The sequence below is a fragment of the Haliotis cracherodii genome, unplaced genomic scaffold (genome assembly GCF_022045235.1).
Source record: "Haliotis cracherodii isolate W230 unplaced genomic scaffold, xgHalCrac1.p SCAF_8, whole genome shotgun sequence".
NCBI lineage: Eukaryota > Metazoa > Mollusca > Gastropoda > Lepetellida > Haliotidae > Haliotis > Haliotis cracherodii.
The window spans coordinates 50,304,899-50,376,987 of record NW_027266341.1 but is presented as its reverse complement, the minus strand read 5'-3'; the positions used below and the strand labels follow the sequence as shown (position 1 = coordinate 50,376,987).

Here is a 72,089-nt window from a genome sequence, read left to right as displayed (position 1 = left end):
TGTGTATTTCATTCTTTCGCACGGACTTCTCGCATCACATGGCCTCAGTTTTCGCGTATTGTGACTACGTGTAGATTTTATCTCAAGATGTTCATAGATATATTGGGGTATTGAAAGCAACGCTTGCTACGGGGATGGAGATATTCATTCTTCCTCGTTTGAGGAAACTTCGACAGATGCTGAATTTGCCGAGAGATACAGGTTTTAAGCGACAACATGAGGGTGACCGAGTTATGAATGACATGACATTTGCCTTCCAATCAAATTTGTTGTCATATTTACTTCTGTCGACACGAGATTACGTTTGGCAAACTTGAGCCCAATTGCTCTGGTTCGAGATATTAAAAAAACAACACTGACGATATGGATCATATAAAACTATTGAAAAAAGTCTTCGTGATACACTGCAGGATGGCGGACCGTCTTAACCTTACGCTTCATCCTTCTGTGACGCTTGTGTCAAGAGTTCGATCCCAAAGAGTCTGAGTGATTCTAAAGGAGATATTTACAAAGCTGACCCAGATTTGAATGTGGATGAGATAGCTTAGCAAAGGGTCGAAAGATAAAAAATGACGAACGAATTACTCTGAAAGGATTCTTTTAGGAGATCACCGCGTCAATCCTTACGTTTTCATCCCATCACTTGCATGCCCGTGTCAGGGTGTATTATCACACTGATTCCTTACGCTTGTATCTACATCCCACCAGTTATCAGATGTTACAACTGCCAGATGTTTGGCCATGTGGCATCTGGTGAGCACAAAATAAAAAAAATGTTCAGAAAAAATATCCAGATGTCGGGGAGGTAACCGCTGAGCTGCCTTCAAGGGATGCCAGAATTACAAGGGGGCAGGATCTGTGCTAAAGGTACGAGCAGAGAATAAAATCTCTGATGCGGAGGCAAATCGCATTGTTATCCACTCCATCCTATGCTGCTGCTGATCAGTATTCAAATCAAATACAAGCCACTAGAACAACAGCTGAATCCCGCACTGTTCGTACTACCTCTAGATCTGGGTCAAACTCTAAATGTTGTTGTAAATGTCAGTCACAAGTGTCAGATTCACACCAGCGTATATCAAACCCACCTGTTACAGCTCAAGTCTACACTCCGCAGGTAGCCAGTCCCATCTCTTAAACCTTTCTAGCGTTCTTGTTTGTGGTCATTGCCGGATGCTTTAATGCAACTACAAAAAGAGATCAGATGAATCGCCCTGTTTCAGCGGCAAAATACACATCTCCACATCGATGTTCCCAGGTATCTCTTAAGTGAGCTACATGATGCGGCAGACTGACGGGTAACCTTCTGACCATATTGCAATGGAATGCCCAAAGAGTTTAGCACATGAAGATAATTTAAAACATGTTCCATCATATAGGTCGCCGCTACCAGATGATATGTGTGAACAGGAAATATTTCTTTGGCCAGAGTCATTTTAGAATTCATGGTCATCTTGGTCTTCGAGAACCAAATATCTTCAGAGAAGTGGTAGTGCTGTATTTATTTAAATCTGATTTGTCCTATATACTAGTAGTTCCCAAATTACCCAAAACAGTTTTTGACGCTAATGCAGTAAATATTATGGGGAAGAGAAAACCTGTATTGTTGTTATTATTTATAATACAGTTAAACCAAACGTATATAAGCATCTGAAATTAGTAGATCCCAATGACGGTACTTATTGCATGACGCCAGGGGGCGGGCTTTATTTGATTTTGGTTTGAGAATGTTACATGGGCATGATTAATAGTTTGACAGAAACTTTTTCTTTGTGACACTTATGGATAATGATATGCGCACATACGAAATACTTAAATAATTTTGAAATTTTGTTTTCAAACATTCCTAACTGGAAATTATTACGCTAAACATGTTTGTGTTATTCGGCACAAGATTAAGCATTTCACTACGGTGAAACGTTGACCCGATTCCATGTATCGGGTCTGTTTGTCGAGAGGGACGGGGACAGGCCCATATGCCATTGTGTCGTTGCTTAAATATTTCTAGCTCAATTAATATGATGAGCGAGTGAGCATGGTTTTACGCCGCTTTTAGCAAGGTTCCAGCAATATCACGGCGGCGGACACCAGAAATGGGCTTCACACATTGTACCCATGTCGGGTCTACGGCGTGACAAGCGAACGCTTTAACCACTAGGCTACCCGACCGCCCCTTATATGATGAGTGTCAGAAATGCACAAGGCTAGACACTCCATACAACACCGCTCGCCTTGTGTCGCTGTTTCTACAGTAAAATCGCAAATCCTGCACAAAAACATCCTATGTACCCTGTCCACGGTGATTATTCTACCAATTCCAAAACATAACACCTCCCAATTCTGCTATGAAATAATATCGACCGAAATCAGTCGAGTCACATCAGATCAGTACAGAATGGGTGTGTGCCCAAAGGCAGCTTTCTGATTGGTCGATATTTTTAGTTGTTGGGGAAAACACTCCAACTGCGGGAACAGAAAACAAGAGAGAGCTGCTTTCCGACACCCATTCCGTGCGGGTCTGATGTCGGCCATTTGTGCCCAGTTGGTTTCAAAGTGGCCCTAGGTCGGTATTATTTCATAGCATTAAAGCGTTGGGAGGTGACATGTATTGGAATTGTTGGATCAGGATCAAAGATAATTTGTTTCATATGTGGGAACTTAAACAGCCACAATGTGTTTGGGTGAAGTAACACAACGTTTGTTTGTTTGTTTGTTGTTTAACGCCTCACGCACTCAGCAATATTCCAGCTATATGACGGCGGTCCATAAATAGTCGAGTCTGGGCCAGATAATCCAGTGATTGATATCATGAGCATCGATCCACGCAATCTAGATACGATGACATGCATCAACCAAATCAGCGAGCCTGACCACCCAATCCCGTTAGTCACCTCTCAAACACAGATGTAGCAAGATAAAAAAATATTAAAGGGTATCTTAAAACCTAAGTGCGGTGCTGATAAATCTTCTACGTTATTGCTTTACAAGGCCCTGATCTTATCTTGACTTGACAATAGCTGCCAGGTGTGCGTCTAAATGCCAGATTAATAAACATTACTGTATTCAGTCTAAAGCTTCGAGAATATGCACGGGCCAACGCAACAACCCCAATAACCGGTACACCAAATCCCTTGAGTCTGAAACACCCTCTTCAGGCGATAGGTGTAAACAGAGTTCTACACACATTCGCGGCGATCTGACTTACCCCCGACACTGGCCTGACTTACCCCCGACACTGGCCTGACTTACACCCGACACTGGCCTGACTTACACCCGACACTGGCCTGACTTACCCCCGACACTGGCCTGACTTACACCCGACACTGGCCTGACTTACCCCCGACACTGGCCTGACTTACCCCCGACACTGGCCTGACTTACCCCCGACACTGGCCTGACTTACACCCGACACTGGCCTGACTTACACCCGACACTGGCCTGGCTTACCCCCGACACTGGCCTGACTTACCCCCGACACTGGCATGACTTACCCCCGACACTGGCCTGACTTACCCCCGAACTTCGCTTTGCCCCATTCCCGTTTGCAACATACCGTAAGCTGCGTAATGCGTAAGCGTTATTTCCGGCTAAGCGAAGATGTGTTTTTATGAGCACCTGACGGCTAAACGATCATTGGGTGCTGTTCACATAAATAAACCACGTGTGTGTATCATGTTCCCAACAAACGCGCAAACATCCAAATTTGTTTGCCTCGCATGAACATGCATATACAAATTGTGGATCACGACCTTAACGCCGAGCACACTGACTTGGTTGATGCATGTCATCGTATTCCAATTGCGTGGATCGATGCTCATGATATTAATCACTAGATTGTCTGGTCCAGAGTGCGGCGTTAAACAACCACCCTTCACGCCGTGGAGATGTCTTCATGAGTATGTATTGAAACAAGCATTTTTTAATTTCTGAATAATTTCTATTTACTGCACTTTATATGAAGCCCAGTTACTTTTTTCCGTTAGTATATATCTGCTGATGACACGTGCTTGTACAACGCCGGCGATTTCAATTCCTCTGTAATACGCAGTGTAACTGACACCAGTTATCTCCAGGACACTCTGTCCTTTTGAAAAACCTCTCCTGTTCAAGGTGAAGTAAGTGAGTGAGTACAGTTTTACGCCGGCAATGTTCCAGCAATATCACGACAGGGACACCAGAAATGGGCTTCACATATTGTACACATGTGGGGAATCGAACTCGGGTCTTCGGCGTGACGAGCGAACGCTTTAACCACTAGGCTACCCGACCACCCCTTTGAGGTGAAGGTGACTTGAGATAACACTTCTACATATGTCGTGAACCTGAGTAGATTCAGTTGAAGGATACACGTCACAACGAATCATCACTACTTTCAAAAGAATCTATCGTGTTTTAATTCAAGTTAAACACTTTGTTCAATTACTTTCGTTATCGCCAGGTCTTTTTGTAAATAAGTATAAACTCGTAAAGTCCAAGAATTTAAAATGCCCTATGAAGGTTCCGGGTTAGAATTGGTCTTCAGCAACCCATGCTTGTCGTAAGAGGCGACTAACGGGGTCGGGTGGTCAGACTAGCTGACTTGGTTGATGCATGTCATCGTATCCCGGTTAAGTGGATCGATGCTCAATCATTGGATTGTCTGGTCCAGACTAGATTTTTTACAGACCGCCGTCATTTAGCTGGAGTACTGCAGAGTGTGGCGTTAAACAACAAACAAACAAATGAATCTGAAACGGTAGGTGAGCTTCTGTCCCTTCTCTTACTCGAGTCAGAAACATCCCGACAGATAACAGACTTGTTATTCTATTGTTGTGATTTATTGCCACATTGTCCCTCTGACTTTGACCTCCGGGTTATGAAACAGATATATATATAGTTGCATACGATATTAGAGGTCTCACAGAGAGCTGTAAACACGCCAGTACTTTGGAGAGGTCGTAATTTAAAATCTAAGATGACTTTTTTTCAAGATAATGTTTGCAATTTTTGGAACTAAAACGTACACCTTTAGAATCTACAATATTGTACCAATATGGTCTCTCTCGGTGTGTGTGTGTGTGTGTGTGTGTGTGTGTGTGTGTGTGTGTGTGTGTGTGTGTGTCTCTCTCTCTCTCTCTCTTGGTCTCGCTCTCGGTCTCTCTCTTTCTCTCTCTCTCTGACCAAAGTTCTCGAAAGGTGATAGAATGAATGAATGACAGAGTACGCCAAAGATTAACACCACAAGTGTGATACGACATAATATAGATCATGATAAAGATGCCAAACACGTGGGGGAACCAGCAACAGACAATAATGCTATAGAGATACTCATGAAAATAAGAAGGAAAAAGCCACGACTCCTGTGGTCTTTCCGTACACGATGCCCTCCAAGCTTAGGAGGGCGAACGCTACCTTAGCCCGGAATGCTGTGGATCTGGCTTGGTGCCTGCTAAAGCGACGTAAACACGGTTAACCTTGGACAATTCGGTCATCTCTTCTGGCAGCTGACGTCAGTGCATTCATACCTGGTGAGCTGAAAACCTGGAACAGAATTTGAACCCATGACATATCTCCTCTTACCTCATCGCTTCAACAGTGCCGTGTGTAGCGTTCTGGGACCTCTTTCACGAAGCGAACGTAGTGCAACTTCTGACGATGTGGAGTGCGGAAGTGGGCTCCTAACGCTATTTAGTAATTACTAATTCATGTGCTGCTTTAAGTCTTCCTGTCTCTTAGTGTCATTCGATGACTATCTTTAATCGATATTTAGTAGTAATTGTAGCAGTTCACAGTTTATAGTGTTACTAAGTCATTCAGCTATATTACCAATTCGTTTTACTCTTTAGTAATATTACAAGATGCATTAGGATTGTTACCGTTAGAAAATGAATTAGTTACATGTTTTATTAACAGCGAGTAAAGAATCAGTAGAATTAGCTGGTATATTACTAAATAGCAGCTAAAGATAGTCATCAAGTCATAATAAAAAGATGGAAGACCTACTGTAACACGTGGACGACATACGTCACAATTGAAATCCCTTTCTCCACACACCTGCAATACAGTATCTTGACATACCTTGCAAACAAACAATTAATGGAGCAAATTTGAAGGGCCCAGTCGTTTGACACACAACCATGCAACAACCCGTAAGGATACGGGGTAGAATAGACCCGTGAAGATCCGGGGTAGAATAGACCCGTGAAAATCCGGGGTAGATTCCCCGGGAAGATCCGGGGTAGAATAGACCCGTGAAGATCCGGGGTAGAAAAGGTTTTTAGCAACCCATGCTTTTCGTAAGAGGCGACTATGCTTGTCGTAAGGGGCGACTCCCGGGATCCGGTGGTCAGGCTTGCTGACTTGGTTGATGCATGTCATCGTATCCTAATTACGTAGATCGATGCTCATGATGTCAATCACTGGATTGTCTGGTCCAGACTCGATTATTTACAAATTGCCGTCACACAGCTGGAATATTGTTGAGTGCGGCGTTAACAACAAACAAACAAAGCCTATGTGTTTTACAAATACAGGCTTTTTGTCCTTTCTTCATATCCTGATCAACAAAATAGTCCAGCCATACAACCCGACAGCACCATGCGGCGTAAGATGATCCACGCTATGTTAATATCAGAGCGTCATTACATGGCATTGTCCAAGTAACTGAAGATATGTTTCATTATGAATCCACCGATCTCTGCTAGCGTCTAGCGGAACATATTCTACCTGTAGATTGTTGATTACAGGTAGACCGAGTTAGCGTTGTATTACAAGTTATCTGTCTTCTCAACAGACAATCAAGATAATCCACGTTGGACCTCTTTTGTTATAAGCACATGGGTGATCTACATTATAAACTGAACCACAGGGGTTACGGATCATGAATATGTTTGGGGATGTGATGTTTTAGTGAAAAATAAGCACTCAAATCACAATAAATATCCGAAAAAATATTCATGATCTCTTACTTTTTGGTCATTTTGTTTGTTTGTTTATAAGAGGCGACTGACTGTGTAAAACGTCATCGTCAGAAACAACTGACAGCACAGTGTGACAGTGGAGGTTGTGAAATGTGAGTGGATATAATGTGACCGAATTTTGTTGACGTGAAAGAAAAAATAAATGATTTTATTATAACGTTTATTATTTTTTCCGCGCAAAAATCTTAAGTTGCCAGAGAAGAGGGGAAGCCTTGATATTTTACTTGAATGTATCAAGTCCGTGAGCTCTTGCAGGACGACCATTGCTCGTCGTAAGAGGCGACAGAATTAGGCTGTCCGTGAAGATCGGGTTAGAACTGATCTTCAGAAACCCATGCTCGTCGTCAGAGGCAGCTAACGGGATCGGGTGGTCTGGCTTGCTGACTCGGTTGATGCATGTCATCGTATTCCAATAACGTTGATCGATGCTCATGATGTCAATCACTGGATTGTCTGGTCCAGACTCGACTATTTACAGACCGCTGTCATTTAGATGGCATAGTGCCGAGTGCAGCGTTAAACAACAAACAAAACTAGCAACTAAGAAAGACAAGCCTCAGAAGATGGAATTCCTACAAATAAAACAATATTAATAGATCAAAATTGGTTACCTAGTTTTTAAGTTAATTAAGTCATCCAAAGGAAAGATTTGTAGAAAATGCTAAATGTGATTAAAAGAAATATAACCATCCTCGGTCCACGTCAGTGATTCAGACAACAAATTAAGCTCAGCCAAATGTCCAAAAGGGCATAAGACCAAATAATTAACTGAACTATTTTGGGAAATCACAACTTGGTTAAACGTGTTTCTGTTAACCTAATAGCGTATCGGTCGAACGCAACCACATACACCTACAATTACCCTCAAGGCTCAGCACAACAGGTGACGACTAAGTATAGCCATAACAGCAATATATTCATACGGCATGTGTTACTAACCAATTGAATAGCACATGACGGGCTGAAACGAGTAAAGATTTTATAACATATTAATATGAAATCAACAACGAGCGGACATATGCCACTAGTAGATGATGAACACGTTTATGTGAGGGGGATGGTTATTAATATGGGGGTGGGGTGGGGGTTGATATTACAATGACACCGAAAGAGGTGAGATAGAGGTTTAACGTCGCGTCCTAGATTATTGCCAACTGAGAGACAATGGCGCAGTTTAACATGAATAACCCACTCAGACACAGTATACTAGGTAATGTTAAAGTTGAAATTATGTTAGCAGCAACAGTCACTGCAAGTATAATACACGTAAATATTCTCTGTTGCCTCAGTATGATTGTATATTTAAGACATAAACGAGGAGTCGGAGCTGTTTATTGTACTAAAACACTGCGGGGGGAATAAACCATGAGGGGCGCAGCCCACTTTTCGTTTATTTGTTGTATGATATATCAACATTTTGTACAGCCTCATTAAGGATGTCAATACATTGTACAAGCTTTAAAAACATTATTCAGGGACTTGTTATTCATTATAGAGAGGGAGCCATGAAAATATATTACATGTATTTTCTTTTTTTAAATTATTTATGTTAATTATTTTTATATTTTTTTAATTTTTTTTATTATTATTTATTTCGTCTTTTTTTTCTTTTTTTTTTTTGGGGGGGGGGGGGGGGCAAATTATGATAAAGTCCCAAGACCAATCCTACCAACCCTCACCCCAAAAATAAAAATAAAAAAAAGTATATAATGAAATAAAATAAATAAATTAATGTAAATAGATGACCTGAAAAAACACACTGAAATGGTCTTCTAAGGCTGACCTTGAGCATTACCTTGACAGGTAGAGGTTACATACGTCATAATAGTAGTTTCCGTCTCGCGTACACTTCCTCCTCAGCTGAATTAACATCCTCTTACCATCACATAATAGCATCATTTTTAAACCCAATTCCCCGAGGGCAGAATTTTGCCACGAACTACTGCCGTTACTTCTTGCTTCCCGCATACTTTTCTATTTGTTTAGGGGGGTCCGAACGAACCCCCCCACACACACACACACACACACTCCTTAATAAAAATATGTATAATATGCAGTGTCAGCAATAACAACTTAGCGTTTAAAATCTCGCCAACGAATGAGTACACTGCATTTATTTTTCGTTGTCTCTATTCAAACGTGTTATGAATTTAACAACCTGTTTAAATATTAATTATCAATTACTAGGCAAAGAAAGTATCCACGCAGAACGACCATGTATATCGACCTAACCACTTTCAAAGGTCGACATTGTGACCTGTTTCCAACCGGATGCACGGCATTGGCACACCGGCTAACTGTGTAGCGGAAAAAGGCAATTTGGGAATGTCAGGACTATCAAGATTTCACGTATTGAATATTGATATTGGGAACTTAAAAGTTGCAGTGTTGTAAAATAAACGCCGGTATATTTGGGCTGTTTGTTTGTTTGTTTGTTGTTTAACGCCGCACTCAGCAATATTCCACCTACATGACGGCAGTCTGGACCAGACAATCCAGTGATTGATGTCATGAGCATCATGTACAATGTTGGCTGCTTTGTATGTGAACAGAGTCTGAGTCGCTGTTATTGACTTCCAGGCTTTTGAAAGTGGAAACAGGTGCATATTGCGTCAGCATGCTGGGAGCAATCATTGTATGAGTTTGTCCAGCAGGTGTATTTCTGATTGCGTCAGCTTGGACGCGGCAGGACGGGAAAAGACAGCTACCTAATTTAATGTTAAATAATTAAAAGGGGTGTCAAGTTTCGGATGGATTGTCATTCAAAATATTGAACACATCGATTTTACACATATAGTTTAGCAAAATAATTAACAAGGGGTTCATCTGTATTTAAATGAGGATCATTCGTTCTCTATTTGTATTCTCCAGACTATTTTAGATAAGAACGAGAGTATGTCATACATTCAAAGATTCGAAGATTTCTTATAGATCTATTCCCCCTCACTTTCTTCCCACGTATATATAGGTGGTGAGGCGGGGTTCTTCTACATTGCTGCTTGTACTATTCCGGACGTATGCCCACTGCTAGCCCAATGAGGTACCAGGCTGCAGTTTAACATGAAAACCCTCTCAGACACAGTATACTGACTCCGTGCCGACCACTCCTTGTTTTACCATCTTAAAGCCGAGCGCCAGGCAGGGTAATAACAACTACCATCTTGTAATGTCTTTTGGTATGACGCAACCAAGGTTCAACCCACCGTCCGCTGTCGGGACAGACGCTCTATCCACTACACCACTATCTTACCTTAAGGTATGAACTGTGAACAAGATGTGTTACCAATAAATGCTTTTTCTCCCCCTATGCCCACTGATCAGGCCCCATTCGTACTGGGTAATGTTAAAGTTGCAAAGCTCTTAGCAGCAACAGTTACTAAAAGTATAATAGACTTAACTATTTTCTTTTGCCTCAGTATCATTGTATTTTGACCGATACACAATGCTATTCTCATCATTGTTTAAAAATGATATTAATCAATTCTATTCATAATTTTGTATGGTCTTACGTGACTCGTATAGGATGTTATTTTTTTAATCTTTTGTTTGTTTGCTGTTTAACGCCGCACCCAGCAATATTCCACCTATATGACGGCGGTCTGTAAATAATCGAGCCTGGGCCAGACAATCCAGTGATTGATGTCATGAGCATCGATTCACACAATTGGGATCGATGACATGCATCAACCAAGTCAGCAAGACTGACCACCCGATCCCGTTAGTCGCTTCCTACGACAAGCACAGTCGCCTTTATGGCAAGCATGGGTTGCTGAAGACCTATTCTATCCCGGATCTTCACGGGTTATTATTTTTTTTATCTTTTTTTTTATGGTGTTGGCATGCACAGCTCTTTATCACATGCGACACAAATAAAATATTTTCTTCTTTTTCTTCCTCTCCCCTTACCGAATCCCAAACACAGCCATACAAAGGGGACATTTGCAGGAAACTGTCATTATTGATCCGACGTCTATGTTTTAGACAGAGCGTACGAACCGGCGTCAATTAGATTGGGCGTATAATAGAGGAAATACGGTATAAGAAACTGTTCATATCTAACAAAACGGGCTAGGATTATATTGGTTACATTTCCACCAGTGCTCGCCAGTTAAACAATTGCCTACAATATTAGAATCCACAAACAAATCCCCTAGCAACCAAATCAAATGTGTATTTGATTTCATTATTGTAATGAAGGTAATGCAGTGTGGCGTCATGTAATTTTCGTTGTTAATTTCGATAAGTTAGATGATGATAAACACCTGAGCCAAATTCCACAAAGCGATCTTAGCGCTACGATTGTTGTCCATGTTAAAGTATGGGATTTGCGATCGTCTAAGCGCTAAGGTTGTTGTGTGGAACGGGGCCCTGGGACATACGATATGACTTTAGAAGTGGTCGTCAGTGATCCTTGCTTGTCGTAAGAGGCGACTAACAGGATCGGGTGGTCAGGCTCGCTGCCATCGTTTCCCAATTGTACGGATTGATGCTCACGGTGGATTAGTGGAATAATTTATTTTCCAAATCTTTTCATGATTTTAATCAAGGTGCTCAAATGATGCGATGCGCTTCTCGAGGTAAAACCCGTTTTTATTACAATATAGATCTTGATTGTCGATCAGATCGTCTTGATTGGGCGCCGCCATCTTATTTGAAGCAAATTCAAGTGATGTGAGGGGTGGAATCTGATTGGTCAATAGGAGGGAAATAGAAGGAAAATAACTCGTAATAGCCACTGGTTGCGCTATGATCGAGCCACGAAATTTCAGCTTTGTTCGGCATGGGTGGGGACTGGACTTATAATCAGTTAATGCCCTAGCCTCGGAAAGATGTACAGATACTAAGAGACAAACATTTCCCTACTGGAGTGAGTGAGTGAGTTGGGTTTAACGCCGCTTTTAACAGTATTCCAGTTATATAACGGCCTGTCAGCTTAATGTGGGAGGAAAGCCCGAAGTGATGTAGGTCTCAGGCGTTTACCACTTCGGTAAAACCCACGAGCACGGGTATGGTGCTGATAAACCTAGAAACATAATCGGGGCGAACCGGGATTCCCTATTGGAGCTCTCAGAGACATGCATAGCATTTCCAGGGACGGTTATCGCAAGAGCAACCTAATGAGGATCGGGAGGTCACAATGGGTGTGCGTCTTGGCTGAGTCTGTTTTATCAATGATCATGCTGTCAACCACCTGTTAACCTGGCCCTGGATTCAGATCACCACGTGAAGCTGGAATATTCAACCCTGGCATTATATAACATCATATGTCTGTAACATACCCTGTACGTGGTATATAGAGAATCTCACCCGAGTGTCGTTTGATATCAAATATATCAACACGAGTTGATAAAAGTGGGAAAACTCCGAGGCTCGCCGAGGATCTTTTCCACGTTTATCAACGAGTGTTGATATATTTGATATAAAAAAAATACGAGGGTGAGATTTTATTTATCATCCAACATTATTCTTCCAACTTTTTCAGTTTGTAGACAGTAATTAGCAGTGTCTTAAGTGTAAAAAGTACTACTTACAGCTTCAGTAGCAGAGCCATTAGTGATGTCAGTTGATTGTGACGTCATGGTATCCAATGACGTCACAATGGTCTGCAAAGCAGATGCAATTTCATTGCAGCGATATCTACAGTGTAGATATCGCTTGATCTCACCCAAGCGATATCTCCTGTGGGAGCCAGTTTTGGACCATAAAGCATGTTACGTAAAACATAAATAGAAATATAACCCAAGACATAGTATATAGTTTATGTAACCTATTATATACAACATAATTGGCTATGTGGTATAACATATTATGACGCAACAGAAAACGCGGTTTAACGTTTGATAATTTTTTAATTTGAAGTTTACACGATATAAGGCTTTTCATTTGGGCGAGAGGTCGGTCACATGACTGCGAAATTGACGTTCATAAGTGTATGAACGACACAATTTGACGTTCATACGTTTTTCACGAGACCGTGTTCTTGAATTGACGTAAACACTGACGGACTATTTCCACATTCCTGGGGAAACCCCTGGGAATTCCCTAGCACGAAAACATGCATAAGCGTTCTTTCTGATCATTTAGAACCTTTATTCTTGGTCTCAGCGTTTCAGTATACTTTGAGAAATGTCAGCGAGCGTGACTGCATGATTGTTCACGAATATCCTCGCTACGGCTCATCCTAATGAACAAACGAAGAAATGCACATCTAAACTAGGGCCTATCGTAGTATCGACTCGATCCGTGCCTAGGCTGACATTGACCGTCTCCATCAATCTATGAATTTACCTTTGTGTCTGTTTGACGCATCTTTATTCACCTTTCAATGATCGGCCAGTTGATCAATGATGACTAACACATGTAACCGCCAAAGGTTCATCAACAACTTCGGAAATCTCTCCAGTCACGTTTATCGTGTCGGCCATTTTGACGTCTTGTACTTGATGTAAATATATTATGACGCGCTGTCATTGTGACTGACTTACTGAGGTAGTTCTTTACAGACCTTTCTCATCTAATGAGGATATGATTTGAACACATGTGCTGCGTAAGATGTTTCTGAAAGAGAAAGTTGTGCATCCATACGCCCATGTCCTCTCTGAGGAACTATTTTACTCCGCGATATAGCTGGTTGTTGTATGGCTGTCAGTGTAAACATGAAGTCACACGTACTAAATAAAATTGTGTTTAGATCTAGGCCTACATCTTTTGAGGTAAGAAATTGTGATAAAAAAATCGCAAGCTCCGACGTTCATACAGTTTGGCCCTCACTCTATGAAGGTTCATACTCCAATGAACTCACACAAAGTGAAGGTCAGTTCTTAATTATGTGAAACATAATCCACGTGTGGTCTAAAATAGAGTTTATGTGAAAATGTGAAACCTACAACGTGGTTTAACATTTGTAAGGTGAAACACAGGCCGGTATACGTGTTACAACACATGTCATGAAACTCATAATCCACAACGGGATATGACTTTTATTTTGTGTGAGTTCATTTGAGCTTGAACCTTCATAGAGTGAGGGTCAAATTTTATCAAAGCAGCAACTAGTTGTACCGTGTGAATGCCACTTTAGACACATGACACACTTTGTGGTTTAACATATGTTATGTAATCACATACCACACTAATGTAATCTATGTAGTGACCATAATCACGAGTTTGCAATACGTGACCAGACGGCGGTTTCTGATACCTGACACCGTCTGTCGCTGATATCTGGTTGCCACATATACGGTTGATGTGTTCATTAATGATAACCAGTGATGAAATTAAAGATTGCAACGCGACGGGGCCAAAGTCGTGACACGCAAAGTTCGTGTCACGTGCTTCGACCATGGTTGTAATTGACTAAGAATTGCATCACTTTAGCCCACGTGGTCCCCTTAGCTCCGCCCACTCATTCATTTTAGTGATCGATGACATGTATCAACCAAGTCAGCGAGCCAGATCGGGTTGTGAGGCTCGCTGACTTGGTTGATACATGTCACCGATCCGCATGTTGTCAATCACTGGATTGTCTGGTCCAGACTCGATTATTTACAGACCGCCGTCCCAGCTAGCACACCTACATCGGGCCGACGTTGGCTTTACATCGGCAACCGCCGGCAATATCGGCATCGGCAAACTGCAGCGGTCCGCTGTCGGGCCAATGCTGTTGATTGGCACTGACATTGAACCTGATATATGATTTGATTTTGTTATGATAACATAAAAGAAATAACACATTTGTCGATTACAATGTGACAAACCTTAGATCAAATATAATTACGAACAATACAATAATTCTATTCGAACTCAAAATATTAACTTTATTTTTAATTTTTAAATGAAATAGATCAAGCACATTCACTGACCATTTTTGGCTGCACATATACAACAGAAGGAGAATATACAGACGGGATTCGTCACATCTTACAATTCATTCAGCAAAATACAAGATGTTGGCAAAAGTTTGTAATATCGCGATCGGTTATGTTACGTTGGTCCAACGTTTTCACAACATGCTTCAAGGGAAGCTACTCTTGTAATAGAGGGCGCTGTTACTCACGCGCGTCTTTTCAAGCAGACGACGAAAGGATGATGCGTGGAGGGCTGAGGGAAAACCTATTTTGCGGTAAGTGTTTACTTCATTTCTGTATTTACGAGGGGTTAATTTCATTTTTTGTTAAGTGTGGGGATGGATGAGGTTAGGAAATTGATTACAAACTCGAATTTACAAATCAATGTTGTGATTGCTGTCAGCGCAAAAAGCAGCGAACATGAAATTCATAACGAGGCTTTCGGAAACTTTCAGCATTGCGATCCAGCTAATGTTCCTACTGATCGATGAACGGAGCTACACTGCCGAGTTCGGTTTTCGATCACCCAAAAGTTGAAATAAAAAAAAAGTAAAATTGATCTTTTTTAATGTCATAATTACTTGCGAATTTTGAACATTTTCTGGATAATGGGCGAAATGAAAGGACGGCTCTTTTTGTAAACGATCAATGCGTATTACAGACGTGGGCAATTTTATCAAGATCTACTTTGATACCTCACATAGACCTAGACCTATATATCGATCAGAAATCTTATACCGATGTATGGTATCTGTATCGATCGATTAAGGTTTTGAGATATGGGGGGTGGTAGTCTTATCTACTTAAGTAATTTATGATGTACATTTGTGATGAAATACTGAATTATAAATTTAAATAATGTACTATTTCAAAGGTATGATGCTAAATATATATTACAAGACAATTTAGAATGTCATTTATTTAATCAAAATTCAAATTAATTGTAAAACTTTGATGAGGAAGAATAGATACTTCAATACAGATTTTTCAGGACATTATCCATTGTAGAAAAACACCCAGAGCCTTGTTTCAAATTTGATTTATTCTAACTAAAGATATATTATTTCAGTTTATCATTATCCCTTTTCCTATGTTTACAAGCAATGAAACTGTGCATAAAATTACTTGTCCCCAATACTTTCCTGCTATTTTTGGCATACAAGTGATTGTAATATGTACATACCTTTGTTTCTGATCGTTTAATAAATAAACGTTTATTTGCAGTTTTGGTTTAACATGATGTAATCTACATATTTTGGTATCATATAATAAATGAAACCTGTTTTGTGGTAACCAGACTTCACAGGATCGGTTCAATATTATGTCAATATGGGGATTTTCTCACTGCTTTTCAATGGATGCGGCTATAGCTATTAAAGTGAAACTACTTTCCCTTGGAAATTATTTCTGCTACATGGCTCCAGATAAGGACTGTATGTACAAGTGCAAATATACAAGATAAGATGTATGAATTAAGGAAAGGACCTGATATCTGTGTATGGCCAAAGCTTTATTTAAATGTTACTTTTATGTTTTGAGCAATATTCCCCTCAACCTCTTGACATCATCACCATAATAGCTAAGTGCTCACTGCTGCTACACAAACTTGATATATAATATTCTTATATTTCTATTTAAGAAAACCAGATGTTCAGCCATTGCCTATTGCCAAACATGGATGAGCTGAATGAACTCTTAGCAGCTTTTCCAAAATCAAGCAACTGAGAGAGCACTGGTGAGTGGATTAAATTTCTTTAGATGTATCAAGTATGGGAAATTTACTCCAATTTTGATTCATATAGAAGATCTGGGGTAGAAGATATCTTCAGCAACCCATGCTTGCAGAAAAGGCAACTATGCTTGTCGTATGGGATGAGGCGACTAATGGGATCGGGAGGTGAGGGTCTCTGACTTGGTTGATGCATGTCATCGATCCCAATTGCATGGATTAATGCTCATGATGATAATCACTGGATTGTCTGGTCCAGACTCAATTATTTACAGACTGCCGTCATATAGCTGGAATATTGCTGAGTGAGGCGTTAAACAACAAACCAAACCAACTGATACATGTTTCTGCTTGAAATATTTATAAGCATATATTTAATATCATGTTTGCCCTATTAAGGGCCCCTGACACTTACTATGGTAATCTTCCAATTGAAATTTCATGCTGACTTACTTTTGATGGACATACAAGAGAGATTGCACACCTAAAACTGTTCTCCAGCAAGATTGGAGGAGGGGGGTTATGTGGTTATTGGGGATGTTTATTAGGCTAAATAAATAGGGTGATATGTCAGTTATAAAATCTTTTTTAATTGACATAAAAAACAGATTAGGGATCTACCATGCAATATTGGGAGGGGTTATGTTATTTGCGTATATAATTACACATAATTCAATTTACTTATTTACACATATTATAAACTCATCAATTTACTTACTGGGATTCCGATAATTCTAGGGTGGGGCCTTCTGCTTTTAGCCCCTAAATTTGGAAAAAGGCTCACATTTTCAAATACCATGGGACATTTTAACACTGTGCTGTATGGGCAAGTGCAGGTGTACCTAGGGAATATATGAAATTGTCACATAAAGGGCCCATGGCAGAAAATTCCTTGAGTGAACCCTGTATTTATTAACAGGTGTCAATACTTAAAATAATATATACACACATATGTAAGGTGGTGCATGTGAACAGGGTCATTACTTATCCTATTATTCCATTATGTTATCAATAGCTTGTTTTGACACACTTGTGAAGTCCATTACTCGTAATTGTGAGAGTGCATGCAATGACTTATAATATGCATTTTTTGCTATCATTTGTAAACAGAAGCTGAGGAGGAAGCCTGCAGCTGGGCTCTTAAAAGCCACTAACAAGTACATGGTGACCTGTGTAAAAGAATGGCTTCGAGTTCCAGGAGCAAGGCTTAGAAATGGCATAAGGAAAACGCGTACTGAAAAACAGAGGTGTAGATAGAGAATCTGCAAACAAAAGTGCTGAATTGCAACGGAACAAAGAAATCCAAAAAGCTGGTGTTGACAACATATTTTTCACAGGGTTATGACCCTTGTTTTTGAACTTGGAACATATACTGCCAGCTTCTCTTGGACACTTCTGAAGTTAATAAATGAAACTTTCCGTGCTTATCTAAGGTACAAACTCCAGAAGATGGTTATAAGAACTTATTTTGTATGGAGTTATGGCCTTTGCTTCATGCTTTTTTAACTTGATGAAATAGGGGGGGAAAGTTTGTCTCGCAAACGAATTTGAAGCCACATAAATGAAATTTTGCAGGCCAATATGAGGGGTATATGTTTAGACTGTGTTTTAAAACTGGTTTTGAGAATATATGTTTCACATCTGCCTTGTTGCAGGTAGTAACACTGTTTTCTTGTAAATAATAATTAATTAATAATAAAGTTTATTATTCTATTTTGCTCTTTGTGTTTATTTATAAGTATTAACTACACATGTATTAGGGTACATAAAAAATAGTACTGTAACTAGTGTAATCATTTCGATTGTTTTGTATAGCTAGAAGTATTTATATTACTTACATTTGGTTTTCAAAGTATTAACTATGATAAAAAAATATTTTCTTTTTAAAAATTCAGTATTTTTAGTTTTACCTTTTATCTTTGTAACTTTAACATCACAGCTAGTTGCAGGTTTTAGAAATGTTTAGTTTTATGTACCCTAACACTACAATTGGAAAAGTTCTATTGTGGCATCATTTACATGAAATATTAAGATGAGATGTTGTCAGTTATGACTTCTGATGACATCGGCCTATTTAAGACAATGGCAGATGCTGCGCTGATAATTGTTGTTGACATTGTGCCGATTTCCATCCGATGCTGATTCCATAACAGTTGCCTATTTCTGGCCGAAGGCTGGCCAGATAACTATTTACGACGTTGTGCCGATGTCGATCCGATGAGCAAAACTTCATCGGCCCGACAATGTTTGCCGTCGCTGAGCCAATGCTGGGCCGGTGCATTGCTGATGCAGGGCCGATGATGTTTGCCGGCGTTGGCCCGACGTCGATCCGATGAGCAAAACTTCATCGGCCCGACGATGTTTGCCGACACTGGGCCGATGCTGGGCCGGTGCAGTGCCGATGCAGGGCCGATGACGTTTGCCGACGTTGGGCCGATGTCGATCCGATGAGCAAAACTTCATCGGCCCGATGCAGTTTGCCGACGTTGGGCCGATGGTGTAGCCGACGTTGGGCCGATGCAGGGCCGATGATGGCATGCTACCTGGGGTCATATAGCTGGAATATTGCTGAGTGCAGCGTTAAACAACAAACAAACAAACAAATCATTTATTTTAGTACACTTAATCAACTGCAGGTTTAAGGGTTCTATAGGCGTACACCATGAACACACCCACGCACGCACGCACGCACGCACGTGCGTGACTGTAATATTAATTAAAATGGCAAAATATTCACTAACTCCAGTGTGAACAAGCGACAATATGAATTCAAACGTGATTCTAAACAATTTTTTTCTATAACACAGCCTAGTGACGTTTTGTTTGCTTAACTTCTCATTCATCAATATTCCAACTATATAGGACGGTGGTATGTAAATACTTCACCCACACAGGACACTGTCACATGCAGTTACCGAGCCTTCTCCCACGGGGCATGGATTGATTTGCTGGATAATTAGTTGGACGTTTTTGTTCGTTGTTATATATTAGAGCTACACTCAACAATATTCCAGAAATATAACGACAAATAATCGGAAATAATCGAATCTGGATCAGATCAACTACGGATATTTATTACGGGCACATCCACCCCGTCGGGGTACGATGACACACGAGCCTGACCACACGACCCACTTACCAGCCTCTCACGACCAACATAGGTAGATGGGACGTATATTTTCACCCGAAATCCCCGCGGGGTTCACCCATTGTCCCATAATGCCCCACATAATAAGCCGTGTCAGGATCCGCTGCCCGATGGTTCTTATCCAGATTCATTCTGACCATGGCCCTTTGTGTCTCTGCGCCATACCCGTGCTTAAGGGTTTCACCCCAGTTATACACATACGTCGTGCCCTTAAATTTCCGTCAAAAACCAGTTTTCAAATATGTATTTCAACATATCATGCTAACCTGACATGCCATGATATGATGACGGAAACGCTATTCAATGTGGCGTCCAAGTAACTCACGAACTATCACGTCACTTCATTGTACTTGAGGCCCCTTCGACCCAAAACAAAATACACCACCTTACAAATCTAAGTTTTCAGATCAGAAAAGGCCCCACCCCCAATACACCCACACCCAACCCAACTCGCCCCCAAACAACCTAGTTGTGCTTGTCGTACGAGGTGATTAAATACATCGGTTACGTTTCATCGCATCCCAATGACGTCGATCTTTGCTTATATTATCAGTCACTTGTTTGTCTGGTCAAGACTGGATTGCACGCAAGCCACCGTCATATATATGAAATATTGATGTGTGTGGCGTTAAACAACAAATATAAACAAATCACATGTTGATGAAATTCATAAGCTAAAATTACATACCTATATACCACTGTTGCTATTTATTGTATGATACTGTTTAGTTAACCACTGGTCCATTCAACAATGAATATGCTTGGTATAGATGACTTCTATATAGTAGTAATTTACTTATCACGCCATTTGTCATATACCTTTGGCGAATTTCGAGCTGTAACAAATGCTTAGTACTGTACAGTTGGAATCCCTATGGTCGGGTCATGCCTTGACAATAAGGTCACGTTAAACTAGAAAACATTTGTGGGACTATTGCATCATGTGCCCGCACATTTATAATTTATTAAGTGGGCGTGTCCCTAACAACCATTACAATAACTGCTCCCTTGTTGTAACAAGGGAGACCACTCTGTGAGTTTGTTATGATTGGAGTTCAAGGCGGGAAGGCTAGTGAGGCGAAAAACAATAGCAGCTAATTGGTGGTAGCCCGACGTGACTTGACACACCGTAACAAATCAGTTGTCACACAAGCATCAAGCATACCAGTCAATCGCCCAGGGAAGCACAGGGCTAGGGTAGAAGAACAGTTACCGATCCTTTCTTGGTTACAACGGCAAACCACGTGGCGCACTGCATGAAACTCACTGGCTCATAACAGCGCAGTTGTAAGCCGAACATACGGACATCGACGTACAGTCTTCATCAAGCTGTGCCCCGGAAACTTGGACTTACTCACGCGTATTTTCACTCTTCATTCATTCAAAATAAATTCAAGATGAGTTCGGGAAGAGGCGATGCTCCGGCGGAGAAAGTGGAACTTAAAAAGACAATCACCCTCTTCCAAGGGGTAGCGATCATCGTCGGTATAATCATTGGCTCCGGTATTTTTGTTTCACCTGTTGGAATCCTCATGCACACTAAGTCGGTGGGATTTTCTTTGATAATGTGGGCTATATGCGGAGTTTACAACACCCTGTGCGCGGTCTGTTATGCAGAGTTGGGGGCAGCGATGCCTCAGTCTGGAGGGGAGTATGTTTACATCAAAAGGGCCTTTGGTGATTATCCAGCATTTGTGTGTCTGTGGATTAACTTCCTGTTGATTTGCCCAGTGGGTATTGCGGCACTGAGTTTGATATGCAGTTTGTATATTCTTCAACCAATATTCCCTGATTGCGATGTACCTGAGCTTCCGCAGCGACTGTTTGCAGTGTGCATAGTGTGTAAGTATTTTTAATGAGTTTCAGTTATGTTTACTCTTAACAATAAAATTATCATGTTTTCACTAATTTTGTACTCAAGTGAAACAAAGTGGCCCCCACTGTTTGTGCAACTTGAGGGCAGTCTGGTAGCCTACTGGTCAAAGCGTTCGCTCATCATGCTGAAGACCCGGGTTGATTCCCGCCATGGGTACAATGTGTGAAGCCCATTTCTGGTGTCCCTCGCAGTGATATTGCTTGAATATTGCAAAAAGCGACGTCAAACCTTACTCACTCAGTCACTCACTAGTGTTACTTGACCATGAAACTTATGGCATACAGTACTGTGTTTGCCATACTGCAAGTCTGCCCAAATTGATTGAGTTAAGGCCAAGACTTTCTCTCTCAGCATTAGATCTACCTACTTTACAAAGGTTTTAGTAGTATTATATGGACTGAGCCTACTGGACTGAACAGAATTTCCTAGACTTTGGCTTTGGATGACTGGCTATATAGTCACAGACTGATTACAGTCCAACATGTCCATGTACCAACTTTGGTATACACATCCCATACCAAGCACGAAAGAAATCATAACAGTCCAAATGTTCTTGTACATGCAGAGATTTATCTGGGATTCCAAACTAAGTGATCTTGGCAGGCAAATTAACTGGGAAAAAAGTGTGTGAGTTTAATCATAATTGGATAATATTACTTTTCATTTATTCGTAAATTCTGAAGAAATGGAAAAGTTTTATTTCAAGTACTTTTTACTGTCGTCTGCTTCAGAATTGGGGCTGAATATCGGCCTCTGAGCAGGTCTAGATAAATCTCTGTGGTGAAGAACTACTATCATACGAGGAGTCTGGGTGCATTATTTATACAGTCATTGTGTTCTGACATTTACAGTGTTTCCTGCTTGAAACGTTGGGACTGGCAAAAATTAGGGGGTTACTGGTAATTATTAGAGCTGCCAGTTCTAGCATATGTCTAGTGGACTGGCAGCTCTAATAATTACCAGTCCCCCCCGTCTAATTTTTGCCAGTCCCAACTTTCAACAAATAAAAAATGTATGAAAATTACCTGGTATTAATTCTTTCTACAAAATGTTAAGTGCAAAGACGTCATCTCAGCATGCTCAGAAGTAACCTAATTAGATCTATACATCATTCACACTAACTAACAATCACAATTTTCTCTTTTTTTTAATATTTCGAGATGAAATCACTTCAAATGTATATTTAACCTGAAGCACTGCAAAATGTTATTATGCAGTATAAATAGACAAGGGGAAACCCTGATTGCAGATGGTAACAGTCAAGCTGACTTGGTTCTAAAAATGTACTTATATGAATATCACCAATGTTTTGTTCAACAACGAAGATTTATAAGGTTCTTTATTTACCGGTCCACAGGGACTGGCAGTCACATGAATTACCAGTCCAAGCCTCCTTTTACTTGTAAAAAACTTTTAATTACCGGTAAGCAGGAAGACTAATTTAACCCATATCGATAACATTGCAGCCAGCATGTTCAAGCGGGAAATAGCTCATGATGCACAGTTTCTTTGATCTGTTGATATTTGAACTAAACATTGTCCCTCTCACTTGATCTCTGATGTCAAAATTAGCTTGTTATGAGTGGTGATTTTGTATGAATAAACATCCACTTTTGTTAATTTTCTAAGCTCTAAGATTGCTTTATACAGCAAATATGGTATCTACAGTGTCAGCAGCAAAACTTCAATCTAATAATAAATAGTAAGAAAAAAAGATCAGTGATGATCATGATAACAGATCAACATGTGTATTCAGCATGTTCAGAGCTTGATCATGTTGATTTAGCTATATTACACATGCACCAGTGCATCCTATAATTGAAAAGTGCAAGGTAATGTTTATAGGTAAAAAAATAAATCAATCTGTGTCAGCCTAACCCTTACTCCTGTTACTTGAGTTGTCCACACGACAACGATCCTTGAAAACACTCGCCACACTTCACTTTATTCAGTACTTGAAGGCCACGGGCCCTTTTGTACAGACGAAATACAATTAACATGATTAAGACACAATACCTGAAAGATTTAATTACCATACGACCACTAACCTCAAGTTCCTTATATCATGTATACTGAGCCATGGTATTTAATCATTTATATCATGTATCTAGTGATAGAAACTTACAGTTTTAGTCAAGTAGTCTTTATTATGATAACATGTAGAAAAACCCTTGAAATGGCAAATTTCTACCAGTCCTCATGACACCTTAAATATTGGACAGTTTGGCAAGGACTAAGGGAATTTTCTATCACTGGTATCTGCAGAAAAAAATGGTTTTCATTAACTCTGTTCTACCTGACAAATGCTGGTAGTCATTTTGAGGATAATGATTATCTCCTTAAAGGGGCATTGATCTAAAGCAATTCCCCGGGACTGGTTGTTGCCTTTGTTATTGTTTTTTCCCCGTGAGTACCCGGATGATATAGCAGAAGCCTAGACTAGTTCGCGACCTGTGCTGCGCAATTCGTAAGCGCATTTGTCACTTTTGTTGATAGTATAAGGGTGATGGTCAACAAAATGAAATACATTTTTGGAAATAATAAGGAAATGTAGGTATCTTTGTGGGTAGCATCGGTAATGGTGACGAAGTTTTGATAAGTCACTTGCTTGGTAATTGTGCAATTTTCATTTACACTATTTTGACTTGCAACACAAAGGAAATATTTCTCCTGAGCATTGCTTTTTTTACCGTGTTTATATTTTTTACCATGTTTACAGTAAAAATGTGCAAAATTTTCACTTGGGAAATTTATTAAAAGCCTGAATATTCAGTTATTATAGTCACTTGCTTGGTAATTGTGCGATTATCATTTAGAATATTTTGACTTGCAACACAAAGTAAATATTTCTCCTGAGCATTGCTTATTTTATCGTGTTTATATTTTTTTACCATGTTTACAGTAAAAATGTGCAAAATTTTCACTTGGGAAATTTATTAAAAGCCTGAATATTCAGTTATTTTACAAACTGACTTAAAAATATGTCCAACTGTATTATAATAATAACGAATTCCAAACATTTTTATGTTTAATATCATCACCAAGAGACTGAAAATGTTATGATGAAAAGTACATTTCTATATTGTTTGGCTTCTAATCCTACAATCCTACAAAGAAACTTATTCGATGTCACGTGTCTCTGTAACAATCAAATATTTTAAATAATATCGTTTCAGGGTATTATAACCCATGTTCGTTTCTCAACTGATCACTTAGATTGTTTCAGGTGTTTCACATAGGTGTCAAGTCTCAAAGGTCGGCTGAGAAAGCCCACGTGACAACTATTTTCATAACGTCCCTGGTTCCTAAAAAAATCCATTGAGTTAGATAACAATGAGCAATCAATCAACATATTATCGTTTAACCCTTTGAACAAAGTATGTTGTTTTTACATCAGCACTTCACGCCATGATATGAGTGTATTCCCTTTGTTTTAGTAAACCTAGACATGTAAACACTCACTTTTGACATATCCACTGTGCAAGATAACAATGATTAATCAATCAATGTATTTTCTGTTAATCCTTTGATGACTAGGAACGATCGGTTGATTTACAAAAAAAGTAAATCAACTGATCATTCATCTCTTGCTGGACTGCCACGTGCATATTACATAACACACATTTCACCTCACTTGAAACCTGGATTTAGATTGAATAATTACCCCAGACACAATAAATGCCAAATGGGAACCTTTGTCAGGTATTCTGAGCGGTGCTACCACTAATTATACCTGTAATAAATGCATTAACTGAGCATCAAGTGAATGAAGACAAATACACACGGGTGTAGGGTTATACCAGAAAACGTGGATGACAACAAGGGAGTAGTAATCATATTATCGACGCAATCCGAAATCCGAAAATGCTTTCACTGCATGGATACTCTTTTATTATTAAACTATAACAATCATATAACTATTTCCAAATGACGACATCCAATGAGCTTCTTTTTGTCTGTTTGTTTTAGGCTGAAGAAATTAATTAACATGCGCCCTTTGTCGAAATCTTTATAGATCACGGTTAACCAATCAGTTGTTCAAAAATGAGTAAAACAAATATTGCCTCCAAGTTTATTCAGCTGTCCTTGAAGACGGTAGCCCAGTCTCTTGTCACGTTCAGTTACATTGCGTATCATCCGGGTACTCACAGGGAAAAAACAATATTAAAGGGAACCACCAGTCCCGGGGAATTGCTTTAGGTCAGTGCCCCTTTAAGGCACCGTATTACTGGGTCAAACAATGCGATGACCCGTGAAGATCTGGGTTACAATTGGTCTTCAGCAACCCATTGCTTACCCTAAGAAGTGACCAACAATATCGGGAGTTCAGGCTTGCAGACTTGGTTGATGCATGCATCGTATCGAGTAGATCGATGCTCATGATGTCAATCACTGGATTGTCTTGTCCAGGCTCTATTACTTACTGACCGCCATCATGCAGCTGGAATATTGCTGAGTGTGGCTTTAAACAACAAACAAAAGAATCAGAAATGGAAAGGTGAACTTCTGTCCCTTCTCTTACTCGAGACAGAAACATTCCGACAGATAACAGACTTGTTTTTTACTTGTTGTGATTCATTGCCACATTGTCCCCCTGGCTTCATGACCTCCATGTTATGAAATATACATGTAGTTGCATATACCATTAAAGGTCTCAGAAAGAGCTGTAAACACGCCAGTACTTTGGAGAGGTCGTATGTAACCTTAGGAGTCGGGTACTATACCCTTCTACCTTTGTCACGTGTTCCCATCAACCACTCTGATTCTGGGGTTGGTGTAGAACAAAAGTACAAGTCAGCTTGGTTGCTCAAGTCGATTTATTTACGATGGAAGTTTTCATAAATATACACACAAGGTCTTCAGATAGTTTCTTGTAACCTGACTTATTTATATACAACACGTACCTAAGGTATGCATCAAAGAGCCTGATAGTGTTTCTGATCAATTCTTAACTATAATACTTTTTCTGATCCAGACTTCCAATATATAGAGGGAACCTCTCTGTTCAGCCCTGAGTTTCCAAATCCCTTCACCACTCCCGGACAACTAGCAAAATAATATTGATGATAATTTTAGCTCCTCCCACCGAAATAATGTTTGACGTCATGCAAAATGAGTCCTAACGCTTATCTCCATACTAACCACAATTGCCATTCCAATCAGTTGTAGCCTGCAACCTCGGGGTATCGCGGTATGTGTTCTGTACGCTAAACGGAACAAAATGCACTAACTAACCTTTATGATTATTCATAATCTGTGTGTCAGATGTCATTTATTTTATCTGTCAATGCATATTTTACTGATAAAAGTTCATTATTTACATTAGTAGCGCCAAGGAAAAGCCTGGCCTCGCGCTCAATTTGACAAGGGAGAGAACTCCCCATCGTATCGGGGTAAAGGGAAAAGTTTATGGAGGTCTAATTGGAGGACAAAAACGGGACATAATTCTATCAACCACTTAGTATGATGATGCCAGACTTTAAAAAAATCAACAACAAAATATCAGAAATGATATTTTAAGATGTTTTTAAAAAATTGGATGACAATACTTTGTCCAAAAAATGTAAAAATGTTAAAAGTGAACAATAAACATGATAAATATATAAAAAACACTCCTAGTATGCCCAAAATATGTATTTATCTTTTGGCTACATGTGAAGAACTTAATAAAGTTCTCCTTACTTACAGCAGAGGGAACATTTAAGGGAAATTGAAATTGTTTACGAAGCGAGGGTTACTGATTTGCATTAATAGGCAGCCGCTAAGAGGCATGTCCTGCGTGGCCTACCGAGAATTACACATGCCGCGATACGTTGAAGGCCTTGTTATGTTTTAACCACATAATTCAGTAATTTTGGCCACAGAATATTGATAATCTTACAACAGAATTTCGATAATTTTACCACAGAATTTCGATAATTTTACCACAGAATTTCGATTATTATACCACAGAATTTTCCTGGGGCTGTTTACCTCGAGCTTACCTCCAACATTGAAATTGCACATTGTGATATAACTGGAATACAGTTCAAAGAGCCATAAAACTCAACTAACTCACTCACCCGGACTATTTTTGGGACTGTCTGAAAAACAAAACAACATGAGACCATGGAGCAGTCACATCAAACAGTTCATGCTACCTTTTCTTTCTGTAACCATGGTAACTGTAAATATTGTCAATCCTTCATCTCTATGAGCATGATGAGAAGAGAGAATGTGGTAATGAACTTGGACATGTTATTCACAGAATCACAACAAGCAGGTTGTGTGTTGTGTGTCTGAGGCTGAGTGTGATCTGGAGCTCTGGTTGCGTTGTTCACCCATATAATACCAGTACAGCAGTAGTGTGATTTTTCCGATGTTCAGTTGATTGCATTGAGGAAATTAACAGACTGTTTTCAATGTAGGCCTTGGTTACCTTTTGATTTACAGAGCTCCAGATATGCTTTTGGTGTTGTGGGTATTTTACCCATGCATTTTATGATCATTGGGTATCAGTAATTCTATCTGGGTATTGTAATTTCTGTTACCCACCAGTTTTTAGAGTATACAACCCGGTATATGACCGGCCTTGAAAGGATGTAGCACAACATGAGGCTGACATGAAGTGGGCACCCCACAAGCAAACCTTGCAAGGTTTTGTTCAACACTGCACATCACTATATTATGACATATCACTCAGTGTGATGCAAAACATACATCACAGTTGGATGTAGAAAAGTGCCGCCCTGGATTTTTTATAGAAAACATATTTCCTTGTGAAAGTTAACTTGAATAAGAAATGAATAATCTTATTTGCCCCCCCTACCCCCCGTCAATAAAAGTTAACTACGGCCTTGAGCTCTATGTGACTAGATCAGGTGCCAGTCAACATTGGTCAAAACGGACAACTGATCAATGAAGTTTTAGAAGATCTAGAAATTGTATGTTCCCCCGCATGCCAACGAAATGATGAAACAGCTGATGGTGGTAAACATGTCTTATCTATAATTATTTATTTATTCTCGCAATAAATTGCCCCTAAAGTCGACAATGAACTGATATACATAAATATTAATGTATTTTCTCCTAAAGTAGACAATGAACAGAAATATAAATACTGATCATGCTAATGCATATTCTTTTTAATCAAATGCTGATATTTTTAAATATTCACAGTGGAGTTATTAATGTTCGAAAATATCGGAGGATGTATCTATATAATCTAGTAACATTAATTGCAATGCAATTCGAGCCACATATGCCTAATATCAAATACAGTTTCCACTATGGGAAGACAAAATGTCTCTGAAAATTTGCATCACACGCCCAAAAATTTCATTGCTTTTAGATCGGGGGGATTTTCTCTCATAAGTAGAATTTTCAAGGTGAGTCCTTGTGGTACAATGACACAATATTATTGATTGTTACTTACTAAATATCATAATCTTTGCAAGATGCTTATCTTCATATATTTCTTAATTGAAGATGACAAATTACTGTATGTTTTGATGAATTCTCGTTTTGTGCGGAGACAAACATGAAAAATGCCAATTTTGGTAAAATAGACATTCAAAAGAAAAACTTTCAATGAGGTTTCTAAAAATATTCATTTATGCCCAAGTCCTGTCATACAATTCAACCTTTTGTTGTGGATAGTAAGTGAGATATTAGCAAAATAACAGCTGTAGTTGATGCACAGTCAACTCCACTGATTTGGATCAGTGAAAATGATTGTACTCACTGACATACTGTTTATGTGGGCGGTCGGGTAGCCTAGTGGTTAAAGCGTTCGCTCGTCACAACCAAAGACCCAGGTTCGATTCCCGACATGGGTGCAATGTTTGAAGCCCATTTCTGGTGTTTCCCGCCGTGATATTGCTGGAATATTGTTAAAAGCGGCGTAAAACCGTACTCACTCACTCACTACTGTTTATGTAAGGACTGATAAGCACATTTTATTTTTTTAATTTTACCCATAAATTTTTAACAATCTACGTCGTTACAAATGGGTTGTTGTTCCAGTTTCTGTATCTTGGACAGCGAAGTTTATCTTGTGTGTCATAATTACCATGAGAAACTGTTCCGTCTGTTGACTTAATTTTTTAATCAGGGATAATTCTAGGGTTGGGCCTTGTGCTTTTTGCCCCTAAATTTGAAAAAAGGCCCACATTTTCAAATACAATGGGGCATTTTAACATTGTTCTGTGTGGGCATACCTCTGGAATTTTTTAAATTTTCACATAAAGAGATGTGGTCAGAAAATTACTAGAATGAACCATGTTTAATCCACCCTTGAATGGTGATAAACAACCATGAAACAATTTTTATGCCAGTCTCCAGAAACGTTGAACAGTTTCACTGTATGTCCTGGCCATTGTAGTTTTACATGAATTCAACAAAGACTGTTACAACACGTTCATTTTGTGGGCGGGTATTTTTCTCGACTCACACAAGGCATTCTTTAAACATTCAAATCACTGACAAGCTGCCACATATCGAATACGATACCTCTGGTCTGCCTGCAGTATCCCACACCTCATTCACAATGTTTAGCTTCAGCATTGTTCAGTGGCCAACTGACCATTCTCTAGTGTTTATCACAAGCCACTGACCCGCACATGACTCTGTGCTGCTGGCCATGGTAATAATAGCCCAGCTGTTGTTATAATTTGTATTGGGCAGCACTGTGAATATTAAGAGAGATATATTTAACTTTCTTAACTCAGGGAATATATAAGACATATATATACACTCCCTGTTAAAACCGTGATGATCGGGGGTAGAATAGGTCTCCAGCAACCCATGCTTGCTGTAAAAGGTGACTATGCTTGTCGTAAGAGGCAGCGCACGGGATCGGGTGGTCAGGCTTGCTGACTTGGTTGATGCATGTCATTTTATCCCAATTGTGTGGATCGATGCTCATTATGTCAATCACTGGACTGTCTGGTCCAGACTCAGTTATTTACAGACCGCCATCATAAAGCTGGAATATTGCTGAGTGCAGCGTAAAACAACAAACCAACAAAAGTAAAAGTTTCTACGTATGATCGTAATAAGGTAACACATTTTGGCTATTTGCCATCACATTACATGAGTTTGTCTGATTGGAATGCTCTTGCACCTACTACTGCTTTTGTCACTTTTAGCTTGTTGGTAGGATGTTTCTCAGCAGTGTGATAAATGATATCACTGAATTTGTCCTTGTCTGCACTTCTACAGTGAAAACACTCATAGCTGAACTGTCTGATACAACATAGCTGATACAAGGGCAGCGAGTACAGTATCAGAGAGTACAGTATCAGAGAGTACAGTATCAGCGAGTACAGTATCAGAGAATACAGTATCAGCGAGTACAGTGTCAGAGAGTACAGTATCAGAGTACAGTATCAGCGAGTACAGTATCAGAGAGTACAGTATCAGAGAGTACAGTATCAGTGAGTACAGTATCAGGGAGTACAGTATCAGCGAGTACAGTATCAGAGAGTACAGTATCAGCGAGTACAGTGTCAGCGAGTACAGTATCAGAGAGTACAGTATCAGCGAGTACAGTATCAGGGAGTACAGTATCAGCGAGTACAGTGTCAGAGAGTACAGTATCAGCGAGTACAGTGTCAGCGAGTACAGTATCAGAGAGTACAGTATCAGCGAGTACAGTATCAGGGAGTACAGTATCAGCGAGTACAGTGTCAGGGAGTACAGTATCAGAGAGTACAGTATCAGGGAGTACAGTATCAGGGAGTACAGTATCAGCAAGTACAGTATCAGAGTACAGTATCAGAGAGTACAGTATCAGAGAGTACAGTGTCAGCGAGTACAGTGTCAGCGAGTACAGTATCAGCGAGTACAGTATCAGCGAGTACAGTGTCAGAGAGTACAGTATCAGCGAGTACAGTATCAGAGTACAGTATCAGAGAGTACAGTATCAGCGAGTACAGTATCAGAGTACAGTATCAGAGAGTACAGTATCAGCAAGTACAGTATCAGAGAGTACAGTATCAGCAAGTACAGTATCAGAAAGTACAGTATCAGCGAGTACAGTATCAGCGAGTACAGTATCAGCGAGTACAGTATCAGCAAGTACAGTATCAGAGAGTACAGTATCAGAGAGTACAGTATCAGCGAGTACAGTATCAGCAAGTACAGTATCAGAGAGTACAGTATCAGCAAGTACAGTATCAGAGAGTACAGTATCAGCGAGTACAGTATCAGCGAGTACAGTATCAGAGAGTACAGTATCAGCGAGTACAGTATCAGCGAGTACAGTATCAGAGTACAGTATCAGCGAGTACAGTATCAGAGAGTACAGTATCAGCAAGTACAGTATCAGAGAGTACAGTATCAGCGAGTACAGTATCAGAGAGTACAGTATCAGAGAGTACAGTATCAGAGAGTACAGTATCAGCGAGTACAGTATCAGCGAGTACAGTATCAGCGAGTACAGTATCAGAGAGTACAGTGTCAGCGAGTACAGTGTCAGAGAGTACAGTGTCAGCGAGTACAGTGTCAGCGAGTACAGTATCAGCGAGTACAGTATCAGAGAGTACAGTATCAGAGAGTACAGTATCAGCGAGTACAGTATCAGAGAGTACAGTATCAGCGAGTACAGTATCAGAGAGTACAGTATCAGCGAGTACAGTATCAGCGAGTACAGTGTCAGAGAGTACAGTATCAGCGAGTACAGTGTCAGAGAGTACAGTATCAGCGAGTACAGTATCAGCGAGTACAGTGTCAGAGAGTACAGTATCAGCGAGTACAGTATCAGAGAGTACAGTATCAGTGAGTACAGTATCAGCGAGTACAGTATCAGCGAGTACAGTATCAGAGAGTACAGTATCAGCGAGTACAGTGCTTCATGTGCTGCTCCACTTCAGTTAGTACACACGCACCGAATCAGCTCATCTTGAGTACAGTTCCTATTTGCTAATATCTCTCTTCTCATTCAACTTTGATTGAAATACAACCTGTTTTGTGTTGAAAGTCGTGAACAGACTGACGAATATGTGTGCCTTACACAATTTACATACTTTTTTTTTACACACCTAAGATGCTTTTCATGTGAACGCATAGCAAATTTAAATATAAGCACGTATGTACAGTTACACATGTGTAAAATTACCTTCACGTAGTAAACACTGGTAAATGTTGTGCATGTGTATGGGGTATTAGAGGAAGGTCTCATTCTGAGTATTCATGGTATATTTCCTGATTATGGCATATATCAAAATGTATCGATCCGTTCATCGTATCATGCATACTGACTTCATGAACTAGAATTGTATCATTGATCATGATGAATACCAGATGATGGAAACAAAAGGTGTAACAGAGCTATGGATAAGCTTTTGGCTATTTGGGTGTTTTACCCAGGGTTTCAATTTGATCAGTATCCACAATTTTTAGAGGGTATTCAAATTGTTTTTACTCTCCTGTTTCTGACATTTGGGTATTTTAACTGGAAAACGTGTTTAGTAACAAACGTTGTAAATCACTGAATAGTAGTATACCTGCTGCATCTGCTTGTGGCTCCCTCTCCAGGAAGCCATTTTTGTTGGCAAAACCTAGCATTGTAAAAAATTCCTTCTTCTTTTTATCGCCAATCAGCGACTGTTTAAGAAACAACAAGTACATCGACTAGTCAGGATGTGCTTTTCAATGGCCATCTATCAGTATGTTTGTCGCTCAAGCTTTTCCAAATGTAAATGTCAGGGAGTGAATTTCGCGATCGGCTGATACACAATCATTTGGTCTAACAGTAATATACAACCATTTTATCTAATACATAGCTGTAACATACGCATAAATTCTAATTCAATAGTGTATATATAGTTTTTGTTGCATATTTTATACGCCAGGGCTTGATTTGTCTGCATATTTCAGTTTATTTAATGCCTATTTTATGCAAATATGCAGCTTATCTCGAGCTCTGGAACATGAAAATGATCAAGTCTCCCACATCAGTGATCAGTCACACATGTAACAGCCAGTTGAATCAGGTCGCATGTGGCCAGGACAGAAAGCTTTGTTTTAATGTTTCTTGTTAAATGCTGCACTCAGCAATATGCCACTTAAATGATGGTTGTCTCTAAATAATTGAATATGGACCAGACAATCCAGTGATTAAAATCATGAGCCTTGATCCACATGATTGGGATTCATGATTCATGATTCATGCATCAACCAAGGTATTGGTACATATCGCAATACATGAATCATTTTCGCAATAAATTGCATTAATACAAAATTCAGACCAGAGCTCCAGATAACTTTTTGAGCAATTGAGATTTTACTCTAGGGTTATTACATTTTCCATTGGGTAACCAATATTTTTTCACTCATCTATTCATCACTCTATTGGGTTTTCCAAAAATTAGTAAACTTTTAAGATTTAAAAAAATGAAATAATGCTTTAGATGTATATAACTTTCTAAATATATAGGCTTGACTCAAAGCGAAAATTAGCTCGTAGGCCTAATTGATTGTGTTTCGGAAATTAGCTCGATCCTGTGTACGCATGCTGGAAAAACTTCATTGGGTATTTACGCATGCTGTTTTTATACATTTGAGTTTTTCGTTTAATGCATGCGTTTCTGTACGCAAGTTAATTGAAAGTAATTGGGTTTGAAATATTTTTGGGAGGTATTTTACGCAAATATGCTGCTTATCTGTTGCTCTGCAATACCCATTATAAGTAATTACAATGTAGTTCTCAATGAATGATACAAACAAAAGGCTTGATTATTTTACCACTCGAAGTCTAAATAGCTGAAGTTTAAGAATTCTCGAAAGTCAGGGTTAAATAATGTCAGCATGGTACAGTTAGGTGTGGGTAAGGGTTATCTTCCCCATTGATGATTCAGATCTACAGATCCTAGCCTTGCTCAAGGCTGTACTGAAAGAAAAGTCCATGGATATGTAGTAATTCTATCCTCCTAATAGGCAAGTCTAGATATGTGGACTCCAGTCTCGTGTAGGGCAACCTGTTCTTATTATTTACGTTATCTAGAAATTAAGATTAAAACTAATAATTATTGCCTTAGAGACTTGTGCAAGTCTAACTAAGTCCATACTGTATTATTTATTAGCCACTATCACATGGTTGTGTAATGCTGAGTGCCATGATGAGCAACAAAGTAAACACTCAACTGGCTGAAGAGAAATGGGGTTTGTTTAATGACGCTTTCAAGGTTATATATCGATGTCCTTACACATGTGTGCCTGCTTGCGTCTGTCTACAAACTATAGTCCTTGTCCACCGAGATACCATAGTTTAACCCCCGCTCACACATTGTAAACTGACTCTATGCCGACCAGTCCTTGTTTTGCCCCAAAGTGGTGAGCGCCAGGTAGGGTAACGCCAAGTACCATCTTTTAATGTCTTTGGGTATGATGCAGTCGGGATCGAACCCCTGACCTTCCCCTCTCACAACAGGTGCTAGAACCACTGAAGCGGTCCACATCCAGCTAGCATCCTTGAATATCATCAATGGTCTTTACAAAATACAATGTAGTACTAACCACAGGATAATATAATAGCAGTGCCGTAACCAGCTGGGGGGGGGGGGCAGTTGCCTCCCTAGATTTTTTATAGAAAACAGTTTTATTTGAATCAAGTTGGGGTCAAGTGATAACTTGTACAAATATTTGCCTGCCCTGTCAAAAAAAGGTAAACTACGGCCTTGAATAGGCTAGTATTTATTCCAACACTTATTAGAGGGTATTTGTGTCATTGATTAATCTCCAAACCACAGTGGGGTGGGGTGGTTAAAGACTTGCTGGTCACATCAATGATCCGGGTTTGATCCCTGCATTAGTATGATCTGTGAAGAAAACCAATTCTGGTGTAACCCCCCCCCCCCCCCAAATAATATTGCTGGAATTTTGCTGAAAATGGCGTAAAACCACACTCGCTCACTTTCGCCAAACTGCAAGATCAGCATGGGGAGTGATGGTCATGTGCCAGTTTGTGGTGTTACCGGATAAGTCAGGAGAACTGATAGTGTTGTTGTTGCTGACCTTTACAGCCTTGTACATCGTCGGCAGAGATAACGCCTTACGTGCCTACATTGCAGCAGACTTATCTAATCACATGTGATCTACTTACCCGGTTATTTCCGACAATGCCAAGTGCTGGGGGTGGCTCTCTGTCTCTCGTTCAGATAAATGGAAATGGTCGTCTCAAAATGTTTAGGTCACAATTTATTAAAGATAGAATATTACTTCTGCTCCACTGTCTGCTGTTGCCAGTCAAGGTCAAGAAATTGAAATTACCATATTCGACATAATAACCCCAGGGCGCTCTCAAAATTATGAGGGGGCTCTGATTAGAATATTATTTTGGTGGAAAACAACAGAGTTGAAAGATTGTAAATTTTGTGGATTATGCGGACAGCCTGAAATGTTTATATACGACAGATATAATTTTCCAGAATTTAATTGCCTTAATTAAGTGAGTGAGTGAGTTGGGTTTAACGCCGCTTTTAACAGTATTCCAGTTATATCGCGGCGTGTCAGCTTAATGTGGGAGGAAAGCCCGAAGTGTTGCAGGTCTCAGACGTTCACGACTTCGGTGAAACCCACGAGCACGGGTATGGTGCTGACAAACCTAGAAACATAATTTGGGCGAACAGGGATTCGAACCCACAATCATAGGTTTCTGGCGTGCCCAAGGGACGCAACTCTGCACAGGGAATCACGGCGCCTTAGACGACTGGGCCACCCGTGCCCCCCCATAATTAAGGGTGCATATAACAAACGTATTATGCACGAATAAATAAGTCTTGTGTACATTGATCAATCGGAAGGGGTGCCAATTACGATTGTTCACTAGCCAGTATATTAGCAAATATCGCCGTGGGTGCTAATTAGAGCGGGGTGCCATGTGTGAATTTGAGCAATATTCTCTGTTTAATTAGGGCATTCATCATCTGTTTGTTTAACCCATGCTTGCTGTAAAAGTTTGTGCTTGTCATAAGAGGTGACTAACGGGACTGGGTGGTCAGTTTCGCTGACTTGGTTGATGCATGTTATCATATCCCAATTGCATGGATTGATGCTCATGATGTCAATCACTGGATTGTCTGGCCCAGAGTCGATTATTGAGTGAGGCGCTAAACAACAAACAAACAAACAGAACTGCACATGCATAGCTGGACATTGGTGAATGCAAACAAGTCCTGAGAACATTTGATGGATGCCAAGCAAGTTAACTGGTACATGCACTATCATGACTATAGCACTACAGCAGTAAATATGATTATTTATTCCTATCATGTCTATATTCATGATAATCATGATAATACCATTTGCTATTTATTTATAAATATTACTCATGCTACCATTGATATCATTCAGTGAATTTAACCATATGATTTCATGTATAATGCAGCATGAATATGGAAGCAAGGATTTTCTTACGCTTGAACTTGTATTGTATGTGACATACCGTATTTGATGTAATAAGCGCCTAGGGCGCTCTCAAAATTTGAAATAGGGGGCTCTTATTAGAATAAAATTTTGAAGAAAAAAAAACAGAGTTGAAAGATTGTAAATTTCGTGGTTTATGTTGACAGCCTGAAATTATACAAAATGAAAGTCTGTGTGTATTATACACGACAGATATATTTATCCAGAATTTAATTGCCCATAATTAAGGGTCAATATAACACACGAGAGCGTATTATACACGAGTAAATAAGTCTTGTGTACATTGATCAATCGGAAGGGGTGCTAATTGGGATTGTTCACTAGCCAATATATTAGCAAATATCACCGTGGGCGCTTATTAGAGCAGGGCGATTATTACGTCGAATACGATGTTTGGTTATTATAAAACTTTGATCTTCATCTATATTCATATAATTAAATTTTCGTTGTGTTCACTGAAATTCCTGCATTCTGATTAGCTGAATTGGTCACGTGTTATTGCATTCATTTCCCAATGAATGTAAAAAATTAAGCCACACCCACCGAGGCGCACTTCTTTTATTACTAAGGAATGTCGGGGAGTCCCAATATTACAGTCGAGGGAATTCCCTTTCTGCTCATGTGTATCGTCATGCACAGGTCATTTAGCGACTTTCATGCATATTCATTGTTCAAACTACCCTTTGAAAACAAAAGCCGAGAATGAGTGAAACAGCAAACTTAGTGCAGGCTTGCTCGCCTGTTTTTTCCCCGCTCGCCTCGCTTCAACTTTCATGTCTTCGGGTTTCATTTCAAACTAGCATTTCTCCAACTGTGTTTTGCCGTAATCTGGGAAGTAATGTTTGAATCTGGCAGTACCTGACCATGTTATTTGAAACAGCCGCCTTCCCCCGGACATATTTCTTCCGGTTCGTTACAGTCTGACTGTTCTTTTCGCCTCTTGCCTTAATTGACAGGTCCAATGAACATTGTTTTAATCCTACTCTCCGTTGATTGGCTACTGACTGTGTAGGCATGTCAAGTTATGTGCCTAAATTAAACGATCACCTGATTCATGTCACACCACTGTATGTATTCCTACACCTGGAATGTTTATCAGTCTCGTCATTTTTGGCTTCTGATATAAACAACTGTTTGTGATTAAACTATTGTAGATAAAACATCTTTTACGTTGTCGGATTTAATGATAAGCATTGACTGTGTATTTTTTTCGGTTCATTGAGGTATGAATGGAAAAACCGATGTGCAAACTGTATGAATCTGCGTAGGGGATTCTTACAAAAGTTTGCGCATCGGTTTTTCGATTCATACCTCAATGAACCGAAAAAAATAAACAGTCAATCCTTAAAACGACGAGTATGACAGTTTATTATACACGTTGCACACGTGTTGAATGTCCTCCGGCCCTTGAAACAGTCATGTCTGGCATGTTGTCCACCATTTCTCTTCATGCATGGGGATTCCTGTTCTCAAGAGCAGGTCCCCAGCCACCTGTGCTGGTCGAAACAGGCAGTTTAATGGATCAAGTACTGTGAAAATAAAATAAATTGCCAGGCTGCCATTGGAAGCTACAGGCCCTGACCAAACTCGTCAGGCCCTCGTTTAAAGAACTGCAGCTTATTAACATGATTAATAAATCGACATGTAAATTTACTGCAGGCCATAAGGATCAATACAAATTTTAAATATACACGAGATATACCTGCCAGGGGCATATGGGCCGGGTGCTTATTTCAAACACTGATGCAGTGGTCAGCGTGGCTAGGCTTGCTGACTTGGTTGATGCATGTCAATGTAAACACATTTACCAGTGTTAAATACCAAACCTGCGTCCACACATTGATATTGTCAGTGCACAACCAGCTGAATGATAGGACCAGGGAGCAAGATGTTGCACCCGAAATGCTCAGATACATTCATGAACATTGTCATGTATCAGAAGCAGGAGCACTAGGAGGGTTGTGAGGTATTGCTGCTAGATATGCTTGGGACCATATTCAGTTTGTTTGCTGTTTAATGCTGCACTCAGCAATGTTCCACCTATATGACGGCGGTCTGTAAAAAATCGAGTCTGTACCAGACAATCCAGTGATTGATGCCATGAGCATCGATCGACGCAATTGGGATCGATGACATGCATAAACCAAATCAGCGTATCTGAGCACCCGATCCCGTTAGTCCCCTCTTACGACATGCATGGTCGCCTTTTACAGCAAACATGGGTTGCTGAGGACCTATTCTACCCCGGATCTTCACGGGCCTCGACCATATTCTGATAAATAAGAAACAAGATGAAGAGTCAGGATGTAAATGTGTCCTTAGGAAAGTGGAATGTTAGGCGTGGATCGGTAATTAAAATGACATCAGCATCCAAACACCTTCCAGCATCCCAACTCCCATTTAGAAAATAACATTCAGACCCCAACTTTGCCCATGGACATGGGTTATGTATATGTGTCATTATTTGGTGAGGCGACTCAAACCGTGGCATCAGAGGATGTTATTCAAAATACAATATGATTTTATCATCATAACTTTTTGAATATTTGGAAAATGTTACCATCCAGTATTATCAAATTTGTAATAAAGAGATAATAGGAGATTTGTAATCATGGTAATAGGAGAGATTATAATGTGTGCATTTTTCCTGCCCATGTTATTTATCAACGGACATGTCGCGATGTCAACAAGATTGCTTGTAAATTCCTACAAATGACATGTTTTTGCAATTTTTTCTGACAGAAACGCAGGTGTCGATACTAAATATCCCTTTTTAAATGCTGAACCATCAGAAGTTTTAAATTAGTAGAGAGTGAAGTGAATACTGAGTATTACAGTCAGAGACCCGTCAGCCATGTTATGGGTTTACGTCTTTGCAGTGCAGTACTTCATCATTGAACTTTATTCAGTTATATGCATATATTATTAAATTTTGTTCATAGACCAAAACTGATGAATTTATTGTGACAAAAGAGGGATTATTTGTAATTTGTTCCCCTGTTTTTAAGAATCCTGGATACAAGCAGACAGTACCATGATTACTTAAAGGATAAAGTATGTGATGTCTTTTTTCAATTTGAGACCCGTGAAGATTCAGGTTAGAATAGGTCGTCAGCAAACTATGCTTGCTGTAAAAGGCGACAATGCTTGTCATAAGAGGCGACTAACTGGATCGGGTGTCAGGCTTGTTGACTTGGTTGATGCATGTCATCGTTTCCCAATTGCGTGGATCAGCTCTTGATGTCAATGACTGGATTGTCTGGTCCAGACTCGATTATTGACAGACTGCCATCATATATGTGGAATAATGCTGAGTGCGAGATTAAACAATAAACAAACAAATTTTATTTGAAGATGATAATTGATTTTCTTATGTATTCTCTGTTCTCCAGGTCTGCTGATCGGCATCAACATCCGCAATGTCAAATGGGCGACCCGGGTGCAGGTCGTCATTACCACCTGCAAATTGGTGGCACTTGCCATCATCATTGTCATCGGATTCATCTACTTTGGGAAAGGTGAGTGACTTCATCCTTGTTTCAGAGGACAGGTTTCCAAACTTAACAAAGATGCTAGTCCAAGACTAGTAAACTTCAGGCAGGACTAGTGACATTGACTAACACTTGATGGCAACTGTGTAGCAGGTCATTTTTTCAGGTTTGTGATAACAAGAAATTATTTCTAACCCTGAAGGGTCTTCTGGAAAGATTCCGAAGATAGAGAAATAGATTTGGCTAATTGGCAGGCAGTGTTTGTATTTAAGACATCAGCATGAAAGTGAAGGTGTCCTTTGTCGGACAGTTAATAGAAGACCCCGGGCTTCTGCAAATGATATGCCCTGAAAAATAGCATTACCCTTATATCACTGGATTATCCAGACTTGATTATTTGCAGGCCTATGATAAAGCTGAAATATTGCTGAATGTGATCAACAACAAACTAACAGCTATAACAGTGTACAAATTTATCAAATTAACATATTATTATAAACCATACCTCTTCCTGTTGAGCTTACCGTATTTAATGTTTGATGTTTCTAGATATGAAGACTCAAGGTATACTCACTGGTTTTACTAACATGTTTTTTCTTACTAACCCTTTGTGGTAAAGCACTTCATTCTGCCATTGCTTGTTCTACTGTCACCCAACTGTAGCTTTAGCTCGCAACAGCTGTAAGCTGGTCTGTATGCTGTGTTCCGTGGCCTTGGTGCAAATCCCACAATTGCCCTGGTGATGTTTCTAGATTACTCATCACCATACCCGTGCTTGTGGGTTTCACAAAAGTGGTAAACGTCTAAGACCTGCATCACTTCGAGCTTTCCGCACACAAATAGCTGACACTCTGATGTAACTGAAATATGGATCAACATTATCACAGGGCTCACTCTAAAATAAACTACTCAAAGAAGTTAAAGAACACCTGATTCTTTCATATTACTATAGTTTATCTGCCATTTGTATGTTCTTTAACTTCTTTTAAGTAATTAAATATATTTTGGGGTTGCAAATGTATGTTGGCCATTTTCCATTTTTTAAAATAAAAATAATGATTTTGCCTTATTTTGACACATACTAACTTGTTTATCTTTTCTTGTTCCCAAAACATAGTGTTCCCAATGATCACGTGTTTCCGAAGCACATGCTCGTGAGAGGCATGCGTTTGGGTGAGATGATTTCTGTTCATTGGGAACTCTGCAGTAATGTTAGTATGAGTCAGGATAAGTATAAATAATATTTTTATCAGAAAAAGTTTATAATTGAACATGTAGTCGTACTACTACATACAGGGGCCACAGATGGCCAATTATCTAAGCAGTTCAAATGGCTGTGGAGACTTGCATCCCTTGGCGCTAGAAACTTATGAATGGGGGTTCGAATCCTGGTAGCCCCAGTTATGTGTCTAGGTTTGTGAGCACCAGAGTTTCGGGCTTTCCTCCCACATTTAGCTGACGTGCTGGAATACTGTTCAAAGCGGCGTTAAGCCCAAGTCACACTTCACATGTATTGCTGTGTTTGGTATTTTGACTTTGTTTCCAGTTCAGCACTTTGCACTTTGAGCGATGCAGCATGAACTGAGTGAGCTACAGTGGTCCAAATAATTGGTGGGCGTTATAGACGATGAGCCGTTTAACCGAGGCCGAGGCGCGCGCTCGGAAAATCTCAAATCATCAATATGTGTTTATCTCACGTCACATCAAAATAGTGTATATTTTTATGGACCTAGATCTACCTGTAATATCATTCATTTATTAAATCTGTCACATTTCACAATGTCTGAAATACGTATTCCATTTCAATTTATCATTTTTAATCGATAAATTAAAAAATTATTCACTATTTCCCGCGATGTTATTGAAAATAAAATTCTCAAAAACACATTTCGACAACGGGTCCACATCAAAGAGCAAAATAAAGACGTTTTAAACAAATCTTTAAATATATTATACAAAATGATAAATAAAATCAACAAAAATATATCTAAAAGTAATCAAACTTACATCTAAGTTATTATTTCCATCGTTTCGTGCGATCGCGTGTAATGTAAATCAAATGACATCTCGGCTTTCGTCGCCTTGAATTCTCGGCTGGGACACAATGTTTAATGCAAAAATATATGCATGAAAAATCTTGCAGAACCAATCATGCTTTGTCCAGACAGATACTGAGCTCTAGTTTACATTGACTTAATCCTTGATACGCTAGTGTATGCTAGACTTAAAATGTACGTCATGTTGTAAACGTGAACTTTCAACATGGTTAAGTTATCATTCATGGCATTCATACGTGACCAGCTGTAAGTAATTAACTGTTTAACATGTTTAAGCATGTTAAGAGTAGCTGGTGTAATTTACAGTCATAAAAGAGGTGAAATTTTAGCAATTTATAGACATGCATATTTGAAGCCTTCATTGATGTGTTCAACAGTTTTTTGTTTTTCTCACTGGACTGGTTAATTTGGTTTCCTCAGTTGTGAATCCTTATCATGTTGATCATCAGTTGATATAATTCTGGTTGATGAAATCTGATCACAAATTGACAATAGCCAAACGGCAGTGGTAGATTTAACCACAGGTTTGTATGTAGCCAGCAGTACTTACTGCCCCTTCTCCAGACTGGCTGGCCGACAACTAAATGGTGGAGGTCGCAAAGTGGCTGAACCTGAGTTTGTGTAGCCACCTATCGGAGCTCTAAAATGCCTTTCCTGCACTTTGAAATTAAATCTTGGCTTCCATTTGCCCCATTTTGTGGTGCTTTATGAGCAAATAAAGATTTTGTTGTACACAAAATTACAAAATGGCAGCCGGTGGTCAATCTACTGAGATGATCGACATATATCTTTCTTGAGTTAACCATTCACAAGACCTGATTCACCCTAAATATTTTCTGACTGCTTGTCGTAAAAGGCGACTAACGGGATCGGGTGGTCAGACTTGCTGACTTGCTTGATGCATGTCATCGATCCCAAATGTGTGGATAGGTGCTCATGATATCAATCACTGGATTGTCTGGTCCAGACTTGATTAATTACTGCTGGAATATTGCTGATTGCGGCGTTAACTCTTTCCACAATGTAGGCCAGTGTATCTGGCCAGCATCGAGTCCCCAGACACCGTAGGTCAGTTTACCAGCCAAGCCGTAGTCACGTCACAATAGTAGGGTTGCAACGACTACGCTATGAGGCAAATACGATCCGTATCACGAATGTAGGGTAAAGAATACGGATATTAATTCACAAATACAAAAACAAGTCAGCAGTTGATGTATTATTTGTTATATTCAGTGAAACAACAACAACATAAATTATTTGACATGGTTTGTTAATCATTAATATATTATACATTTATATACTGCACTTATCCAGGTACTAGTATCTGCTCAAATGCGGCAATGACCAGTGACCACAATACTGTCAAATTAAATATTTATGAGAATGTTGACTTTTTAAAACATCTATGCATATAATATGTTCTCATGGATATTTTTAGGTACAGGGTATGTAAATGCACGTGATTGCATATTCATAAATATTCTATTTGCCACGAATAACGAATTCAATTCCTGAATGGATACGGTTTGATTCACCGAATACGCAAGTGAATCGTAACAGCCCGACAAAATAGTATATATTTTTATGAACCTACCTGTCATATCATTCTTTTATTAAATCTGTCACATTTCACAATGTCTGAAATATGCATTTCAATTTATCATTTTTTATGGATAAATCAAAAAATTATTCACTATTTCCCGCAATGTTATTGAAAATAAAATTCTTTGACACACACTTTGACAACAATCCACATCAAACATGTCAAAGAGCAAAATAAAGACATTTCAAGCAAATCTTTACATATATTATACAAAGTAATAAATAAAACCAACAAATATATATCTAAAAGTTGTCAAACTAACATCTAAGTTATTATTTCCATCTTTTCTTGCGATAGCTTGTAATGTTAGTCAAATGACATCTCAGCTTTCGTCGCCTTGAAATCTCGGTTCGGATACGATGTTTAAAGCAAAAATATATGCATGAAAAATCTTTGTCACATCTTGTTACCTAGCAAGATACATTCACAAATTTCCGTTTTTTTAATATATATCGTGATTTCCTGCTTAACATGTTCAGAATAACACGATTTAAGAAAAATCTTTCCGTCAACTTCTGAAATTTATAATATATAAGAGGCAGTACCATAGCTGTAATTTGATTGGCTGCCTTAGGTCACATGCTCAAATTTGACTAATCACAAACCTTGTAGCAGATTTCAGCAAGAAGATTTCATTAGAAACTAGTTTTATGCGATGAAATCGCATGTTATAACTACAAAAAAAATCCAGGCGATTTTACAAGCGTGTTAATGAATGAAAAAGCTTTCTAGCGAAGTGTCATTCGAGGAACGTGTTATCCATACGAAGCATTGAAAAAGGGGGTAAATGGGTGATGACAGATACTATTTATAATTCTTTGTAAAATGATTTTCCAATTACGTAAACAATGAAAATAAATCAGAAATAGGTAAGTGAATTTTATTGAAACCTTTTATTTGGCGAAAATCGTCAATTTGGTCTTTGATCCTTAATCTGGACGTTATCAACGTGTTAGCTTACATTTTTTATTTACAACGAACGCAGTTAAGTTGTAAATGCATTATTTAAATAATGTGATAAACATAACTTTCATATTTATAAACCATAGGATCAGACCTTTCAAATGGTGTATAACATGTAGTAGCAAAGATATTTTACAAGCAGATATTTTCTATGATAAATGTTGGCTTCATCTATCACACAAGAGTCCCTGGGTAACTCGGTGTCAGAGCAGTAAACACTTCTGGTTGACTGGTGTTGAAAAAGTTAAACAACAAACCATCCATCCATCCTAAATATTTTCACATCAAAATTTCAAGATTCACGAGTAGTGTCCAATTAAACACACATGGAGAAGGGGCCAACAGGCCAGCAGTTATATCGACCCCTGAAACAGTAACATGTTTGGTTGAAAATACCACTTCGTACCACTTCAACTCACAGCAAGTAGGTGAACAGTCATCATGGTTCCTTTATTCAGGGTACCTGTGAAGATCCGGGGTAGAATAGGTCTTCAGCAGCCCATGTGTGGGGGAAGAGGTAACTAACGGGATCGGGTGGTCAGTCTTGCTGACTTGGTTAATGCATGTCATCATATCCCAATTGAGTGGATCGATGCTCATGATGTCAATCACTGAATTGTCTTTTCCAGACTCGATTATTTACAGTCTGCTGTCATATAGCAGGAATATTGCTGATTGCAGCGTTAAACAACAAACAAACAAACAAACAAATCTATCATTCAGGTGAGCTACAGTGCCAGAGCACTTTCATTTTAATCCATCACAAAATGAGATTCATATTCAAGTAACAGATATAATTCTATGCATTACCCTTAGGGGTGGAAGGTAGTGTAATTATCTGCCGCCACCAAGTGGATGGGGGATTTTGGAATGGCTGCTGTCCTCTATCCTTCCGTCTTTCTGTCCGTCAGTCCGCCACGTTTCATTTCTGGAGCACAACTCAAAAACCATGAGAGATATCTTAACCAAATTTGGCACATAGATAGGTCTAGTGGTGAACTAGTGCCTTTTGATAGTTTGGCATTTTTTTTACATTTATTTTTTCGAGTTTCCATAGCAACTTCTTTGACTTGGACTTAAAATGGCAGTAGTGCTCGTTTCCAGAGCAGATCTTGAAAACCAAACAATATTTCTTCACCAAACTTGGCATATTTATAGGCATAGTGGTAAGCTGGTGCCTTTTGATAGTTTGGGATTTCAAAAAAAAATTTTTTTTGAGTTTCCATCATGTCCATCAGCAGCGACTTTGACTTACTCTGAAAATGGCAGTGGTGCTCGTTTCTGGAGGGCTAATGCCTTGCACGCAACCAGACATGTCATATTGGCAGGTGATATGAGTATTTCAAGCGTGCACAATTGGGGCTTTTAGTCCGCATGGTTAGGAATAAGTTTACTCAGATTGACATGAATGTGTTTTAAGATCTTGTTTTTTTAGCATGGTTAATAAATGATGGAACACAGTAATTATTCTATATTCTGGTAGGTTGTTTTCTCTTGCATCAACCGATGCCTCAAATTAGGCAGTGTTATTTTTGGTCGCTGGGTTTTTACAGCATTTGTGCAGACAGCTTAGCATGTACATCAGTTAATGAGGATATCAATTTTCAGTGGATATTCAGCTAAGCGGCAATAGAGCCATGCAGCATGTGTGTGAACTTTAACCAAGTGGAGTGGAAATAGGCTGATGTGATACAGCTTGACTTTCGTTGACTGCATTATAAAGCAGCATTCATACACTTATAGATTGCTGAGCAGATTTTATTTCACGCACCCCCAGTTTGGCTAAATCTGATGCATTTACACAGGGTATGAAACTCCCCCAAAAAATCGGCCAGACCACAGGACTGGCTAGCTGAAATACTTGCCAGCCCTGACCAAAACCTGCCTGCCCACTATAATCATATGTTTCATAGGATAGTTTAATTAAAAATATGAAAACTGATTGCTTGTAGCATAAGCGCATCGCTATATGTTATGTTGTCTAATAGCTAACGGGGTTTCTTTTTGGTTACATTTTATCATTCATCTTAAAATCTGAATTAATGCTTATCAAATATTTAGAATATTTTCACCTATGAAATATAACCCGACTGTCGGGCAGGGGGATTTGAAAATCTCTCAGCCCGAGTTGAAATCAACCCGTCTCGGACGGTGGGGCAGGCAGGTATTTCGAACACTGATATACATGCCTCTGTAGTCTAGAGGAAGAGCATCTGCCCAGAGAGCTGAAGGTCGGGTTTTGATCTCTGGTTGCGTCATACCTAATTTGGCTAAAGACGTTAAAAAGTGGTACTTGTTGTCACACACACACACACACAGACAAACAGACAGACACACACACACACACACACACACACACAAACAAAAACGCACCCACCAACACACACACATGGATGCATGGATCGTTGCAATATTAATGCAATAATCATGAACGTGACGGTCAACCCCAAAATCACCTCACCTCACAGTAACATCCTGTATGTTTGTGAAACTAAAATTTTGTGGCCAATATGTAGGGATGGGTATTTGAGGTTTAAAGTGCATCACAATATTTTGCGATAAACAAGGCCGTATTGCGATATGTATCAGGATATATTGTATAATTCTAAATTTTAGATTCAGAAGCACTGAAACATCAATGTACGGATGGACGTTCACAAATAGAACAATAAAGGATGCTGGTGCAACAAAATGTTTACTCATTTAATAAACATGCAGCCATCTTGGGGCCCTGGATGCACGCTCCGGTGCAGCGAAGGTATTTGGCCAGTGTATGACATGAAACACATGATAAAAGTCACTATTTCAAATCACCCGATATACCTAGCATGAAAATTTTTTATTGTGATGCGTATCGAGGAAAGAATGAACCTCAATTTACCGATATACCAGTAATACAGCGCACCCTCACCAATATGTCAGTGACATCAGAGACAGTGCTCACAGAATTCTGATACAGCAACCCACGCTCGTCGTACGACAAATCACACATTGTAAACACACCAATAGCAATCTTCATTTTATTCATAATTTATGTCAAACATTGGATACAGGAGGCATGCATCGTTTTTATTGGAATAAGATTACGAGCCTTTGTAAACCACACAATAAATAAGCAGCTCATGATTATGGATTACAGATATATTTCATCATTCTCTATGGAAGCAAATTGATATGAACTAAATTAATATTCTGCTTCGCTGTTCCCAACACTAATCTGCAGTATTCATGCTACAGCAGTAAAATTATCATGATAATGTTATATATATATGATTTAGTTTTGAGTAATAATTAGATTCAGTTTAGATCAGTTAGTTGCTGCTGCAATGCCTCTTGTGTTGAGGTGTTTTTCCTAACAGGGATTTGTATTCAGGTAAACAGTACTTCACCTGTTCATTTACCACTACTAGATCAAGTTTCAGTTTAGAATTGGTCTTCAGCAATTCATGCTTGTCATAGACGTTTGTTTATTGGTTAACACCCCACTCCGAAATATTCCAGCTATATGACGGCAGGCTTTAAATAATTGAGTCGCGGCAAGACAATCCAGTAATTGATTTCATGAGCATCGATCTACACAAGTGGGATACAATTACATGCATCAACCAAGTCAGTGAGCCTGACTACCCGATCACGTTAGTCGCCTCTTACGGCAAGCATATTTGCCTCTTATGATTGGTTGGTTGGTTTGTTGTTTAACGCTGCACTCAGCAATATTTCAGCTATAAGACGGCAGTCTGTAAATAATCGAGTCTGGACCAGACAATCCAGTGATTGATATCATGAGCATCGATCCACGCAATTGGAATCGATGACAATGCATCAACCAAGTCAGCGAGCCTGACCACCCGATCCCGTTAGCCGCCTTTTACGACAAGCATAGTTGCCTTTTACGGCAAGCATGGGTTGCTGAGGACCTATTCTGACAAGCATGAGGACACTTAGTAAATGGGATAACGTAAGCAATGACCCACACTGTCGGGGTACGATGATGACACAAAACTCACGGAGGCTGACCACCCTTACTGTTAGGTGCCTCGTAGAACATGTATAAATATCCAGGGACCTGCTCTAGCCTGGAATTCCCACTGGTATTTCATTCTATGGTTGCATTACAGTGTCAGCAGGGCTCGATTTAACTATATAATGCATGCAGAGTGCAACCTGATAACCATCCATGAAGATTCGGGTTAGAATAGATCTTCAGCAACCCATGCTTGCCATAAAAGACGACGATGCTTGTCTTACGAGGCGACTAACGGGATCGATGCTCATGATGTCAATCACTGGATTGTCTGGTCCAGACTCGATTGTATACAGAATACCGTCATATAGGTGGAATATTGCTGAGTGCAGCGTAAAACAACAAACAAATGATATTGATAAATGCACGCTATTATTTATTTCTACATGCACCACCCAGTGCATGTCAACACTGACAAATTTGTGACTTGCTGTGACGTTTTCGGCAGTATGTTATTAATTTTTGTGAAGGCTGACCAGCTGGCTAGCAGCTGTCAAACAACATGGGAATGATTTGTGTATGCAGAATCAGAAAGTTGCATGTGTGGTTATGTGTGTCAAAAACATGACGTCTGAGTTTAAAATGTCGAGGCCAGTGTGTGAATTAGCTGAATTATGCAAAAGTAGGACCAACGTGGCCCAAATCTGTTTTGAATAAAGGAAAATTTGGTTCAAGTATTGAAAATTTTATTCACTGTGGCTTTGTGAATTGCCAAATATGAAGAAAATAAACCATTCACAGTTTATCCGAAAATGATAGAATTATTGCCGACACTGGGCATATATTCAGGTCAATCTTATGATTATGACAAGAGAGCAAGAGAATTTATCGGATGTATACATAGTATAAGTGATTCCGTCACTCTCCTACCCAGAGTTCCATGCGACCACCATAGCGCCTCTGCCACAGGACAGCGCCATGTGACGATTCATCACATCTTACACAGTCCATTCAAGATATTGCATATGTTTTTCTTCTGTTTCAGTTTTGACAAGTCCAGATAAACATATGTCATAGAGGGGTTAACTTTCATTGAGAAAATATCCTAAATCTTGAACAAGTATTTCCATTTGTGTAGTTATCTTATGTTTACATCTGTATTGTTTTCCACATACTGTCATCGAAGCCCTACGGAGAGCTAGCGATACGGTCACTTAGTGTAAACATGTATTGTCATGCAACTCACTGTCGCAGTTGTAGTAGCATATTTATATAATTATGCAAAACAATATGTAAAGCGCCCCCAAATACTTGCATTTGTCCGTACTATTCTATTTTCTGAAAAAGTATTTTTGTTTACAAACATGAGAAAAGTCTGGTCACGTATATGCGCCAGAGTGTGTGATTCGATGCACAGCGATGTTGAGGAATCTGATTGGTCAGTAGGAGGGACATTGAAGGGACATACATGTAACCATGGTAACTCGTTCTACACACTGGTGGCGCAGACCCATAAAGACCTCGGGTAGAATAGGTCTTCAGCAACCCATGCTTGCTGTAAAAGGCGACTATGCTTGTCGTAAGAGGCGACTAACGGGATCGGGTGGTCAGGCCTGCTGACTTGGTTGATGCATGTCATCGAATCCCACTTGCATGGATCGATGCTAATGATGTCAATCACTGGATGTCTGGTCCAGACATGATTAATTACAGACCGCCGTCATATAGCTGGAATATTGATGAGTGCAGCGTTAAACAACAAACCAACCAAATCATAATTCTGACAGCTTATCAGTATTTATAGATCTCTTCAGTTTACATTTGGCCTTATAACGTATGTTTGATGGATATTAGGGCTGGGACCAGTCCAAATTTACTACGCAGGTACCCAACCCCTATTACCCGACCCTACCTGGGTACCCGCTGTAGGTCTCAAGAGGTAGGTTCAAACTATCCAGTTTAGAAAAGTTTGACCGTAGCCCTGGCAAAATGTGTTTAGACACACGTATAAAACGATCTAGTGCATGTACACTAAAGTTGACTGAAGTTTTATTTTTATTCAAACATATAAAAGTCAGAAGGAATGGCCGTAGTAGTCAGAAAGAACAGCGAACATTGGAGACTTGTAGTTTCAACATAGAGTTCTAGATAACTCCCCTTTGCTGTTGGAAGCTTGTGTCAATAGATCCTTATGTCTGAATAGGAATACTAAGAACGAAGAGATAACAAATAACTTTTATGATTTTATTTCACGTTTAAATAATTATGAAATCCACGAGAATTCGGAAGTAAACTTTTCCATGTCTGACTTAATTGATCCAAAACGCGTTGTCTGACAACAGATTTATTATTCAAATATGAGATCTTCAAAAGCAACTGTGACTGGACTAAGGGAGATAACTCTGTCTGGATTTTCCACCATTACGCTATCCCTCATGTCAAATGGTAGTCTGTCTTCCAGACCCTTGCGAATAAATTAAGTCCATTTGGACTTTATTGTATATTTGTAGATATAAATTTTTAAAAAAGGTAACTTTATTTTCTGGGATTAAATGTTAGTCTAGCCAAATAGTTACAAGATCGCATATTGTTTTTTAACATTTTTGATAGAATTTTGTGTTGGAAACATGTTGATGTAAATTCCTTATTGAACTGACATAAAGAAGTTTTATATATCATGTATGTATAACATGTACGTATAACATGTATGTATAACATGTACGTATAACATGTATGTATAACATGTATGTATAACGTTGTAGCTTCTGCTGCTTTGCTGTTTCAAAGAACTGCTTGTTATCTTGAAGCTTAAGCTTGCTATATATATTTACCTTTGAGTTGATCAGCATACAAATGGTACATGGTCAGTAGCTTATGCCTCAGAAAGTATAACTACATCAGCTTAATTCATGTTATTAAGTCATGTTTATTGTACACAATTTAGTTTATCTAAAATTGTATTGTTTGTATACCATAATAACTAGAGTATAGTCAAGTAAATGAAGATTTAAGTAAAAGGGTATACATGTATATTGGAAAATGTAAATATAATATACTGGGGTAGTACATTTTCACCCTGCAGAAAGATATTGGGCGTGAAAAAATGAAAGTTCAAAGTGCTATTGTTAGAGCAATCAGAAAAGATAATTGTAGGACTCATTATAGATATGAAGAAATAGGTAATTTTGTTTCTTGTAATTATTCTTGTTTATTACAGGGTATGAACTATCAATGTCAATGTAATTTGTGTGAAAAATGAGCAGATAGCATAGTCAATGATAATGATATGACTATAGTTCTGTACACTGCTAAGATTACGCTCTCCGGTTGTGTGAAGAGGTGCTTTGGTGGAGTATTTAAGCTAATCAGGGGTTAATCTAGGACTCCAAACTAAGTGCCCATGGCAGGCAAAGTGGGATTATTTGAAGAGTTCATTTTATCGTAATTTCAGAGATATTTTAGGATTGCATTTTAACATCACCATCATCACATTCTATGCAGTAATGTTAATATTGGCATCAAAAAGTCTTCCGGCCCCCAGGATCGGGTGGTCAGGCTCGCTGACTTGGTTGAAGCATGTCATCGTATCTCAATTGCATGGATTGATGCTCATGATGTCAATCACTGGATTGTCTGGTCCAGACTTGATTATATACAGACTGCCGTCATATAGCTAGAATATTGCTGATTTCGGTGTTAAACAACAAACAAATCAAAAAGTCTTTCTCTTTATTGGACCTGTTATTAGTGAAATATGTGTCGCCATGACCAAGCCCTCATGTTAATTAACACACTCACGAATGCAACATATGTTGGTTAATATATGGGATAAATCTTATTCATGAGATATTAGATTGATTTGATGCACAAATGAACATACTGTTATGTTGTGTGGAGCGACGCTCATGAACGCATGATGCACCATGATGCACCATTTGTCTCGTGCAGGATTAGCGTGTAAAGTTTGGAAATCTTGTGCAGCATATCGTGATAAGAATATAGACACTGTGGTAACACTTGACTGATTGAAAGTTTTGTCATTAAGTGGGACACATTGGAAACATCTCTTCTTAACATACATACTTCTCTATATATATTTCTATATTTTGGCGAAAGTATATATAACTGTATTTTTATGAACTAGGAAATTTGTACTTCCAATTTGAAAATGTTTACTGACAGTTGCTGCAGACTTAGCTGATCAGGTCCAGCTGAATCCCAACTATGCTTGTCGTGAGAGGTGACTAAATGGATCGGATAAGCCAAGCTTACTGACTTGGTTGATTACATAGCATCGACATATCCCAATTGCATGGATCGATGCTCATGATATCAATCACTGGATTTTCTGGTCCAGACTCAATTTTTTACAAACTTGTCATATGGCTGGAATATTGCTGAAGTCAGCATTAAAGATAATTTCAAAGAAAGACAAGTTGTGTCCAACCCCGTAGTGATGGTGACGACAGATACTGAAGCTAGTGCTCTTCACAAGATGTGGATTGTATAATCTTTCCGTTATGATGTGTTTCTGTTGACCTCTATGGGTTTTGCAAAGTGTCCTTGAACATGTTGAACTATATATGTTGAAGTTGGATGTTGACACTGTGTGTGGTGTTTCAGGTGAGGTGGAGAGCTTCCAGAACTCTTTCGAAGACAGTGACTACAGCGCAGGGGCCATCGCACTCTCCTTCTACTCGGGCTTCTGGGCATACAGCGGATGGTAAACCTATTTGTCTACATCTACCGTTTCAGAAAGCAATATCTGTCTGTCAACTGTGATGGTAAACTCTCAGTCTATGTCTTCTCTGACAGTAAGGGGGTGGTCAGGTAGCCTAGTGTTTAAATCGTTCGCTCGTCACGCCAAAGATCCAGGTTCGATTCCCGACATGGGTACAATGTGTGAAGCCCATTTCTGGTGTCCCCCGCCGTGATATTACTATAATACAGCTAAACGTGGCGTAAAACAATACTCACTCACTCTGACAGTAAGACTATTTGTCTATGTCTGTTTTGTTGATAAAAATACTTTCAGTGATTTTGGAGAGACAAATGTCATTAGGACATTTTTTATGTTTTTTGCGAAGTTTGACATCTATAAACATGATAAACATTACGAAAATTGAAAAATAGCTTGAGGACTTTTGGATGACAATGAGTCAATGTCCTGGATAAGCAACCGATCTAAAACCCTGATATATTTGCATTACTTTGCCTGATACCTGGTTTCTATCTGCAGGAGTTACCTGAACTTTTTAACAGAGGAACTTGTGAACCCAAATCGGTAAGTCTCTGCACTATCGTGGAACATTGGGCCATGTTATGTTGCATTCTCTTGCATGCACTGAGGATGTAGATGCGTTGATGAAGATGGTAAACGAGTTATCTTCCCACATTTTTCTTTGGATATCATGTGATGTATTGATCATCATTGTTCAGATTAGGGAAAGAAGTAAAGGAGACTTTGTGCCTTAATGTTGAGAATTTATGGTTTGGGGATCCCTCACATGAAAATGTTTTAGGTAATTATCTCATCTTGTCATACTGTGAAGATTCTGTGTTAGAATTTGTCTTCAGCAATCCTTGCTTGTCGCAAGAGGTGACTAACAGGATCGGGTGGTCAGGCCTGCTGACTTGGTTGATGCGTGTCATCGCATCCTAATTGTGTAGTTTGATGGTCATGATGTCAATCACTGGATTGTCTGGTCCAGACTCGATTATTTACAGACCGCTGTCATATAGCTGGAATATTGCTGAGTGTGGCGTTAAACAACAAACAAAACAAAACAAACAAAATGTCATACTGACAATTGTGTGTGTACAATCAGGGCTTGATGTTGAAGTAAGGAACTCTGTTTAACTTGACCTAGTTGCACAAGACAAAGTTAGTTTGCACTCTTGTCCCACAAATTTATTAAGGATGAAACGTTGATGCATAAACTGAATAAGTACAGGTCAGACCTCTGGTGACTGTGTCATGATTTTACCTAAATATTGCTGTAAAATGTAGCAGGATGTGAACATTATCTTGAAAAACATACAGTTCGATGCCATCACGCCCAAGAAAGTCACATATAACCCAGGAATTAGTGATGTAGTATGGTACATAAAGCTTAAAGGTGTTCACTGTGTTCAGAAATCGTAGTTGTGTGGAAAAGCAAGGGTCAGTTAGACACAAATTGGAATTTTTTTAACATGCACTGGATGCATGTAGAAATATTTTGGGTTGCATTTTTCAATTAGGTTACACTAAAGTACTCACGGAAATGAAAAAAAACTTTTTTTTCGACCTCAGATCTTAAATAAATGCAGTTAATATACAAAATATGTAAATATTCAAACAACTAAATTAGTACTAATTGGGCCGTGGCACAAATACAGCGTATCAAATGTTTTTATGCCTTTTTACACGTAAAAATGTGAATAAAACAGACTATTGTGAAACAGGGCATAACCAGGTGTAAGTTGATCAAGGTGACCTATGACACCTTGACGACAGGTGAGAACAGGTGCATAATGCCTATAGTCTGTTTCTGCTATGTCAATTTGGACTTAGTTTTATTTTTGAATGTTGAAAGTGCCGACAAAATACCTCCTGTAAAGTACATTTTGTATTGTTCACTGAGATCAAACTAGCAAATCCAGACTAGTACTTTTTGAGTTGTTTTGTTATTTCGTATTTACAGCTACGTAACACTTTGTGTTAAATTGAGAAAAACAGTTTTTTTTCATTTCCGTGAGTACTTTAGTGCATGTTTTATGTAACTAAATCGAGCCCTGATGATCATTGACAAAGTCTGCCATGGGGACTCAGGATAGAATTAGCACTATGTTAGTTGTCAAAGTAAACTGGATCATTTGTTCAGGCTCAGTAAGTTGGTTGTATGTGTCATTGTGTGTCAACCATGTGGGATATTACTCATCATCATTAGTCCAGACTAGTACAAGCATGCACACACTCCGTTTCACCTGACCTCATTATATCAATCACTGGTTTGTCTGGTCCAGGCTCGATAATTGATGTTACTGTAATCTAGCTGTAATAATGCTAAGTACGGAGGGATCGGGTAGCCTAATGGTTAAGGCGCTTGTGCGTCACGCCGAAGACCCAGGTTCGATTCCTGACATGCAGACAAAGTGTGAAGCCCATTTCTGATGTCCCCCACTGGAATATTGCTGGAATATTGCTAAAAGGCATAAAACCATACTCACTCACTAAGTAAGACGTTAAACAACAAAAATTGATTCAAGTTGGTCATAGTTAAAATCTATTTATATGCATGTGTGTTGTCTTCCTCAGCAACCTGCCTCGAGCCATCATGATCTCCATGGTGCTTGTAATCTCCATCTACCTGGTCACCAACATCGCATACCTCGCTGTGCTCTCCCCAACATCCATGCTCAAGTCCACTGCTGTGGCTGTGGTAAGCTCGTGTCAGTCACTACTTGGCGTATCAAGCCCCACTGTCCCCACATGCTATTTTCAGCACAACTGCTCTTGCTGCATTCATTAGAAGGGCATTGATGTAGCACCATATACTATACTACATGCTTTCAATATGTATACAATAGACATGGGCAAGACAACACCTCAACCATGTGATCATAGAAATAATTTTTTCTCAGTTCATCTTCAATTGAGTGTTGACCCATGAAGATCAGGGGTAGAATAGGTCTTCAGCAACCCATTTTTGCTGTAAAAGGCGACTATGCTTGGCGTAAGAGGCAACGAACGGGATTTTGTGGTCAGGGGTGCTGACATGGTTGATGCATGTCATTGATGCCAATTGCGTGGATCGATGCTCATATCATTCACTGGATTGTCTAGTCCAGACTCGATTATTTTACAGACCGCTGTCATATAGCTGGAATATTGCTGAGTGCGGCGTTAAACAATAAACCAACCAACCAAATCAGTGTAGGGTTTGTTTTTTACGCCAAACCTTTTTTCATGAAATTTTTGTAAATTTATTAGATGAGTAAGGACAATGCAGGACTAGTGGCTGTCATTTCAAAGAAATCAAAGTGGAAGGGGTATATAGGAATGTGTGTTCGTCTATCCGTCAATCTGTCCATCATGTTTTGTTTCTGGTGCAGAACTAAAAAAATCATGATTTTAACCACATTTGGCACATGGATAGGTCTAGTGATGAACTGGTGCCTTTTGATAGTTTGGGATTTTTTAAAAATATATTTTTCGCAATGACTTTGACTTAGACTGAAAGTGCTTGTTTCCAGAGGTCTAATGCCTTGCTCAAAACCAGACATGTATTATTTGTGGGGGATGTGAGTATTTAATGCTTGTTTACAATTGTAAGCTTGCAAGCACGGCAGGAAATATGGATGACAATCTACTTGTTGAACATAGTTTCAGATTTTTTGACAACTGTAAAACATGTTTGCATTTAATGATTATTGCAACTTTAGAGAGTAGAAACAAAAACAAATAAGAGTTTGCCACTAACGTGGCTATATCCCCCGCCCCTGTTGCAGAATTTATGACATAATTAAATCTAAACAAACCGTACCGTTTTTTAACCGAGGTGGAATTTGTCATGGAAATTGTGAAAAAAAGAGTTTGGAACCTAAGTCAATCTTGTTGCCATGGAAACGTAAAAAATAAAAATGTCTAAAATTTCTAAATAGCAAAAGGCACCAGTTCAGCATGTACTTGACAGACCTGCAAGGTTTCATGAAAAAATATTGAACGGTTTCTGAGTTATGCTCCGGAAACGAACCCTACCCTCACAGAACCTAAGTCCATCTTGTTGCCATGGAAACGTAAAAAATAAAAATTTCTAAAATTTCTAAATAGCAAAAGGCACCAGTTCAGCATGTACTTGACAGACCTGCAAAGTTTCATGAAAACATGTTGAACGGTTTCTGAGTTATGCTCCAGAAACTAAACGTGACGGACGGACGTATGGATGGACGGACGGACGGAGCCCGTTTCTATATGCTCCACCAACTTTGTTGGGCGGGGGATAAAAAGACTTTCAAAGTGGTTTTATGTTTCTGTGCTTAGAAAGTACAATAGTGGAATATGTGCTTACCATGCTGACAGTAACTCTGTTATTATGTTTCCAGACGTTTGCGGGTCAGACAATGGGTGTGATGTCATGGCTGATGCCCATCCTCATAGCAGTCTCCGTGATGGGAACCATGAATGGAACAGCCCTTTCAATGTCGAGGTCTGAACTATCTCCCATCATACTGCTGTTGAGAGAGAAGTGTTGACTTCTGTAGCTAACTTTATTTATTGATATTCTAATACCAGTGCCTTAGTGATTCCAGAAGTTATGAAATAGTCTGTGACAAGAGTAGTGGGGAGTCTTATTGACTGATACACAATTGTTTCAAAGTGTATTTCTTCTGTGAGTATGATTGCAGAAATACGGTATTGGGAGATGGTTTGTTCGATTAAGTTGGATTGTTTAGGTATGTTCATCTGAAACTGGGGTAGTCGGGTAGCCTAGTGGTTAAAGCGTTCGCTCGTCACGCCGAAGACCCGGGTTCGATTCCCGACATAGGTACAATGTGTGAAGCCCATTTCTGGTGTCCCCAACCGTCATATTGCTGGAATATTGCTAAAAGCGGCGTAAAACCATACTCACTCACTCATCTGAAACTTTTTTGTGTGTCAGATCCAGTTCAGAATGACACACTTAAAACACAAGAGGTCATTAGACCTGAAGCAGAAGTAATAAGGTGGCATCAATAAAAGATAAATATTTTCACTCTTACTCAGACTTGTGTAACTGTACCTTCAGCAACCAATGCTTGCCGTAAAAGGCGAATATGCTTGTTGTAAGTGGCTACTAACAGAATTGTGTGGTCAGACTCGCTGACTTCGTTGATGCATGTCATGTTATACCATATGCATGGATCGATGATCATGATGTCTATCACTGGATTGTCTGGTCCAGAGTCGATTATTTACTGACCGCCATCATATTGCTGGAATATTGCTGAGTGCGGTGTTAAACAACAAACAAACCAGCAAACAAAACTTGTGTAACTCTCTATTACAGACTGTTCTTCATCGGTGCCCAGAACAACCATATGCCACACTTCATGGGTATGATCCAGTACAAATACCTGACCCCGGCCTCATCACTGTTTGTCATTGTAAGTGTTGACAGGTGCCCCTTGTCCAAGTACCTGACCCCGGCCTCATCACTGTTTGTCATTGTGAGTGTTGACAGGTGCCCCTTGTCCAAGTACCTCATTCCCAGCCTCATCGCTGTTTGTCATTGTGAGTGTTAACAGGTGCCCCTTGTCCAAGTACCTGACCCTGGCCTCATCACTGTTTGTCATTGTGAGTGTTAACAGGTGCCCCTTGACCAAGTACCTGACCCTGGCCTCATCACTGTTGTCATTGTAAGTGTTGACAGGTGCCCCTTGTCCAAGTACCTGACCCCGGCCTCATCACTGTTTGTCATTGTAAGTGTTGACAGGTGCCCCTTGTCCAAGTACCTGACCCTGGCCTCATCACTGTTTGTCATTGTAAGTGTTGACAGGTGCCCCTTGTCCAAGTACCTGACCCTGGCCTCTCACTGTTTGTCATTGTGAGTGTTGACAGGTGCCCCTTGTCCGAGTACCTGACCCCGGCCTCATCACTGTTTGTCATTGTAAGTGTTGATAGGTGCCCCTTGTCCAAGTACCTGACCCCGGCCTCATCACTGTTTGTCATTGTAAGTGTTGACAGGTGCCCATTGTCCGAGTACCTGACCCCGGCCTCATCACTGTTTGTCATTGTAAGTGTTGACAGGTGCCCCTTGTCCAAGTACCTGACCCTGGCCTCATCACTGTTTGTCATTGTAAGTGTTGACAGGTGCCCCTTGTCCAAGTACCTGACCCTGGCCTCATCACTGTTTGTCATTGTAAGTGTTGACAGGTGCCCCTTGTCCAAGTACCTGACACTGGCCTCATCACTGTTTGTCATTGTAAGTGTTGACAGGTGCCCCTTGTCCAAGTACCTGACCCCGGCCTCATCACTGTTTGTCATTGTAAGTGTTGACAGGTGCCCATTGTCCGAGTACCTGACCCCATCCTCATCACTGTTTGTCATTGTAAGTGTTGACAGGTGCCCCTTGTCCGAGTACCTGACCCCGGCCTCATCACTGTTTGTCATTGTAAGTGTTGATAGGTGCCCCTTGTCCAAGTACCTGACCCTGGCCTCATCACTGTTTGTCATTGTGAGTGTTGACAAGTGCCCCTTGTCCAAGTACCTGACACCGGCCTCATCACTGTTTGTCATTGTAAGTGTTGACAGGTGCCCCTTGTCCAAGTACCTGACACTGGCCTCATCACTGTTTGTCATTGTGAGTGTTGACAGGTGCCCCTTGTCCAAGTACCTGACACTGGCCTCATCACTGTTTGTCATTGTAAGTGTTGACAGGTGCCCCTTGTCCAAGTACCTGACACTGGCCTCATCACTGTTTGTCATTGTAAGTGTTGACAGGTGCCCCTTGTCCGAGGACCTCACCCCGGCCTCATCACTGTTTGTCATTGTAAGTGTTGACAGGTGCCCCTTGTCCAAGTACCTGACCCCGGCCTCATCACTGTTGTCATTGTAAGTGTTGACAGGTGCCCCTTGTCCAAGTACCTGACCCTGGCCTCATCACTGTTTGTCATTGTGAGTGTTGACAGGTGCCCCTTGTCCAAGTACCTGACCCCGGCCTCATCACTGTTTGTCATTGTAAGTGTTGACAGGTGCCCCTTGTCCAAGTACCTGACCCTGGCCTCATCACTGTTTGTCATTGTAAGTGTTGATAGGTGCCCCTTGTCCAAGTACCTGACCCTGGCCTCTCACTGTTTGTCATTGTAAGTGTTGACAGGTGCCCCTTGTCCAAGTACCTGACCCCAGCCCCGTTGCAAATTTGAAGAAATATATATTTCTATGATTGTATTAATTCCTTTGACTTGTCAGTTATTGATTTTGGCACAAGAAACCAGCAGCATCAATCATTTCATGATAAAAACCAGATAAACAATGTTGAATAATTTTCACAAATATTTTCATTTCCACAAATATGCTGCGACCTACAAACTATTCCATAATATGCCTGAGAAAAGTTATGAATCATGATGTCATGAGGCTTACATAGTAAAAAAGCCACTGTGATAATTGGGGCTGTTACGATTCACTCGCGTATTCGGTTAATCGAACTGTATCCATTCATGAATTGAATTTGTTATTCATGGCCACTGGAATTGAATATTTATGAATATGCAGTCATGTGCATTTACATACCTGTACCTAAAAATATCTATAAGAACATATTATATGCATAGATGTCTTCAAAAGACAACACTCTTATATTATTTAATTTGACAGTATTGTGGTCACTGGTCATTGTCACATTTGAGCAGATACTAGTACCTGGATAAGTGCAGTGTGTAAATGTATAATATATTAATAAACCATGTCAAATAACTTATAGCCGCGAATAGCTGGAATATTGCTGATGCGGCTTAAAGCACCACTTACTAACTCACTCAAATAACTTATGTTGTTATTGTTTCACTGAAGATAACAAATAATACACCAAGTGCTAACTTGTAATTGTATTTGTGTATTATTATTCGTATTCGTTACTTGTTATTGTATTCGTGTATTATTATTCGTACTCGTTACCCTTTATTCATGATACAAATCGTATTCGCCTCATAGTGTATTCGTTGCAGCCCTGTCACTGATAATCCATTGTGATATCTTCTGATGCATATACTCCTTCTTGCAGCTGGCTCTGGTCACATGTTTCCAGTCGTCCAATGATATTTGGTATTTGATCGAGATGGAGGGCTTCGGGTTTGCCACGGTACTCACAGTGGTGTTTGCCGGACAGGCTTATCTTAGATACAAGGAGCCGGACATGAAGAGACCCATCAAGGTCAGTTGGGAGTCCATTCGTCACCACTCACCCCTCTCTGTAACTTGCAACAAGACTCGTCCCCCTATCGATGAATGTGCGAAAATAGACAAACCAATCAGAATTTGTGTATGATTTCAAGTTCTTTGGCAAAGAATCCGTCCGAAATAATTTTTGATTTTACAAATGTCTTGCATCTAAAAATATACCCAAAACACAGGTAAATGTGTTCAATCATTCTGTATAATTCTGCATGTCCCGATGTGCTTTAAATTGCATCTGAAATATAGAAAATATATGGGAAAATATATGTGAACCATTACGCAACGAGGTGACAATTGTTGAAGGTATGCCCTTTTGGGCTAAGATGGAACCCGGTCTCAAAAATGGCCACGAGAGGGGCATGAGTCGCTATTGGGCTTGTCCCGGAATAACACAAGTAGGTCACGAATGTTGGGACTCACCAGCAAGGGCAGGATCGGGGTCATGAGAGAGTCATCTGTTGGGGTGTCACAGTTTGATGTTGCAGAGTTGCATCCCTTTGGCCACCAAAATAATTACCTATTTTCTTGAGTATCGTGCACACCCCCATCTTGGCGATTCAGTATTTTTTTAAAAAGATTTTTTTTAAATATTATTCTTAGAAAAATAGTACAATGTGTCCCTTCAGCGAATTCATCTTAAGAAACAGGTGATTACAAACTTGGACAATACAGATTTGAAATTAGAAATAAAGCAACACAAGACATGAGGATTTACCATTTAAATTCTTTTTCCAGTTCTGCTAGGCATTGTTTTATATGCAGAGATTGAGATTACCGTGAGTATTTTCTTGCAAACTGAGGCAGAAATAGCAATCTCCTGTACACATGTTTTCTCCCAGTCTACGGTGATTCGGTTAAAAATGACTCATTAATATACATTTAAAGAATTTTTATGCAATGATTAGAAGAATTGTGTCTGAACTGTTATTTTATCAGGAAAAGTATATTCCAATATCATGTTAATTTTGTTGCAGCTTCACTATATTTATACCATATTTTCTTGAGTATGGTGCACACTTTTTTTCTCTAAAAAAACAGCTCGGTAGAAGTGGGGTGCGCATTATACATGCCATAATGAGTTTTGATGTTTTTTTCCCCCCCCCCAATGCAAAGACATTACCGTGAGCACTTAACACTGGAAATACCATGTCAACAAATCCATACTGAAGTATGCAAATCAATCATGTAATTCTTTTGTCTGGTTTTGAAAAGTGTTCGTTGTATATCTGGACTTATGTTTGTAACTTATTTCATTAATTTTATTCAAAATTCCATTTTTTTATTGTTTTAATTAATTTCGGCGAAATCGTGTGTGAAGCGATCGGAAGATCGCACAACTCACTGTTATTAACAGCCTAGCAGAAAAAAAATACAATTTAAACAGTAAATTAACAAGTCTGGTGATTATTTTTTTTTATCTGAAATTGCAAATTTGTACTGACCAAGTTTCTTATCACCGGTTTGTATAAATTTTTTATCAAAATACTGAATCCGCTAGAGGGGTGTGGGCATTATACATGGGTGCACACTATACTAAAAAAAATATGGTAGTTAAGATAGAAATAACCATACGTGTAACACTTTAGTACAGCTGATCCCTGTTACCAGATATTTTTTACGTAATAATATGACCAGCCCTTCAGGGCTCTTGTGATCGTGATCACAAAAACTTTATGTTAACTGTAGTCACACTGCAAAAAATATGATTTAAAACAAGTCAATGTATGGCAGTTATGATACATGTCATTAGTAATATTTGTACCCCTTTGGTCCTGTTGATTTAACTAAAATAATACTTGAAAATTACAACTTTTAGTAATATAACAAGAAACATCTAAACTTGATAAGTAGTTGGGTAAATTATGCCAACGCAAAGGAACATAATTTTGTCATATTGTAAACATACCGGAGAAACAGTAGACATTTATTGTCCTTGGTGTAACCATTTTAGTTTGCAGAAAAAAAAAATTGATACAATATTTCTTTGAGTGTATTATTGTAAAACTAATATTATTTAACCTCTGACTAGAAAAGAAAAAGAATCTCACTGTTAATATAACCACGTTTTAAAGCCTGGTTCATCACTCTTTGTGAAAAATGAAAATAAAAATTGATAATTTTCTCTTCTCTGTGTCCCACACATGACCAAAATGATCGATATATAATTTCAATATTCTTGATTTATTGAACATGTTCTTTGTACTTGTTGCAAATCATGCCATGCAATGTGTGTTAACGTGAGTCATTTTCAGAATTGAGGTGAGGCGGTAACACCAAGGACATTACAATTACTCATAACTCCTTTCCGTTCATGGCACAATAATTATCAGTATGTAGGAAATTATGCATTATAGTTGGTGTTGCATTATTGCAATGGCATCAGACATTTCTGATTCACAACGAGAGTTACGACGTTATGGCGTCACAGCACAATTGTATCCTAGCACCCACAAGGTCCCTTTCTCCTGATGGGTCACGTATGCTGAAAGCCATTTCTGATGCTGCTTCCTCTGATTCCAGGGGCCACGGGGGCCCCAGCCGTCTAAGGCACCGCAATTCGCTGTGCAGAGTTGCGTCCCTTGGGCACGCCAGAAACCTATGATTGTGGGTTCAAATCCTGGTTCGCCCTGATTATGTTTCTGGGTGTGTCAGCACCATACCCATGCTCGTGGGTTTCACCAAAGTGGTAAACGTCTGAGACCTGCATCACTTCGGACTTTCCTCCCACATTAAGCTGACATGCAGTGATATGACTTGAATACTGTTAAAAGCGACATTAACCCCAACTCACTCACTCTTAATCTCATGGGCTTTCTCCCCTCGTTTGAGATGTTCTTTAAGACCTGCATTACTTCGGGCTTTCCTCCCCTGACACGCCGTGTTATAACTGGAATATTGTTAAAAGCGGCGTCAAACCCAACTCACTCACCCACTCCCCTGATTTCAGGTACCAGTTGCGCTACCAATAGCCCTGAGTGTCATCAGTTTGGCCATCGTGGTGCTGACGTTCTACCAGAAGCCCTCTGAAAGCTTGATGGCGCTGGGCCTCATTCTCCTAGGCTCAGTCCTCTATGTGATTGGCAACAGGTGGCAGAACAAACCGCGGGAGCTGCAGACCAAGATCAGTAAGTTTGGCTTAAAAAAAATATAAGAATTGGATCTCAGGCATTGACTTTTGAAAATACAGTCCAGGCAGACGTGTTTTTTTGTTTTATTTTCTTTGCTTGTTTAAACTAGTATGTAACCAAATGGACAGTTGTGTACCATCAACCTGGGAAAGGGTCTCCCTATTTAAACAAGCATACAAACTCCTATTGCTGCCGTGACCATGACACGAGATGGGCAGTAAAGCAGTGTGAGTGTAAAGGGAAGTAACTGTGTGCTATATTGGATCGCATTGTTTTTAATATTAAAAATGGAAATAAAAATGAAACGTGCAGCAGACTTTAAATTGATGCTAGAACCAAGACTTAATATTATTATTATTTTTATTATTATAAGGCTAAAAAAAATAAAAAAATAATAATAATATGTACAATTGTTATTTGCTTAATTCCATACACTGGGTGAATGCTCAGAGTGCTACATAAAATAGCTGAAAACTCTGCTGATACAAGGTCATAGATACAAGACAAATAGTTCTGGCAGTTGGTGTTGATTTTAGATTTGAGAGGCTGAACAGGAATGTCTTGAGCTAGATGGTTGATATATAATCCGGATAAGTCAGAGAAGTAGGAAGTTGCTGACTGGTTGTAGCAGTGGTACTTTAAGGTCAGAGAAGTAGGAAGTTGCTGACTGGTTGTAGCAGTGGTACATTAAGGTCAGAGAAGTAGGAAGTTGCTGACTGGTTGTAGCAGTGGTACTTTAAGGTCAGAGAAGTAGGAAGTTGCTGACTGGTTGTAGCAGTGGTACTTTAAGGTCAGAGAAGTAGGAAGTTGCTGACTGGTTGTAGCAGTGGTACTTTAAGGTCAGAGAAGTAGGAAGTTGCTGACTGGTTGTAGCAGTGGTACATTAAGGTCAGAGAAGTAGGAAGTTGCTGACTGGTTGAAGCAGTGGTACATTAAGGTCAGAGAAGTAGGAAGTTGCTGACTGGTTGAAGCAGTGGTACTTTAAGGTCAGAGAAGTAGGAAGTTGCTGACTGGTTGTAGCAGTGGTACTTTAAGGTCAGAGAAGTAGGAAGTTGCTGACTGGTTGTAGCAGTGGTACTTTAAGGTCAGAGAAGTAGGAAGTTGCTGACTGGTTGTAGCAGTGGTACATTAAGGTCAGAGAAGTAGGAAGTTGCTGACTGGTTGAAGCAGTGGTACATTAAGGTCAGAGAAGTAGGAAGTTGCTGACTGGTTGTAGCAGTGGTACATTAAGGTCAGAGAAGTAGGAAGTTGCTGACTGGTTGAAGCAGTGGTACATTAAGGTCAGAGAAGTAGGAAGTTGCTGACTGGTTAAAGCAGTGGTACATTAAGGTCAGAGAAGTAGGAAGTTGCTGACTGGTTGTAGCAGTGGTACATTAAGGTCAGTGAATTAGGAAGTTGCTGACTGGTTGTAGCAGTGGTACATTAAGGTCAGAGAAGTAGGAAGTTGCTGACTGGTTGTAGCAGTGGTACATTAAGGTCAGAGAAGTAGGAAGTTGCTGACTGGTTGTAGCAGTGGTACTTTAAGGTCAGAGAAGTAGGAAGTTGCTGACTGGTTGTAGCAGTGGTACATTAAGGTCAGAGAAGTAGGAAGTTGCTGACTGGTTGAAGCAGTGGTACATTAAGGTCAGAGAAGTAGGAAGTTGCTGACTGGTTGTAGCAGTGGTACTTTAAGGTCAGAGAAGTAGGAAGTTGCTGACTGGTTGTAGCAGTGGTACATTAAGGTCAGAGAAGTAGGAAGTTGCTGACTAGTTGAAGCAGTGGTAGAAGGCCACCCGTGTAGGGGACTCCGGGTTTGAATGGTCCCAAGCAACCTGTCTTGTCATACAAGATGACTTACGGATGGAGTGGTAGGGCTCGGTGACATGGTTGATTGCGTGTCATCGTACCCGCACTGTGTGGATTGTTGTTCATAATATCAGTCATTGGACTGTCTCATTTATATACAGCCTCCCATCATATTTCTGGAATGTTGGTCTGTGGTGTCAAATAAACAAATAATCAAACAGAAAATGGCCGCAGTCCATTGCGTTTAGTAAACTTCATTTAAGATGATAGTGATCTGATCAGTGTCAAGTTGGTGTCCATTGCCCATGCTTTTGTTCCATTCTAGACCTTAAGATTTCACAGCCATTTGGGGGCGGTTGGGTGGCCTAGTTGTTAAAGCATTCGCTCATCACACCAAAGACCTGGGTTCGATTCCCGACATGGGTACAATGTGTGAAGCCCATTTCTGGTGTCCCCTGCAGTGATATTGCTGGAAGATTGCAACAAGCGGCGTTAAACCATAATCACTAAATCATAGCCATTTGTGGAGTTAATATGATTCTTATCTTAATATTTCATTGCCATTGATGTCAACAACTGCTGTGTGTTTCAGATTCTATCAACAAGTTCTTTCAAAGACTGTTCCTGGTCATACCACCAGACAACCCAGATGAAGTGGAATGGGAGTAACCTCCCCTTCTGTGAACCGTGATTCGGAGTAATCTCCCTTTTTATGAGATTGTACCGAGAGTAGCCTCCCCTGCGGTGTAAATGAACAGGGCCCACTTTGGTCTACAGGCATTAATATCAGCTGCATCTTTGGTTTCTCTTGGAGGAAGATAACCGTTCAAAATCTGAAGTGTAGGTTGAAGATAATGTTCATTAATTTGCACATGTTTTGCATCAGTTCAATTAGTTAAACATTACATTTTGTGTTAAAGATATCAGACTAAAACAATTCAAGAAATACACAGCAGAATATGTGGGGTAACTGACCCAAGGGTCACTCGGTGCTAATAGCAGCTTTAGTTCTGGTATCAAGCTTTCATTGGATCAACCAACAGAATACTTCTTGTGAAACTCAAAGTAAACCTCAGATATAAATTTCATGGGGCATTACAATTTATGTAGTGTGTAGACCCACATAACATCTCTCCTGCTATTGACATCACTGGTAAAATTGTTAATTGGCATTCTATGGTGGTTAATCTAGACCTAGAGGCAGACATTCGGCCCTAAATCTGCATTAAATGTCAGTAGATATCCAAATGGAAATATATACAATCCCAGTTATAACAACTGCAATGGCTTGGTTAAGGTGACTTGTGCTTATTGGATTAGAGGACCAATAAAGAGGTGAGGCTTATTTGTACATCATTGCATTCAATTCAGCGCTGAAGTAGTTCGAACTATTTTTACCAATTGGCCGCCATGTTGTTTAGAGTGCTACATAAACAACCCCAGTTCTGAAATTTGACAGTGTGAGTTATGGATCTTCGACGTGTTCCTTTTACTGACTATGTCATGTTTAAAAAGTTGAATATTTCCATGTTTTTTCTGTGCCTTAATTGATTTGTGAGCATTTCAAGTGAACTCTAGTGTGTCACTGTGACTGTGGCATCAGGGTGAGTGTGTTTGGCATTTGTGTGCTGAGAGTGTGTGACAACTCAGACAGTCTGCTGTCACCATGCCTCAGTTGTATTGTGCACACATCCCTGTGCTTCCAGTAACCATCACTGTCCATGTTCCTTCACAATGTTCCTGGTCCTGTTCTTCCATGTTGTTTTAATTCACCTTTTAATCTTTTATGACCATATATTTATTTTTTCTTTGCTTTTAACATGTTTGAGTCATGTCCATTCTTTTAATTAGAAAACATTGACGTCGTCTCATACATACAAAGCAAACATGTAGAATTTAGGCCCCAAAAAATAACAGTCTTGTTCTCAGGCGCCGCCTGCATCATCGTAAAGTCTGCGGCATGTTTCGTTTTTATTTCCATTTTAAAAAGAAGAAAAAAAATCCTAATACTCAAAAACAAAGCAATCCAATATAGCACATAGTTACTTCCTTTTACAGGCACACTGCTTTCCTGTGCGTCTCGTGTTTATGGTGATGATGGCAATGCGAGTATGTATGCTACTTTATGTAGGGAGTCCGTTTCCCAGGTACACAACTGTTTGTTTGGTTACATATTAGTTTGAACAAGCAAACATTATAAAAAAAGACCACACGGTCATTGCCTGAGAACCAATTCTTCTTCTTTTTTAAGCCTTATTGAATAATTGTACAATTACAATGGTTTAAGTGTAGCTTTTCACCAGCTTACAGTCATGTACCTGTACTATCCGTGACATCATAACCGTCCGTTATTGTTGGTACTGGAAATCAATCCCTAGAAAACTTATCGGCTTACTTTATGTTTGGCCCTGCATTTGTCTTGCCTGTTAAAGTACTGGGGTTGATTGACAATAGGCTTTCTGCCACACTTACATAGTGGAAGGAGACCTAGTGTGAGATGATTTGCTGAATTTTAATCTGATTAGAATGATTCCATGACATGGCTTTTAGTGTAAGGTACTGGTTCTAGTCGTATAACCCCATCAAAATTCAGTATGGCAGGGTCCACTTGCACAAGACGATCTTAACACTATGACGATCTTAACACTACGACGATCTTAACACTACGACAATCTTAACACTATGACGATCTTAACACTACGACGATCTTAACACTACGACGATCTTAACACTACGACGATCTTAACACTATGACGATCTTAACACTACGACGATCTTAACACTACGACGATCTTAACACTACGACAATCTTAACACTACGACGATCTTAACACTATGACGATCTTAACACTACGACGATCTTAACACTACGACGATCTTAACCTCCACAGTTGGACATGTACGTATGACAGTCGAGGTGCTGTGATTGATTTGTGAGAGAGGGTTTTGGTATCCAAAACGTTTTACATCATAACGACTAGTGATCAAGATACATTTCTACCCGACTTCACTGCCCCATAATGCTTCAGTGTTGCCATGACGACACAGTCACCATGTCTACTGTTATCATCGTCACTGAAGGTTATAATTTCCATCCCAGTGGCATTGAAAGAGTTGACCTAGTCAGTGTGAACAGGAAATTATGTCTACTGTCATCATCACTGAAGGTTATAATTTCCATCCCAGTGGCATTGAGAGAGTTGACCTAGTCAGTGTGAACAGGAAATTATGCTCCAGATGTATATGAAATGGATAGAGGTGGCACTGGAATTCACTGTACAGAGTTCGAATCCCTGATTCATCCTCATGTTGCTTTTAGGGTTGTAAGCACCATGTCTGTACTTGTGGGCTTCACCAAAGTGGTAAACATTTGAACCCTGCCTCACACCATGGGACAGAACTGAAATATGACAAGATGGCATTGAACCAAATGCACTCGCTCACTCACTCACTCACCAACCATCCCACCCACTATTTCATTCCTCACTCACTCACTCACCAACCCTCCCACCCACTATTTCATTCCTCACTCACCCACTCACTCACTCACTCACTCACCAACCCTCCCACCCACTCTTTCATTCCTCACTCACTCACTCACCAACCCTCCCACCCACTATTTCATTCCTCACTCACCCACTCACTCACTCACTCACTCACCAACCCTCCCACCCACTATTTCATTCCTCACTCACTCACTCACCAACCCTCCCACCCACTATTTCATTCCTCACTCACCCACTCACTCACTCACTCACTCACCAACCCTCCCACCCACTCTTTCATTCCTCACTCACTCACTCACCAACCCTCCCACCCACTATTTCATTCCTCACTCACCCACTGCCCACCACCTACCACCCACACACACACACACTCACTCACTCACTCACTCACTCACTCAATCAATCAAATTCTGCCAAAAACTAACAAGCACAGTATTCATTAAGGTTATATTTTTATGAAAAAAAGCCAGTCATTTGTTTATTATTTGAAAGTTGTCAGATTTGGTCATAGTGGTACAATAACCCCATTAAAACACTGAATCTGTAAGAAATCTGTGATAGGATGAAACTATTTGTAGATAGTTTGAAGACTTCGACTTATTGTTTCCTCAAGTCTTTGCTAAAGTTTCCAGATGTGAAATAGTAATTAAAGATGCTGTATATTATAGAAAACAAGAAAATATTAGACATCTTTTTTTTTCTTGTTTATTCCATCAATTCCTGAGGTTTTCATGAAGATATCTTCAGCTCGACCCTGACAACATCTATATAATTGATGTGGCTTCCCACCCATTCACCATGTTGGCATCTTGACAAAGGAGACTGAAAGAAGATGTCAGATTGTCTTGGTGCTACATTAGACTGTACCACTGCTTACTCTAACTGCCTTTCAGATATGTCACCACTAACTGGTCAAAGCAGTGTTAAACCAACCCCACTCTTGTGTTATCCTCGGAACTTATTGTATTTGCGTGTATATTTTAGAGAGGACTTATTTTACCCCATGGTGTTACTTGTGAATATTATTATTTCCAACTGCGTGCCATAGTGTCGTTAGCACCTGTGCTTCTTGTAGGGACGTGCCCTTACTGTCATGTATGGCTATGTATGTATTATTTTATGTTGTGTGTATATGTGCAGCTTGTTGGAGTATGTCTTTGGTTATCCATTGCCTTGACATCCTTCGTGATGGCTGCTTCTAGCATTGTCTAGTGCTGGTGATGACATCGTGACACAATGACAGTATTTTGCTTGTATGTTATATGCCGTCCCATAGGGATCCATTGGTAGAATGGGCTCCAATAGCACAATGCTTGTAGCAACAACTAAAATCAGACTGTGACTTGTGTCATATACCTGGTTGGTGTGAAGACTGCTCATGATATCAACCTCTGGTTTGTCAGGTCTAGGTTCAGTTATTTAAAGGCTGTTGTGATGTACCGTATTCGAAGTAATATGCGCCCCGCTCTAATAAGCGCCCACAGCGATATTTTCTGATATATTGGCTAGTGAACAATTCCAATTAGCACCCTTTCCGATTGATAAATGTACACATTTATTCATGTATAATATGCACGCTTGTGTTATATATGCACCCTTAATTATGGGCAATTAAATTCTGGAAAAATATATCTGTCATATATAAACATTTCAGGCTGTCAGTATAAACCACGAAATTGACGATCTTTCAACTGTTTTTTTTCCCATTAAAA

General features: G+C 39.6%; 1 protein-coding gene across 2 annotated transcripts; it reads left to right on the top strand.

Moving 5' to 3' along the window:
* Nucleotides 1-20,719: 20,719 nt before the first annotated feature.
* On the top strand, nucleotides 20,720-70,559 carry LOC139450521 (large neutral amino acids transporter small subunit 1-like). 2 transcript variants are annotated; one of them, XM_071232251.1, is made up of 11 exons: nucleotides 20,720-21,522; nucleotides 40,354-40,479; nucleotides 41,002-41,016; nucleotides 53,663-53,762; nucleotides 54,279-54,323; nucleotides 56,340-56,463; nucleotides 58,127-58,230; nucleotides 59,071-59,167; nucleotides 61,786-61,935; nucleotides 64,906-65,083; nucleotides 67,464-70,559. In XM_071232251.1, exons 1-11 carry the CDS (start codon nucleotides 21,078-21,080, stop codon nucleotides 67,538-67,540), a joined length of 1,461 nt encoding a protein of 486 aa, XP_071088352.1. In that variant the 5' UTR covers nucleotides 20,720-21,077; the 3' UTR covers nucleotides 67,541-70,559. The 2 variants fall into 2 exon arrangements, with proteins under 2 accessions (XP_071088352.1, XP_071088353.1); XM_071232252.1 differs by lacking the exon at nucleotides 41,002-41,016.
* Nucleotides 70,560-72,089: the final 1,530 nt, after the last annotated feature.

Bases quoted from the DNA above. Each gene is read 5' to 3' on its own strand.
- LOC139450521 (XM_071232251.1), top strand. From the start codon at position 21,078: ATGAGTTCGGGAAGAGGCGATGCTCCGGCGGAGAAAGTGGAACTTAAA. The intron at 58,231-59,070 runs GTCTGAACTATC...TCTCTATTACAG, and splicing joins ACAGCCCTTTCAATGTCGAG to ACTGTTCTTCATCGGTGCCC. The intron at 59,168-61,785 runs GTAAGTGTTGAC...TCCTTCTTGCAG, and splicing joins CCTCATCACTGTTTGTCATT to CTGGCTCTGGTCACATGTTT.